This window comes from Rhinoderma darwinii, chromosome 4, assembly GCF_050947455.1.
Source record: "Rhinoderma darwinii isolate aRhiDar2 chromosome 4, aRhiDar2.hap1, whole genome shotgun sequence".
In the NCBI taxonomy this organism is placed as follows: Eukaryota; Metazoa; Chordata; class Amphibia; order Anura; family Rhinodermatidae; genus Rhinoderma; species Rhinoderma darwinii.
The window spans coordinates 251,298,413-251,370,501 of record NC_134690.1 but is presented as its reverse complement, the minus strand read 5'-3'; the positions used below and the strand labels follow the sequence as shown (position 1 = coordinate 251,370,501).

Below are 72,089 nucleotides of genomic sequence, written 5' to 3'. Positions count from 1 at the left end.
GGTGGAAGGGTACCTACACGTGGATGGGACACTGCACAATTTTCAAAATGAATATCCTGCCCAGGTTCCTATACTTATTCCAGGCCCTTCCGATTGCCATCCTGGCCTTTTTTTTTTTCAAATTGGTCAATTCCTTCCAGATATCATTTGTCTGAGCTGGCAAACAACCCAGACTTAAACGCACACTCTTATGTAGAACTGAGGAGTCAGGAGGTCTAGCCCTCCCTGATCTTTAATCTTATTACATTGCTTCACATCTTTCGCGGATAGTCGATTGGTGTAGACACGCTCCTTTCAAACCCTGGGTGATCATGGAACAAAGTTTCTCTGATGTTCCTCTTCCTGCTATCCCTTGGTTGAATTCCGACCAACTGAAACCCCTTCGTCAACATCCTACCATTGGCCAGACTCTATTGTGTTGCGCCGTTCCCTCTGTAAGAAAGTCCCTACTCTCTATTCATTCCTCGATGTATCCCATTTTGGGGAACCCACTCTTCCCCTCGGGACTCAAGGATCCAATCTTCCGATCATGGCTTGTCCCTGGCAAATTTAGAGCATCTTATTTCTTATATGGTTCTGAGTGGCTCTCTATCTCTGACCTGTCCCAATTACCTGACCTTAAGCCCTTAGGACATTGGAGATTCCTGCAGCTCAGACATTTTTGCTCCTCCATCTCACTCCCCTGCTTACCAGACCACTAGGATGCCCCTAGAAGATAGATCTGTGCATTGGAACCGACCTGATTCGTCACAGCCTGTCGACGATCTATACTCTCCTTCAAAACCCTCCTGACTTGCCCCCCCCCCCCAAGTTCCTCTCTCAATTGGAAACTGACTTGAACATCTATTTTTCTTCTACACAACAAACACGTATCCTCACACTGGCTCACAAGACTTCAATCAGTTCTCGCTATCAGGAAGCCAGTTATAAATTTCTTTCTCGCTGGTGCAGGGTTCCGGTTCGTTTGCACCGTATCTTCCCCACAATATCTCCCCTTTGTTGGAGATGTAGAGTGGAGAATGATAACCTCCACCATACCTTTTGGTCCTGTTATCTTCATACATCATACTGTGAAGGAGTCAAGAAGGTGATCCGCGAGGTTACGGACACAGGCATTACTATGGACTCGGCTTTCTTCCTTCTCCATCACTGCGATATTCCTGTTGACATATACAAATGCTCATTGCTTCACTTTTTGGTAATGGCAGCTCGCCATTGTATTCCATCAAAGTGGAAAAATACCTCACCTCCTTCTTTGTCCCTCTGGATTTCTAAGGTCAATAACCTTATGCACATGGAAGATTTAACTTCTTCTCCTTCTGACTCGCATGATAAATTCTACCAAACATGGTTTCAATGGATTGATTTCCAAAGCTCTGACTCTTACAAGTACATCCTTCGTGAGTCTAGTCCCGATCAACCGCTCAACTAAGAGCTTTCTGCGATGACGCGACATATTCCATTCTGCCCCCCTCTCTTTTTTTCCTCTCTCTTCCCCTTCCCTCTCTCTCTCTCTCTTTCTCTCTCAGTTTTTACCGTCGCTCTATTTCTTTATATTTTACGCTTAAATATGAAACTGTTTACGGTATAACCTCTCACATCCCTATGTTAGATGGTTCGATTGGGAGTGCCTTGCTCGTCCTGTATATTATTCATTGTATTCTCCTTTTTGATTGTGTGTTTCTTTTTTTTTCTGTAAAAATGTACCTTTTTTGATCACAAAAATTAAAAGTCTAAAAAAAAAAAAAAAGATCCACTGATTATCCAGTATCAATATGTTTCCTCCATAGAGTAAAGGAAGCCATGACATAATGTTTCTTAACAAAAATCTACTGTAGGTTTACACATTCTCCATACTGAAGACTTCCCATAAAGAAACCACAAGAACGTTGTAATCAGTGCTTGGTTTTTCCACTAAGAATACCACCATGAAGCACAAGTGTCTGTTCTGTGATACACAATGTTTTACCTTTCACACACACACACAGACACACACACTACTTTTTTCTCTAGGAACATCTGGTTTATGTTTTATTTACTGGGGAACACCATGTTCCAACTATACAGTGATTTTGGCTTGTATGTTATTCTAGTTCTGGTCATGTAATAAAATAATACTTGAGAAACTAAACTTAACTTTAAGTATACAAAAACTTAGTATGGTCCTTCACATGTCAAGTGACGCTACTTCCTGTGGTACTTGTGCAAGACCTACCAAATACAAAGTCAACTTTTAAAAAGACGAGATAAAATTTTCTAAAACTGTGTGAAGCCCTCCCACTTCAAAATAAACTTCAAAACATTAAAGTTGATGTAAGCAAGCTTCACATTTTGCGGTTTAATCAGCTCTTTTCATTGTTTTCAACACTATGTAATCTGGGCAAGAATGACCGTGGGCCCCAGTCAACCAGCCACCATACACATTTTATGTTAATTCAACTTTATTTAAAAACATAATTTTATTTCCATCTTTACTTTTTTATTTTTTTACGTTGTCCTTTGTATATAACTAGAACCCATTGTACTGGGGTTCTTCTGAGAATTGACAATGAGTCAGGTAGTAGATGATATGCACTTATTACTTTGGAGAGGGTAAGTAGGTTATCTGGTGTCCAATAATGAGGGTAGGTAGCTTTCTTGGTGGCCTGTGCATAGGAGGCAGGTAGGTAGTTACCTGGCATTTGTTGGGGGCTAAGTATATTAGCCAGTGTTAGACAGGTAGGTAAAAGTGCTGTTTTCCAGATTGAGGAGGGAAAGTGAATAGATGGGTTCGCTATTGTCCTGGGGATAGAAAGACAGATATTTTTATGGTGTCTAGTGCTGAGTCGATAAACTAGGTGGGAGGGGGGTTATATGGTATCAAAAGGTATATGGTATATGGTATATGGTTAGGTTTGCAACTTAACAGGGGGGTATGTGTGGGATGTTAAATAGTTACCTGGTGTCCAATGAGCGAAGTAGATGTTGTGGTTAGTCAGAACTGTATGGGATGGTATTAGCTCTATTATATTTGTAGAGGTAGGTGGTGAGGAATCATTTACCCCATGCCCATCAAAGCAAGAAAGTCTGTAGACTATTTTCCTTCCACTATCAGCTATATAAGGGGCCTGATTTGCACCACCATTTAAAGTTCAAATCTGTTTTTATATTTTAAAGGGGGTTTTACAGGTTTTAAGTATAGGGTTCTGTACAATTTAAAAATAGTAAACTTTGTAATATACTCACTTTACTGATTCTTTTTTATTCCTACACTGCTGGCCTCTGTCCTGGTGGTTCAAAGATGAACGTGATGAGATAATGTCCATAGTGGCCATGACAAGAACACCCTGTATGTTCCCAACTTCCCAACATATCTGAGGACTAATGTTTAGTCATTATCAATCTTCCATGCTGAGTATGATGCATTGCTAAAATCACCATCAAGTCCAGGTAGTGCCACTTTTATCTAATTTTGGACTGAAGCTGAAAAACAAATATTGATGTTATAAAAAGGTGACATTTAACACATTTTCCATAACAGATTGTATTCAAAAGGGGAATTTATGAGTCATTTTGTTAAACATCTTACAAGAAATATTACTATTTTTTGCTACTTATTACTGGTGTTGGAACAGAAAAACTATGAGCAATTATATTATTCCAAGTATTTTTAGGTATAGTTTATTTTATACTATTCCTTTTTTATTATTATTGAGGCGCTAAATACATTTAAAAACACTTTGATTTGGGGAGCAGTAATAGTTTTTATTTTCTTATTTCTTTTGTATATATCAAGTCAAGCCCTAGAGCTGGCCATAGACTTAGAGTTTTTCCCTTGGCAATCATTTGCATTAGAGGGAAAATACTGTTCATTTGCTTTGCCCCATATGTATTTTCCTGGATTGTAGTGTTTACCGCTAATGGCCAAGAACAATTTTGAGGCATGAATGATAAGTGTTCTAAGGAAATGGTGGAGATTTCCCTTGGTCGGAATGTTTTTAGTACCATAGACATATTAATTATCTTTTAATAATTTATCAGTTGTTTTCTGACTCTGCCTTAGAATTGCAGCCTGCCCTGACCTGTATATGTCTTGACTTTGATAGTATGTTTTAGTATAGATTTTGAATAAAGGCAAAAATAAGGTAATACATCCCCTTTAGGTTCAGTTTAAAAGTTTTTTAAGTAATCTGAATGTCTATATTTAAGCATCGGGTAGGTGTAGCCTGAGCTTTGAGCCGAAGAAGAATCTATTATATATTATAGATGGAAAATAGGAACAGTGAATGTCAATAGAGTTTATAATAAAATGTAGTGTGGAATGTACAAAAAGTCACTTGGGCTGAAAAATTCAGGGTTTTGTTCTGTTTTTTTGTCCACTGATTTTATGTTTTATGGCAAATTCCATTCAACCAGTTATTTTGCTTTCTAAATTTGGACATTTATGGGGAAAAAAATGCCTAGGAAAAGGTTCTCACATTCCCTTATGGCAGACTTTGTACCATTCTTTGCTTACTCCATGATTGGGGAAAAAAAGACACATAGCTACTATATTGTTATGGTCTCTTAGACTCTTCAGAGGAAGTTAGAGTTAAATGCCATCATGTTATTAGCCGTAACATTGTAAACTTCCTTTCACAGCTCTATTTTTATCCTGATTCAGTTTGGTTTGTACAGCTTTTTTTAACCGGTCATTCTTCTTTACGTATGAATAATCATTATATGACACATATGTTTTACACATCTTGAGAACTATTGCTTTAAATGAAATGACACATTGCAAAAAGATTGTGTATTTTTAGAAATGTCTTAAATTGTCACGGGTGATTCACAGACAATTGTCAGAACAGACAGTTGACTTAAGAATATGATAACCATAAATAATAATAATGAAAAAAACATTCTTATTTACTAGACAAACATCTCCAATGCATGGAAGCAGATGAGCAGATATATAACATGTGATTGTATTACATGATCATATTCCAAAGAAATATGCAACTGATTTGCAAGTTTTGATTTATTCACAATTATCTCATAAAAAGAGAAAATCGAAGAACAGATTGCATCAACCTATGTTCCAGATGCCTTCTCTAAATAGAGATAAACTCATCTTACTTAGGCTAGGTTCACATATATCAGTTTTGTCTGAACTTGTTTTATACCTGTGCCCAACATGACTGATGACAAAGTTGTACTGGTCCAGCTTGCATAGACGTACAGAGAAACATTGCATTCCATGTTTTTCTGTCCGGCTCAGGGAAACATTCAGCGTCACAATTGATGTCACCGGACACAAAAATGTTCCCATATGGGATCAGTTTTGCCATCAATCTCGCTTTAGCATTTTTGTATTTAACCTGATGACATAATGCCAGGAGGGCTGTATATGTGAATCAGGTCATAGAGCTCCCTTCTGGACTTCTCAGGGTTTTTTTTTCCATCCAAAATCATTCTTCACCAGAAAAATCCTACAAGGGTGGACAGGCTTCACTGCCGGAAAAGTCATAAATCAGCCCTGAGAGTTGGTCCTCTAGAGTAACGTTGTTTGCTTCCGATATAGTCAATAGAAAAGCTGAGGGCAATATTTAACAAAAAAAGGTTCAGTGTAAGCAAAGTGTAAATATTAGGTCATCCAACTATAGTATTTGAATAAAAAATATTATTTATATCCTTCCGTTAAGATCATTTTACTTCGCCAAGTGTAGCAAAAATTGTCACTTATCATGTACACTTTTGGAAATTCTCGCCATATAATTTAGCTGGTTGCCATTTGAAATCCATCAACACTGTGCTTACAGTGTTGTTTTAGCATTATGTACATAACAGGGTCCACAACTGAGGGCCATGCAGGTTTTGGTAAACATGCTCTATGTTGGTCAAGCCAAGGTTGGGGTAGAGATAGGGCGCATTGTGACTCTGTCGACCAGTTGGCCACATGCACTTGAAACCAGTCCTAGACAAGCATACACCTAATTTTTTTTTACTACATCAGACTGCTGTATAGTGTTTAGTGTGAATACTACATCTCCCACATTACAAGACAACGAAGAAACTTCTGCAAACTAAACCAATTGTGGTCTTCAGGGAAATCATATAATATGAAAGAATGTAATCCTTGATATAAATGGTGTATGACATATAATATATCTCAATATCAGTACAATATAAGTAAAATACTACATGAATATGTTGAATGATTGAAATTTTGTCTGGTCCTGTAAAAAAAACGATCATATTAACAAATTCATATTAACCATCTCAATATGAATTAGCCTGAGTGTGCCATACCGTCAATCTGCTGGTAAACACGTGAATCTGCTGTTAGTCAGTTTCCTTTAAAATCATCTCCTGTAATCTAAAAACGAAGTAAGATAGGAAAGTAGGAGTTTGATGGTTTTTTTTTTTTACTTTGATACGGTTGAAGTAGAGTGTGTTTGCTTAGTGGCACTGCTGCACTACACATATCACAATTGGGTTTAGAGTTATGGAAAGCCAGGCTCCTGCATAATTATTGGAGTGTAGGCCAAAATGGCATCAGGTTTTTTTTTGCTTACATCGACACTTGATATCAACACTACTAGCATTTTCTTTGCCAGTGAGCGATATTATGGGAAGAACTATGAATATGTTAAATTGATGCCAGGTCTAAGTTCTTAAAAGATCTTAACATAAATCTACAATTCACAGAACAGGAGTAAAGATGGCAGTAATACCTCACATCATAATATTTTTTTTATGTTTTCATTTTTTTTCTTTATAACATTTTCAACAATAAGAAAATATCGAGAATAATCTTACATTGCATAGATTCAATCACTGATGGAGTACAAAGGTTACATTGTTGACATATAACATCAACCCTGTATTATATAATCCAATGAGAAAGATTCTAGGAAAAGCAAAAATAAAGTGAGGCATGAGGGCTTAAGCCGTCTTGCTAAGACATCAGTGTTTAACAAACAGTGATCAACATTTTCTGAGATTGTGAAGAAGGAGCCTGTGTAGATCGGCATGACCAGTTCTGATGATGTCATGTAGAACTTCTATAACCAGACCATGGTTTAAAAAAAGCAACAAATAAATGAGGATCAACTGATGTCTTAAATTTATAGATTTGTTTGCATCTTTCTATCCAATCATGTGTTCTACTGATGGAGATTAGTATTCATGGAGACAAGAATTCAGGCAGCTGTAAGAAAGGGTAATACCAGGTTTCTGAGTTGCTTAGAATCTTCTAATTATTGTCATAGTCCGTATATTAAGATGACAGACAGATGAAATGAGCCAAAAGATTGGACCCAGCATCTACTGATCTTGGGACATGTCCACCAGATGTGAAAGTACTGGAAGTCGCTTAGAACCTTTCACCTGCCCATACATGTGCAGCTGAGTGCACCATGTAATAGATAGAGCTGCACAAATCCTGTGGCAGTTTAATTTTTTTTCCCTATCCTTCTCTGTTATTGAGATATTGGTGCTGTTATATTTGGCCCCCAATATTTAAATAACTCCCTGAACTGTCAACGGGTTGTGTAATTAGCAAGGGGGACCCCTCACAATGTAACTATGGCTGTGACACTGTCCAATCAGCTATGGACAGTGTCACCGCAAGAGCTGGAGAGAGGAGAGCGTGTGTGCGTACACGCGCAGCTCCGCCGCCACCACTGAAAAGAAGACAAGAAGAATGTGAATCGTGAATCGTCAGCAGCGTTGTCGGAGCTGTGCACGCTCACACTCCTCAGCTCTCGGCACACAAGGATAGCAAGACTGTGTGAGCTCTCGCTCCGACGCCACAGCTGATGATACTCCTGCCACCATGGAACAGAAGAAGAGGAATTCACATTCTTCTCCTCTTCTTTTCAGTGGTGGCGGCAGAGCTGCGCATGCTAGCGCACACACACATTCTTCTCTCTCCAGCTCATGCTGTGACAATGTCCATAGCTGATTGAACAGTGTCATAGAGATAGTAACACACCCCCTTGCCAATTACACGCTCCATTGACAATTCAAGGGGTTATTTAAATATCGGCCGCCAAATATAACAGCACCGATGCCTAAATAACGGAGGAGGATAGGAAAACGATTGAAAGTGCCCCAGGATTTGTGCAGCCCTGCCTATTACATGGATCACGCAGCTGCACATGTATGGGCAGGTGAAATGTTCTCTTTAAAGGGGTCTACACATTCACAAGATATGCCATAAATGTCTTATAGATGGGGGCCCTACCTCTACTTGCTCAGCTGCTTTCATAACTCTCATAGACTTGAATGGATAAGCCATATATTTCTAAGTTGTGTGCACAGCCTATGAATATGGCACGGACAGCCGCAGATTATCATCTGTGGGCCATCCGCAAATCACGGACCGTGCATGCATTGATCTCAGGAAGGAGATGCTGGCCAGAACTCACGAGTCCATGACCGCGGCCGTCAGGGGTTGAGGCGTCCCTGCCTGAAAACTGTCTGGTACTGAAAACACAATTACAGTATGGGACAGTTTTCCCGCAGCGAGGCAGGGACTCCTAGCATCATAGATAACTATGATGATAGGAGCCCGGCTTCCTGCAGTGTGTTCAGTCCGGAAAATACTTCCGGCATACGGTCCTTATATAACAGACCGAACACGCTCGTGGGAATCCGGCCTTATTGTGTAAGATATAAATCCAAACAAGGTTTATTGATATATGCTTTTTAATAGAGTTGTAGAGAAGACAGAGATCTTATTAAAAAGTAGAGACTGTTTTGAAAGAAATTGAGTATTTTGTTTAGACTGCTAATGTCAGTTTGCGGCGAAGTGTAAGCAGATTTCTTTCTTTTGGCAAACTTCATGTCTGTCTTAGAGAAATGTGAGAAAAGTAGGATAGATTTTCAGTTCTGTTCAGACTTTTTGCAGCTGCTTCATATTTAAGCTGCTGCATGTGGGAAATTATAACCTCAGTATGTTGTAACTTGTCAACAACCTCAAAGATTGTAAAATAGAAAAAGACAATCAATACACAAAGATTGTGTATATGCCAATAAAGTAGGTGGCTAATTGTGCTTAAAAACCATAGCTAACCACGATAGTTTTACTTCACTTATTGAGAAAGAAACAACTCCTTTGCCTGGAAGGCATACAATGCAGAATTCATTAATGACACAGCTAACTGTTACATTTATAACCAGAGAAGTGGATCCTTAGAGCCGCAATCAGTTAAGCCCTAGCTAATCTGGGGTGCAAAATATAAGGAATCTTCCCATTCTTCACTCTTAACCCCTGAAAGAGGTATGAATTTTCCAAGTCAAATTTTAATTGGTGGCCGGTGCACTGAGGAAGTAGCCAGTGTGTAGTCAGGAATGGGGGCCAAGGATCATCACAAAGAGAATGGTCGGGAAGTGACAGGCCAGAGAACAGGAGTCATAAGACCAGGGCCGGCATTAGGGTGGAGCAAACTGGGCAATTGCCCAGGAACCCATCCTCTTAGGGCCCCCTGCCAGCGGCTGCTACGGGGTCCATACCGCCCAGCCCATAACATTTATGAGCCAAGCGGCATTGGCCCCCTCATGCCCGGTGGCGTCGCTAGCACCGGAGGGGGCACCAGTGCTAGCGACAGTCACATTCACTTGTATGTGCATCCTCAGGACGCACATACAAATGAATGCTATAGGCTGCAGGCCACATTAGGCCTGCAGCCTATAAGGCACTAGGAAGAATCCCTGCACAGGCCTGCGTGATGCCTTCACTGCATCACGCCGGTCTGCGCATGCATCCCGCCTGGAGGCTTTGCATCGCTCCGTATGTCGCAACAAAGGGGCAAGGTAAGTAAAGGGGCAAGGTAAGTACAAATATTTTTTGGGGGGGGTGGGCTTTGTGGCGATATACAGGGGGAAGCGCTGTGTGACACTATATACAAGGGGGGCGCTGTGTGACACTATATACAAGGGGGAGCGCCACATGACACTATATACAAGGGTGGAGGAGCACTTTGTGACACTATATACAATGGGGAGGAGCACTGTGTGACACTATATACAATGGAGGAGCGCTGTGTGACATTATATACAAGGGGGGAGGAGCGCTGTGTGACATTATATACAAGGGGGAGGAGAGCTGTGTGACACTATATACTAGGGGAGACGAGTGCTGTGTGACACCATATACAAGAGAGTAGCGCTTTGTGACACTATATACAACGGGGAGCGCTGTGTGACATTATATACAAGGGGTTAGGAGCGCTGTGTGACACTATATACAAGGGGGGAAAGGAGCGATGTGACACTATATACAAGTGAGAGCGCTTTGTGACACTTTATACAAAGGGGAGTGGAGCGCTGTGTGATACTATATACAAGGGGGAAGAGCACTGTGTGACACTATATACAAGGGGGGAGGAGTGCAGTGGGACACTATATACATGGGGGGCACTGTGTGACCCTATATACAAGGAGGGGAGGAGCGCTGTGTGACTATATACATGGCATGGAGGAGCACTGTGTGACACTATATACAAGAGGGGAGTGATGTGTGACACTATATACAAGGGGGGAGCTCTGTGTGACAGTATACAAGGAGGGGAGGAGCGTTGTGTGACACTATATATAAGCGGGGAGTGCTGTGTGAAACTATATACAAGGGGTAGCTCTGTGTGACACTATACAAGGGGGAGCGCTGTATGACACTATATACAAGTAGGGAGGTACGCTGTAAGACACTATATACAAGGGTGGAGGAGCACTGTGTGACATTATATACAAAGGGGGGGTTGTGTGGCACTATATACAAGGGGGCTGTGTGGCCCTATGTACAAGGAAGAGCTTTGTGACACTATATACAAGGGAGGGGGCTGTGTGGCAATATACAGAGGGGGATTGCTGTGTGGCACTATATACAAGGGGGGCTGTTTAGCACGATATACAAGGGGGTTCTGTGTGGCACTATATACAAGGGAGGGGGCTGTGTGGCAATATACAGGGGGGATTGCTGTGTGGCACTATATACAAAGGGGGGATTGTGTGGCACTTTATACAAGCGGGGCTGAGTAGGAACTATATATATATATATATATATATACAAGGAAGGGGGCTGTGTGGCACTATATAAATATATATATATATATGTATACTCAAGGGAAAGGGGCTGTGTGGCACTATATACAAGGGAGGGGGCTGTGTGGCATTATATATATATACAAGGGAGGGGGCTGTGTGGCACTGTATACAAGGGGAGGGCTGTGTGGCACTATATACAAGAGGGGCTGTGTGGCACTATCTACCAAGGGGGGGATGTTGTGTGGCACTATATATAAAGGGGGACTGTGGCGCTGTCTACAGGGGGCTGTGTGTGGCGCTATCTTCAGAAGGCACAAAGGGGGCATTATTACGGATGGAGCACTTTTATTGTGTCAATCACTGGGGGATCATCATTATCATCTAGGGCACTGTGGATTATGAGTTTGAGGATGGGGTATAGGTGGGGTGGATGCTTGAAAAGTGAGAAACCAACATGTCTGTATGTCAAATTCTGCAGAGACGAGTCGTGGCTGGAATAAGTCGTCACAGTGGTCTGGGCCAGATGGAGAAAAAAAGGGAAAGTGAATGACTCTAATCAGAGAAAACATCACCTGTGAGTCACTAGATATAAATGTGCTGTTATCACTTATATCGTCTGCAGAGCTCCTGTGTATAACTGGCATCTACCACTATATTGTCACTACATGGTGGTAATATTGGTCTTTGTATAATGGCTTTTATTCAGTAACAGTATGGGGGTATTATTCCGTCACTATGTCATTATTGTGTGTCAGTATTATTCAGTTACAGTACGGGGGTATTATTCAGTAATAGTATGCAGGTAATATTTAATCTGGTATAGTGCTATGATCTAATAACTACATATATATATATATATATATATATATATATATATATATATATATATATATATATATATATAAAGATAATTTTTTTGTGTGTGAGGAGGGGACATATGCTTTGGGTCTTGCAACACTCCAGGAGGCGCTAGAAATCAGTGATGCAGTTCTCTGCACACCGCCTTCTGAATTGGCTGCATTATTGATACAGTAAGGGTGTTTTCACATCTGTGTCAGGCTTCCGTTCATGGGTTACGTCAGACCTTTCCGTCAGGGGAAACCATGAACGCACACCAAACGGAAACCATAGCTTTCTGTTAGAATTACCATTGATTTCAATGGTAATGTTTTGGTTGCAAATTGTTTTCTGTTTGTCTCCGTTCCATAAGGATTCAGTTTTTTGGATGGAATCAATAGCACTATTGTTTACACCAAAAAAACAAATGGTAATGCAAATTGAAAGCTATGGTTTCCGTTTAATTTAAAACCGGCCCTGCATAGGACAAGCCAGGAGTAAAAAACAGAAGTAGAAGAACAGGCAGCAGGTGACAATTCCAAGAAAGAAAGACTAGAGCGGCATCCACAAACAAGGTCATTGTCACTATCAGGTTTAATATAGCAAGTCAGGAACAAAGCAAACACAGAAATGCACCTGAATTCACAGGCAATGGCTCTTACTTGGTTTTCTCTTTAAATAGGCCGCCAGGCCTTACGTCATCAGGGGGCAATGAATAACACAGCAACATAACGCAGCCGGTGGCTGGAGTCAGGAAACCTTGGTCACAGAACAGCACAGGAATGAGGAATGGCGAGGCTTGTTGCCTAGTAACCAGATGTGGCCAGCGGTTAAAGGAGCGAGTGCTACAGCCGCCCTTAGGCCAAATTTACACTTCATATAGGCACTATTCATTCAACATGACCATAGCCTTCAATTAGCCAGAAATCTTAAAAAAAAGTGTCCTTTTGGCATCTGTTTGATTATTGTATGTGAGTATAATTCCGTCTCAACTGTATTGAAAAGCTAGTCTAACTGCATGCCAGAAGCTTTGTTTTTTTTTCAATAGGAGTCAATTGCAGACATATGCAGTATAAGGCTATGTTCACACGCTTAGCAAAAAACGTCTGAAAATACGGAGCTGTTTTCAAGGGAACAGCTCCTGATTTTCAGACGTTTTTTGAGCAACTCGCGTTTTTCTCTGCATTTTTCGCTGTGTTTTTGGAGCTGTTTTCAATAGAGTCTATGGAAAAACGGCTCCAAAAACGTCCCAAGAAGTGTCCTGCACTTCTTTTGAAGAGCCGTCATTTTACGCGCTGTATTTTGACAGCGACGCGTAAAATAAAGGCTCGTGGGAACAGAACATCGTAAAACCCATTGCAGGCAATGGGCAGATGTTTGCAGGCGTAATGGAGCCGACTTTTCAGGCGTAATTCGAGGCGTAAAACGCCTGAATTACGTCTGAAAATAGGTTGTGTGAACATACCCTAACTTTGCACATCTCTGGTTGACGCCACTCTTCCATTGAATCCTGGTTTGGTTTTTCGACTCAGCGGAAGCAGGTTCGAGTAGCCGGTTAAAACAAATCCTACCCATGTGTACATTAGAGTTGTGTCTACATAAAAAAACACCAAAAGGAGAGCGTAATGCTTGAGTGTATGAATCGAGACTTGTATCAAACCTACTACCTTAGAGGAGAACTATGGTGCAGATGTATTAAAACTGCGCCAGTCTTAAAAAAAAAACTCTGGCATAAGAGGTGACAAATTTATTAGGAGGCAAACCCTACTTAATAAATTTGTTGCATCTTCGCTGTTCATGCACCACTGAATATAATCTATGCCAGCCAGAAGCTGAAATAGATTTCTACTATAATTTAAGACAGTTTCTGTCTTTAAATTATAGTAAATGTGGAGGGGGCGCTTGTGGCCACGCCCCTTTGCCAAGCCCTACTCACCTTTTAAAATGTCGAGAGCCATGGAAACGGCCCAAAAGTAACATTTTGGAGACTTTAGGGCCGGTTGCTACATTTGTACGCCAGAAACGTTGTTACATTCCCCCCTACAACAAAGAACTGCAATCTCCATGAGTATAGACTTTTTATACCACCTTCATGTATATACATATAGAAATAAATTTGTCAATTAATTGCATCATGATAACTCTCTGAATCAAAATACCTCAGTAGGAAGGTAAGATAATACAATGTGTTATCACAATAAGTTGAACCAAATTACAATTCTCCTTCATCTGTATGCATGGATAACCTTGGGGGTCATATGTGATGAGGTAACACAAGCATTGTCACTAAGGCTTCATTTACATCTGTGTTGGGACTCCGTTCATGGGTTCCGTCTGAGCTTTCTGTCCGGAGAACCCATGATCGGAATCCAAACTGAAACAAACGGAAACCATGGGTTTACACTTGCATCATCATTGATGTCAATGGTGACGGATCCTGTGCAAATGGTTTCCGTTTGTCACCGTTGTTATGAGTTCTGTCGTTTTGATGGAATCAATACCTTAGTTTACTGCGCTATTCATTTTGTCAAAATGACGGAACCCTTAAACAATGGTGACAAAACAGAAACCATTTGCACCAGATTAGTCACCATTAAAGTCAATGGTGATGCAAACAGAAGCCTATGTTTTCCGTCTGTTTCAGTTTGAATTCTGTACATTGGTTCCTCTGACGTAAAGCACAGATGGAACCCATGAACGGAGTTCCAACGCAGATGTGAATGAAGCCTTAGTTAAAGAGTGGAATCATTTACAAAACTAGCAGTGCATCTACTTAAAAAGCGGATCCCCAATAGGTGGAAAGAATTTCTCTTCATAGAAGGCATCTAGTAATGACACTATTGAAATATCCACAATATACACGTACAATAGTAAACTATGTGCAGGTGTATCTAATTAAGAAAGCGTTTGGCTGGGTTCACATTGGGAATTTTTTGCATGCATTTTTTTTAATTTTTATATAATCATCCAATAAAGTTAATAAAGCTGTAATCAAGGCTCGTTTTCTGGTAAATTTTAAGCAAAATATCTTGTCACAAAATTCTCTGCATTTTTTTCTTCTAATCAGAAAAGAATGTGTTAATAAATGTTAATTAATAGTTGTAGGGGATTCTATAATCCGGATAGAATAAATTGTCACCAAGAGCGCCTCAAAGGAATGGTTTGCTGGCTCCCTGGTGCCAGGATTCGGCAAGTCGTGGAACGGGTGGATAAATTACTGGGAGGAGCTGGTGATGATCCAGATGTTGTGGCCCTTGTGTGGACCAACGACAGAATAAGTAGTAGGTGGAGGAGCCTTAAGAATAATTTGAAAGAACTAGGCTACAAGCTGAAGGGAAGGCCCTCCAAGGTAGTATTCTCAGGAATACTACCTGTGCCATGCGCATCACAGGAAAGACAGCGGGAGCTCAGGGAGTTAAATGCATGGCTTAAGTCTTGGTGTAGAGGAGAAGTCTTTGGGTTCCTAGAGCACTGGCCTGACTTTTCATTGGGGTACGAACTGTATTCTGCAGATGCTTTGCACCTAAATGGAAGGGGGTCCACTGTACTGGGGGAAAGAATTCTAAGGGGGGTGGCGGAGTATTTAACTAGGGCTGAGGGGAGGTGAATCTAGAAAATAATGAGGCAGTTAAGTTAGAGAGAGGTCAGATTATATTGGTTGGGGGAAGAAATAGAGCGTGGGGAGAGGACTAGGCAACAGGATAAGGAGATCATTTTGTTACAAAACAACATTGAAAATAAAAATGCCCAAATAAAGTAAAATAATAACATTTCTGATACCAAACGTGGCAAATTGAAATGCAAGTTAAAGTTTATGTTCACAAATGGCAGAAGTCTAGCAAGCAAAATGGGGGAGCTGGAGGCCTTGGTACTAGAGGAACATATTGATATAGTTGGTGTTGCTGAAACTTAGCTAGACTCTTCACATGACGGGGCTGTAAATCTAGAGTGTTTTACACTATTTCAGGAAGGCAGGACAAATAGGAAACGTGGTGGTGTATGTGAGAAGTGATATGAAGGTGAGTGTGAAAGAGACAATAGTGGGTGAAGATTGTGAGGAGGTTGAAATTTTGTGGGTGGAATTACAAAGGGAGGTAAACACTGAAAAAATTACTTTTGGTGTAATCTCTAGATCTCCCAATATAACTGAGGAGATGGAAGGTCAGCTGTAGTGATAATGGGAGATTTGAATTACCGGTATATTAATTGGTGTCATGTTTCGGCTGCAACTGCCAAGGGGAGACATTTTCTCAACATGTTGCAGGAAAATTTTATGGCCCAGTTTGTGGAAGACCCGACTAGAGGTGAAGCTTTGTTGGTTCTGGTCATTTCTAATAATGCAGATCTTGTTGGGAACATCAATGTTCGTGAAAACCTCGGTAACAGTGACCACAATATAGTTAAATTTTACCTATACTGTAAAAAAATGACAAAGAAAAAATGATCGACTTGAAGCACGTGAAATACAAAAAATATATATACAATTTTTATTGAATAGAGACATGAGACAAGTAAAAAGATGGAATAAGGATGTCACACAATAAAAAAGGACGTCACATCAATCATAAATCAGATGTGCTAATTTGGTCAACATGTTGGAAACAATAAGGTATTATGGCAGCAAATAGATAAATAACAGCATACCTGTTATACAGGTATGCTGTTATTTATCTATTTGCTGCCATAATTTGCTGCCATAAAATGCTGCCATAATACCTTATTGTTTCCAACATGTTGACCAAATTAGCACATCTGATTTATGATTGATGTGACGTCCTTTTTTATTGTGTGACTTATCCTTATTCCATCTTTTTACTTGTCTCATGTCTCTATTCAATAAAAATTGTATATATATTTTTTGTATTTCACGTGCTTCAAGTCGATCATTTTTTCTTTGTCTGTTTCTCATGCTAAATCTTTTGATCGACGCACCAAGTGTATCTTGGTCAATACTTAGGATATGATAATGTGCCGCTCACATAACTAGCAACAGTGCTTTACAGTGTAAATGTTGATGCTTCGAGCACTATTATCATTATCATATTCTGTCTGTTGGTATTCTTTTGGTCTATATCCTATACTGTAAAAAACAGACACAGGCTGGTCGGGCAAAAACACTTAATTTAAAAAAAGCTAATTTCCCCAGGATGAGGGCTGCAATTCAGGATATAGACTGGGAAGATTTTAAAATCCACTTTGTATAAATATAATGATAGTTCAAAATTTATTAACCCCACATGGCTTACACGTTACACAAAAAGGGCATTTTAAAATTACAAATCTGAGGGTACAGCTGTAGCCTTTGTAAAGTACAAACAGTTAATAAAATCTGCAAAAATGTATAAAATCAGCAAAAATACTAAATGAAAGGCAGGTGGTCAAGGATAGCAAAATAAGTCCCAAAAAATTCTTTAAGTATATAAATGCAAAAAAAGCCAAGGTCTGAACATGTAGGACCCTTAGATAGTGGTAATGGGGAGTTGGTCACAGGGGATCAAGAGAAGGCAGAGTTACTAAATGGGTTCTTCAGCTCTGTATATACAGCAGAAGAAAGAGCAGCTGCTGTAGCCGGTGCCAGTGCTGTTAATATATCAGTTGATATACTGAATTGGCTGAATGTAAATATGGTCCAAGCTAAGCTAAATAAAACATTTTTACATAAGGCTCCAGGACCCGATGGGTTACACCCTAGAGTTCTTAAAGAGCTTAGTTCAGTTATTTCTGTCCCCCTCTTCATAATATTTAGAGATTCTCTAGTGACTGGTATAGTGCCCAGGGACTGGAGCAGGGCAAATGTGGTGTCTATTTTTAAAAAGGGTTCTAAGTCTTCCCCGGGTAATTATAAACCAATAAGCTTAACATCAATCGTTGGAAAAATGTTTGAGGGGCTATATACAGGAGTATGTGACAAAAAATAGTATTATAAGTGAGAGCCAGCATGGTCTTACTAAGGACAGAAGTTTTCAAACCAAACTGATTTGTTTTTATGAAGAGGTAAGCAGAAGCCTAGACAGAGGGGCTGCTGTGGTTATAGCGTTTTTGGACTTTGCAAAGGCACTTGACACTGTCCCTCATAGTCGTCTAATGGGTAAATTAAGGACTATAGGTTTAGAAAGTATAGTTTGCAATTGTATTGAAAATAGGCTCAAGCACCGTATCCAGAGCGTTGTGGTCAATGCTTCCTAATCTGAATAGTTATAAGTGGTGTACCCAGGGCCACCATCAGAAATTTCTGAAGGAGCAAAATCCCTGTGTGGCCTGGGATTCCGCAAGGATCCCGTCCTGGAGCAGCTCAGTCCATCGTGGGAACGGGGCCTAGCTGAATACAACATTTTTTGTTTGTTTGCGGGCACTGGCTACAAGGGGGGGCTGTATGGCACGATCTACAAGGGGAGGTGGGGGGCTGTATGGCACTGTCTACATGTGGTAGGCTGTATGGCACGATCTACAAGGGGGACGTGGGGGGCTGTATGGTACTGTCTACATGAGGGAGGTGGTACTGCCTACAAGGGGGAGGTGTGGGGCTTTATGGCACTGTCTACAAGGAGGAGGTGGGGGCTGTATAGCACTGTCTACATGAGGGAGGTGGGGGGGCTGTATGGCACTGTCTACATGAGGGAGGTGGGGCGCTGTATGGCACGATCTACAAGGGGGAGGTAGGGGGATGTATGGCACTGTCTACAAGGGTGAGGTCGGGGCTGTATGGCACTGTCTACAAGGGAGAGGTGGTGGGATATGGCACTATCTAAAGGAAGGTTTATGGCACAATCTACAGGGGGCACTATCTACAGGGGGGCTGTGTGTGGCAGGAAGGGAAGGGGGGCATTATACTGTGTGGGGGCCACTAAGCGGAAATTATACTGTGTAGGGGTACTACATGGGGCAATATACTATGTGTGGCAGCCAGGGGAGGGGGCATTATACTGTGTGGGGGCCACTAAGTGGACATTATACTGTGTAGGGGCACTACTGGGGGCAATATACTCTGTGTGGCACTTAGGGGGCATAATACTGTGTGGGCATAATTAGAGGACAAAATACTGTGTCCTTGAAAGGGTTATAATATATTATTATTATTATTATTATTATTATACTGTATGGGGGAATTAATGGGGCATTATACTGTGGAGGGCATTATACTTTTTTTATGAGGCATTTTTTTATGATGGGGCTGGGGCGCCGAAAGATAATTTTGCACGGGGCGCCATCTATCCTAAGGCCGGCCCTGTCACTACCCACCACAGGTTTGAAGGCTATGTAAACCTTTGAATGTGCTTTTTGCTGTTTTACCGCTCTCTTTGGTGCTACTTTGTAAATACTTTTCTTTATGAGATACAGCTTCTTTGTATCCTGTATACAGAGCAGCTGTATCATGCACTGAAACCTTTATCTGTCAAGTCAGCGGGACTGACGGGTTCAGTGTCAGCGGTTCCTGCGTGTCCCTGTTCATAATTTAGATTTGATCGATAACAGGTGGATCCTGACCCGCCGACACTGTAGCCGTCAGTCCCCCGGACCTGACGGATACAGATCTCAGCGCACGATACAGCTGCTCTGTATACAGGATACAATGCAGCTGTATCTCCAAAAGTAAAAATCATTTTTAATAAAAAGTATTTACAAAGTTTCATAACACACAGTAATAAACTTTTTTTTATGTAAAAAAAGGTGTACATAGCCTTTAAGATCTCTCCCCCTCCCCCAGGTATCCTCTCTACTTCCTCTACCCCTCCCTTCAGATTTCCTCTTTTCCCCCCGGTTATCATCCCCCTAGTATAATGTCTCCTTCAGTGTCATCCACCCTCCATTATTATCTCCTACCAACTGCACCATCATCTCCCTGTCCCCATTGTCATCTAACCCCACCCCCTCCGAACCCCCCATAGAAAGCAAGTGTCTTACCCAAGACTGTATGATCCTCTGTACACTGAAGCATAGAATTGTATAACTAGCAGCAGCTCTACGACGGCTCTTATCTCCTGTGCTCCGTAACGGGACAATAAACCTGTCTTCTCCCTCTGAAACACAGCACAAAAGATAAGAGGTAAGAACTGCTACTAGCGATACAAGAATATGAAGCAGAGCTGATTTGGACACACTAAGTGTTTGAGCATCCACTTGGCAAATGAGGTTTAATGTAGATAAATGTAAAGTTATGAATCTGGGTAACAATAACCTGCATGCATCATATGTCCTAGGGGGAGCTACACTGGGGGAGTCACTTGTTGAGAAGGATCTGGTGTACTTGTAGATCATAAACGAAATAACAGCATGCAATGTCAATCAGCTGCTTCAAAGGCCAGCAAGATATTGTGTGTATTAAAAGAGGCATGGACTCGCGGGACAGGGATGTAATATTACAACTTTACAAAGCATTAGTGAGGCCTCATCTAGAATATGCAGTCCAGTTCTGGGCTCCAGTTCATAGAAAGGATGCCCTGGAGTTGGACAAAATACAAAGAAGAGCAACGCAGCTAATAAGGGGCATGGAGAATTTAAGTTATGAGGAAAGATTGAAAGAATTAAACCTATTTAGTCTTGAAAAAAGACGACTAAGGGGGGACATGATTAACTTATATAAATATATTAATGGCACATACAAAAAATATGATGAAATCCTGTTCCATGTAAAACCCCCTCAAAAAACAAGGAGGCACTCCCTCCGTCTGGAGAAAAAAAGGTTTAATCTGCAGAGGCGACATGCTTCTTTAGGCCTTATTTACACTAACGTGTTTCACGTCCGTGAACACACAGACCTAAGTAACTCAATGGGGCCGTTCAGACAGTCCATGATTTTCACGCGTGTGTCCGCTGCGTAAAACTCACAACATGTTCTATACTTGAGCGTTTTTCGCGCATCACGCACCCATTGAAGTCAATGGGTGTGTGAAAACCACGCGCAGCACACGGACGCACTTCCATGTGCCACGCGTGATTCACGCTACAGTTGTTAAATAAATGAAGGGAAAAAAAAGCACCACATTCATTGCAGTTTCTAAGCATCAAAACCGCGTGTCATAAGGATTGCATATGCGTGAAAATCACACAGCCACGCACCAAACACTTATGACACACGGAACTGCAACGCGCGCAAAACGCTGCTTTTTTTGCGTGTGCAAAACGCACACGTTCGTGTGAATTTTGCCTTACTGTGAGAACTGTGAATCTGTGGAATATCCTACCGCAGGAACTGGTCAGAAGGCTTTAAAAAAGGTTTAGATAATTTCCTAGAACGAAAAAATATCAGCTCCTATGTCAATGTGTAGAATTTTTGTTTCGTTCCTTACCGTTTTCCCATCCCTTCGTTGAACTTAATGGACATATGTCTTTTTTCAACAGTACTAACTATGTAACTATGTAACACATGTTAGCAGGGACATTGCTAGGATCTTAAAAGATGGCAAAAAATGCCCGAATAATCATGCCAAAGATTGTAATAAATCTAATGTACAGCCATTCTAAACCAAGTAAGGCCCCATGCACATGACCGTATTTTTTCCCTCCCGTAAATACTGGCGTAAATACGGGTCCGTAGTCACCCGTATTCCACCCGTATTTACGGACCCGTTTTCTCTGCTTCTAACACGTAGAGAGAGACATTGCACTGCACTAATCGGCAGCCCCTTCTCTCTATCCAACACTGATAGAGAGAAGAGGCTGCTGATCGCCAGCCTCTTCTCTCTATCCAGCTCTGATCGACAGCCTCTTCTCTCTATCAGTGCTGGATAGAGAGAAGGGGCAGCCCTTTCGAGCAGAGAACGCAGCGATAGAATAAAAAAGAAATTTATACGTACCCCGGCCGTTGTCTCGGTGACGCGTCACTCTTTTGACAACCAGTACGACCTCCCTGGATGACCTGGCAGTCCATGTGACCACTGCAGCCTGTGACTGGCTGCAGCAGTCACATGGGATGAAACGCCATCCCAGGCGGCCAGACTGGAAGAAGAAGCAGGGAGTTATGGGTAAGTATGAACTTTTTTTGTTGCGGGTTTTTGAAGGAAACATTTGAAATCTATATTGTGAGCGCAGCGCACGGTACTCACTGTCCAGCGGTAATCACTGTCCAGGGTGCTGAAAGAGTTACTGCCAATCAGTGCAGCCCCTTCTCTCTATCCAGCACTGATCGTAGCCAAACGTAATTACGGGAGCCCCATAGACTTCTATGAGCCTGCCTGTGCTGTAATTACGGGCTGAAACAGGACATGTTCTATATTTTTCAACGGCCCGGGCACCTTCCCGTAAGCAAACGGGAAGGTACCCGTGGCCAATAGAAGTCTATGGGCCCGTAATTACGGGCCGTAATTATGGACGTTTTTACAGTCGTGTGCATGGGGCCTAATACAGTTATACAGTGCCAAAATAATACTTATGCATTGCCAAATAATACTACCATATAGTGCCCAAGTAATACCGCCATACGCTGGCAAATAATACCCACATAAAGTGCCAAATAACACTATCATACAGTGCCAAATAATACTGCCAGAAGTGCCTGAATAATACATTCTTACAGCTAGTGAATAATGCCACCATATTGTGAGTGAATAAAAAAATGCTATAAAGAGACCAAATAATTATTACATCATCACATTTCGTGCAGACTAAAGGAATAACAATACTGTTCAGACACAGTCAATGCACAATAAAAATAACAATGAAACACATTGACTCACTGTCAAGATCTTCTCTTATTGCATTTGTTCACTTTCCATCTTTACCATCATGCCCAGACTGTCATGAATTTTTTTGCCTTTTGTCAGTTTGCCATATGGACATCTTTGGATCCTTATTTTTGCATCACACCTTCCACCAAATGTTTTAGATGAAATTGTAACCCACTAAAATGCTAACCGTAGAGCATCAAGAATAAATGTAATATATGTCTAAAGCTTGGAATAGGGATATAAACACACTAGCAGATTTACCTGGGACCACTAAAATAATTATATTTACTTTTCCAATAATCTGCACAAGTTCCTCCAATTTAAAAAAATACATATTTTTTTTATTAACATACAATAGAAAAAGTCCCCTATTTTTAAGGATTGTCCAGGAATTTACAGACGGTGACTACCAGAGCGTGTCCCCACAAATAGACACTGTCATACAGTGGCCTCTTACACAGTGCCTGTCGGCTGCCCCTTTAACAGTGTTGCCTGCTGTTCCTCAACTGTGTCTGCCAGAGAGCCCTCATTCACAGCAGTGCCTGCGGCTGACACTTCAACTGTTGCTTCCTGTGAGTGCCCCTAAAAAATAAAGTAAACAACTAAAACTAAAAAACATACTGTCGCAGTCTACTTTATTTGAATAGAATAAATTATTTTAGGAAATATCTTGATCAAAGACAAAAAATAAACGATGTGAATGTCATGCCACTTTAATTTAGAATACAACAGGCCTGACAACTATCTGAGAAAAAATGGGTCCTAGCATCCATCAGTGCCCATGTATTAACTTAATTGGCTGTTGTCAGCAACACGGCCTCTCAGTCAGATATACTACATTATACTCATGTTTTTCTGTAAAAAGCAGCATTTGCATTTTATTAAGGCCAATGGTTCAGTTTTTTTATACAGTGAATTATGAACAAGGCCCACACATCAAGTGACACATATGGGTGTGTGCCCAGAAAAGTAGATCCATGAGTCTGTGTGCCAACATCTCCACTAGGCTTCAACTCAAACAGTGGAAGGTGCCAACTATAGTTCTAGCTACAGCAAAACGTTGCTTTTGACTTTTTATGTCTTCTCTTGAGCTATCAATATTTACTTTTAATTCCAATGTTCCTTAAGCATTAGTCAACGGTTCACTAAAGTGTATTGTATAAATATATAGTGTATTGTATAATATCTGGAGGGCTTTCCTTGTAAAAAGTAAAAAACATAATGTTTCATAGAGAACCAATACACCCCTGATTACAACAATAAAATGTTCTTCAGGTGTATGAAAAGCTTCTTGTAGTTTTAAAACATTGGTTTCCAACTTCAGATAATAGAATAATAACTTTAAAAGATTTGACTGGGAATATTATATTTGATGACAAATTATATATTTTCTATTAATGGACATATATATAAGGATACGTTCACATGGAGATTTTTGTCAAGCAGAAAAAATCTGGCTCAAAATTCCTTCAGGATTTTAGAGGAAGGTTTTGGAAAGACAGCATTTTTTAACGCTTGTTTTAGACTTTTTTTCTGCCTTTTTTTAGGCGTTATGTTAAATGAATCAAATGCAAAAACTGCGGGCGTTTTTTGGTAAAAACAATGGGCCCAAAAAATGCTTCAAACAAGGGCCACATGTTTTTTTTTGTTTGCCTCCCATTGATTTTAATGGAGGTACAGAGGTGGATTCCACTGTTATGATCGAGCATGCAGTTTGTTTGTTTTTCCACAAAAACTCAAAAACCGCCAGGGGGAAAAAATGCTCTGTCTCCTATTTAAATCAATGGGGGGAGATTTGGGGCATTTTTGGCATTAAAATCAGCGGCAAAAAATGCAGAGTGATCTGGGTCTACTAGAGCTTCATTTTGGTCCAAGTTTTTTTTTCTCTATAATCTACAAAGGAGCATAGCTAAAAGCTCATGGACCCTGGTGAAAATTATTTTTGCCCCCCCCAACTTCTATTCACCGTCAACGGCCCGCAACTTTCAGCTGCATCGCTGGGTCTCCTAAGTGACCCATTAATGCAGCACTAGCAGTCAGGGGCTTTACTAAAGTCTTAAAAGATCAGGGTCACAAGCCCCAAGACAATGTTTTGCCCCCTTCAAAATGTATATATAAATATATTGGAGCATATCTCTAGGACTACAACCCCTATTGCTATGCCACTGGATAAGATTAGATACAGCGGCTCAGCAGACAGTATCACACATCATTGGCTTAGATACAGGGCACATCAGACAGTATCACACATGATAGGCTTAGATACAGGGTCCAACATACAGCATCAAACATGATGGGTTAAGATACAGGACCCAGCAGACAGTATCACACATGATAGGCTTAAATACAGGGCCCAGCAAACAGTATCACACATGATAGACTTATATGCATGGCCCAGAGGACAGTATCACACATGATAGGCTTAGATACAGTGCCCAGCAGACAGTATCACACAGATAGGATTAGATACAGGGCCCAGCTGACAGTATCACACATGATAGGCTTAGATGCATAGCCCAGAAGACAGTATCACACATGTCAGGCTTAAAAAAAGGGCCCCAACAGACAATATTCTTACACTTAGGGTATGTTCACATGGCAGCGTCCGTTACGGCTGAAATTACGGGGCTGTTTTCAGGAGAAAACAGCTCCGTAATTTCAGCCGTAATGGCATGTGCAGGCGTCTTTCGCTGCGTCCATTACGGACGTAATTGGAGCTGTTTTTCCATGGAGTCAATGGAAAACGGCTCCATTTACGTCTGAAGAAGTGACAGGCACTTCCTTGACGCGGGCGTCTTTTTTACGCGCCGCCTTTTGACAGCGGCGCGTAAAAAAAATGACTGTCGGCACAGAACATTGTAAGACCCATTCAAATGAATGGGCAGATGTTTGCCGACGCATTTGAGCCACATTTTCGGACGTAATTCGGGGCTAAAACGCCCGAATTATGTCCGTAAATAGTGTGTGTGAACCCAGCCTTACCCTCATCACTCCTAAGCCAGGTCCTCTCCGGCTTCGGGCGCAGCACGGGTCCTGACGCCATTCACCATCACAACGTTGTGTGCCGTGCACATAACTTCGTGGCGTCATGACGCTAAAAGGCGTTAGGACCCACGCTGCACCCGGACCTGACTCAGATCGAGGCGGGTAAGTATACTGTTACTGTAGTTACATGGGGCAGTGTAATTTATTACATAGGCCCCAGTTACTACAGTTACAGTGGAAAGTGGAGGGGGTCCACCCTGGCTTCGGGGCCCGGTTTCAATTGTGACCACTGCGACCCCTATAGCTACGCCCCTGAATGTACATGACAAGTATAATAACTATGTAATTGCTTTTCTTATAATTATCTAGGTATTGACGTATTAGGGCTTGTCCACACGTAACGAAATTGATACGTTTTTTCAGTCCAGAATTGTGGACGGAAAATACGCAGCAGAATACAGTAGCAGCAAAGTGTGTGAGATGTAACAAATCTCATGCATATGCTGCATAAAATTTCCGACCAGAAATTCACCTGCAGTGCGTATTTTTCGTTCCACAACATGTCAATTCCTGCTGCAGAAAGTGAATTGAATTGCTGCGAAAGAAAACGCAGCAAAATCTGCAAAATTTTCTGCAGTAAAAGTCGCTGGAAATAGTGTGTTTTTTCGGCAGCGGAATAACTGCTAGTTTTAATGGAAATGCTGAAATTTTCTACAGCAATTACATTACATGTGGACAAGTCCACTGATGGCCTACTGTAATGCAATGAGCCTGTGAGTGTGTCCTACATCTGGTACTATACAATGCAGGTAACACTTCCTTTATTCTAAATAGCCAAAGCAAGCTCTGTGCAGGAAATTGAGCCTGCAAGAAATAATTTGAGATTTCAGCTCTGAAACAAGCAGAACTGTGAATGCAACTTCGAATTTTAACACAGGGTGTAACTCAAGATCAATAGAAGATAAGTAATTTAATGTACTCACGAAGTAACTTCACCTTCTTTGGAGAATCGTTCTACATTTAAACGTGAAGATACACTTAAAATAACAATAAAGTGTACAAGTCATTGAAGTCAGTTAGGGAGTGTATACTTTATAATCCCAAATACATGTTTATCACCAAATACCTTTAATTCACTAGCTAGGGCAAGGCATATACTTGAACAAATCAGCTTTAATTGCAAGTATTACATGACTTGCATGGAACTTGCGTGCCTTCTTTTTTTACCCCATGTCTTTCTAATTGACATATCTGTTTTGCATGGGACTAAAAATGAAACAGCTTAATTAATTTATTGCTTTAATTGTATTAAAAATAGTGTTGAGGCAGGCTATGCTGCTGCTATAGGGCGGTCAGGAGGTTTGAGTTGAAAAGCTCCTTTCCTTCCCAATCAGCATCATACACTTCTCTCCATTCATACTCAGCACAGCGTGATCACACATTAACGTTACTGAAGTGTCTTGAGAGTGAATATACATCGCTTCCAGCCAGGACGCGATATCTATTCACAATCCCGACACTTCGGTAACATTTGTGTGGGACTTACAGCTCAGCACATCGAGATCCCGCTGTGCTGTCATTTACAGTGTGATCTCGCGAGATCACGCTTGCTGCCATTAAGTCCCACACAAACGCTACTGAAGTGTCGGGATTGTGAATAGACAGCGCATCCTGGCTGTAAGCGATGTCTATTCACTCTCAAGACACTTCAGTAACGTTAATGTGTGAGTGAGTGACAGCACATCGTGATCTCGCAAGATCACTATGTGCTGAGTACATGAATGGAGAGAAGTGTATGACGCTGATTGGTCAGCGTCATACACTTCTCTTTACAACGCCCACTTGGTCATAAGCTAAAAAATGCCCAGTTGGACATTAAGAAAGTAATTAGCATAAATACCAAGGTCATAACTTGGTCAAAATTTATTGTTTTTCTAAATAAAAAACACTGCTGTAATCTACATTACAGCGCCAATCACATTATGTAGAAGATAGGCCACTTATAATGTGGTGACAGAGCCTCCTTAAACTCAAGTGGCTTTATCCAAAACAAGAACTAAACAATAAAGAAGAGTACCTAATAATGGCAGCCATAAACCCCTGAGAATAACAAAAATATGCCCCATTTTATACAATTTACCACAAAAAGGGGGAAGAGGTGGAAAACTGCACAGTGGGTAGTAGTGCCCATTCTAATCCATTATTTCCAAATCTCTCTATCCTTCTTTTAATAAACTCACTTACTTTCTCCAAAAAGTTTTCGGTTGGATTTTGGCATTAACATATTCATCAGCCGCAGGAAATAGATATATAGAGTTATAGTGTTGTTGTTGTGACCAGCTCACATACCAATCGTCTACATCAAATATGTATTAACACACCAGAGGAAATGTAATACAACACTGTTTCTTTCATTAGCTTATTTTAGTATTTCCTCACTGGACATCATGGTTTTGCTTGACTGATCCTGACAGCACATATTTCTCTACATTACTAAAATGCTGTTAAGCCATCGAGTGAACCCTTTTTCTGTTCATTTTAGCATGTCAAACCATTAAGTACATCCAAAAATATACTAAAGTGTATGCTTCACTTAAATGAGGTTGCATACAGTAATTCAAATATCTGTGTGACCCATGCAGAACGTGGTTAAGATCCTGTCTAGCTTTCAGTTCAGAAAGCAAAGGCATACAGTCTCATTCAGGACTACCCAGACGAGCCTGTTTACCTGTTATAAAACAATCTGGTCTTTATGTTCCTGCTAGAACTTTCTAAGTCTGCACTCCCTCTTCTGGTAGATTCTCGGTAAATTTTTCATTGAAATTGAGAAAAACATTCAAGAATTCAAGAATTTGAGCAGCAATGATAACTTTATTATATATTTTTAGTCCACTGCAATCTATTCCTAGGTCATTAGAATCATTCATGGTTTATTATGCAGATTGTGTGCCGCTTCTTATGACATCCTGAATTTGTTAAAGCCGGAGAGAACTACATAAACCAGGGCTATCCTAGGAAATGAGAGGTATTCCCTATGTTTACAATCATACCCATACAGGGCAGTATAGTTTTCACACTTACATTTTCACATCTCCTTGAGTATTTCTCAACAAGATGTAAAAATAATATAATCTTATGACGGAACTCAAACTCATAGTTGTTACTTTTCTCAGGCACGACTAGGTAAACAGGAAGCTCAGTACTAGGATAGCCTTTTCTGTATTTTCTCAAACAAGGTTTCCCATTTGCGTCATCAGCTACATCATTACGCTTATAGAAGAATAGCCATTTCTTACATAGAGTCTTGCATTCCAGGAGACGATTTAGTCATGAAGGAGGTGAAGAACTGTCTGAAAACCAGAACAGTGTAAACAGTTATGGTGTTTGCTTGACTTGCCAGATTCCTGTCTTTACAATATAGTGGAAGGAGGAAGAACAGCACTTGTTTGCACTTCGTCTCATTTCATTTGATTTTGTCTATATACATCTATGTATATATTGATATACACAGTGTTGGTTGATACTCTATTAACCAAAATAACCCTCCTGACTGTCTAGTGCCATTTAATATAGAGGACATTGTGTCAATTTGAAGTTCAAAGACTAGACCCCATACAAAGTTTCATAGCAAAAACACATTTCGTCTGATTTTCATATGACTGTTTTATTAAAAAAAGCGTGGTGTCTAGAAAATGGTGGATTATAAAAAAGGCACTAACAGAAATGCCACAGAGTACCTGGCAGAAGCCAAATTCGGATAAAATGTCTCTCTGTATTGAAACAAACATTCAGCAACAAAATGTGTCAAAAGACAAAATGTACCCCAACACCATCCAGTTTAACTTGTTTTTCTCTATGAATATAGTATCAGAGAAAGGTTTTATTGGCAAAATATAAAAACAAACCCACTTCTAGTAAATAGTGCATGAACAAACATTCTTTGGGTTGAAAGGAATTGGTTTTGGAATCCAGTGTATGAGACCAAATATGTTCCTGTGGCTTATGACTCTCTGATTCAGGGACACTCAAAAATCTTGTATAAATTCCCAGGAACACGGAATAGGAGATTAATGGTAATTCTAAATCATTCAAGTACTGTATTTAATAGGCTCTATATACACACCAAAAACACAGGTTGTTTTTGGCAACACAAAAAAGAAGGTAATTAGATGGTGTCAAAGGGATAAAGATGGCACATGCTAGCGACCGCCAGTGGGATTTTAAAGCAGTACCGGATGCAAGTTTCCTAACATAACGATACCCACATTTCTGTCAATTAATTTAGATTAAATATTAAGAGCCAAGTAGTTTTATTTAATGATTATAATTTGGCAGACTAAGGCAACATGTTAAGGCAGAAGCTTTGGTGTAGGAAAGCGTGTTAACTCAAAAAAGTCTTGTTAATGTGTTTCGCAAGGGAATAGGTATAATTACTTAAATTGCTGTTTAATGTTATGTATTACTCACAACAATACATATACTGTATTTGTACTAGTTGTAGCAATTTGCTAAAGCTTCACAATTGAATGCCAAGTAACACCCATCCAATGTTTACTGTAAAAATATGGTCTAGGTCATCTTCCCCATTAGTTTACAATGAGATAGAATGACACTACTACAAAATTATTATGGTTGCGTTGCTGCTTGAGTCTCCTCCACTTGTCAAGGATCAGATTACAGCTGCCCATAGAAGTCTATGGAGAGAAGAGGGGGAGAAGGAGAACAGTAGCAGAGTGAGAGAGAGGCAGAGAGACACAGGTGCTGCAGCAGCTTCCTGGTAAGTGTTACTTTCTCACCCCAGTACTGATTCACAGCTACATTGCTCAGTGCTGTTGTATGTTGTCCCCCATGCTGCTGAAAGTTCTATGTATATGTGATAGATTTAGGAGAGCAGGATTCTTCTCTTCTGTGTGTACAGTGTATGGAATACATGATAACAGTTAGGCTCTACCCACTAGTTCAGAGAAAATTGAGGAATAGAGATAAAGTCTCAAGAGGGGAAAAATGCTAAAAAAAAATGCAGAATACAAGTCATATAAAGGCCAGAAATAGGGTTATTCCTTATGTACATAGCTTGTTCTGAAAAGTCACCTGAAATGTTCTTTTATAAGACATGGATATTATTTGATTACAAATATATCATGTAGCTTTACCTCTTTATTCCTGCAGCTAACCAAAGAGGAAACCATGTTAAAGGGAGAAAAACCGCCTGGCTGGAAATGAGCTTCTTAAATGAGGTCTAGAAATAGGGCACCTTAGACAGCGTCCGTGTTCAGAAGGTTAGCTTAATCGGAAGCCTGGAATAAAACACACACACACTTTCTTTCAAGACATTGTGAAAACCTTAAGACAGCTAGAAATAGTACCTGGTTTAGCAAGTGTTTGGGCTATCACAGAGATAAATAGCACACTGTGCAAATCTCCATATAGGGCCAGACTTCCTCTGTCTGTGCATTGCGTACAGCTTTTGGCTAAAGTCTTGCATTCCTTCGATATGTTTCTCTGGGAGCTTTTGATTTCCGTTTTGAGGGCTGGCACAGACCTTCAATTGCTCTAATAAGAAAATGTCTGTGACTGAAAGCTGAAAATGTGCAAGATTCCTTCTTTAAGTACACAAACACTTCAAGTCTAGCCACTTTCCTGTAGTTCGTCCAGTTTTTGGTACAGTATGTCTGATACCTGATCAAATGACTTAGAAAAAGCAGGGAAAAACTTAAAGGGAAGGAATGTAGTAAGATCTCCACCTGTACAATTTACAAGACCCGACTAAACTAACTGCTGCATTTGAAGCAGATGTAAACCTACTGTATATAGCTGTGTAAATATACATGTGCTGCCAACGGAGCTAAATTCCTCATTTTACCAGAAACATATGTGCTTGTGAAAGAATTCTTTATATAAACACCTGCAAGAAAGTTAAGAAAACTGGACATTAACTCCTACAGGTATATATATATATATAATTCAACAACACAGTGTTTTTATCATAGGGAGTTCCATGGGTACTCATATATAATACATACTACTAAATGGAAATAAAGAATAGGGTTTAATTGAACTGAGCCCAGGATGTGCCCAAAGTTCATTATATAGTTGGGGCAGCAATGCAGCCACCAAGAGCAGATCTTGAGAGCCATATCTAAAAGAGCTGATGTGCTTGCTAAAATCCAGGACATCCGTGGACAAAGACTGCAAACAAAGGACACTTAGCACAGTCCCTAAAATTTGCACTTGAAGCTGAATTGATACATTATATACTGTATATAAAAAACACTTGGTTCAATAAACCTTATTAATCCTATGCCCGGGAACCCTTTTAAAGACTACAGCTCTATAGAACGTTCAGTTTCCCAAATTATCTGTTAATACCTTCACCATGATAATCAGCTGTATGGTCGTCATCTTTGCCCTTGTAAAAAAAAAAACTATGCACAACTTTGACTTGTTAACATGGACGTTGGGCTGACAGATTGACGTCAGTAGCATTGATGATCTATATTTTGACATTTGGTTTCATCGTATTGATCACTTTTGTTTATTGCTTTATTATTATTGTTCTTCAGGATTCCAGTTCCCTTATTGGACAGTGAGGACTTAGACCAATATGTACTTTGTACCAAAAGAAACAATGCATATTGCATGTGCTCTTCTCTGCTCCCCTCCCTTCAACAAGAGAACAGCTGTTCATCAATCAATGGCCTGTGGCTACAAAACAGGGACATCCCTGCGTGACCTTATTACTGCGACTAGTGAATGACATCATAGCTATTAGCTGATATTAGGAAAGCTCCTGGGTATGTTCAGTCGCATTCTCCTCCTCTCACACATTATCCTGCCCATAACTTTATTTATAGAAAAGTATGTGAGAGTTGTAACCTTTTGTGTACCGGAGAGACTGTAGCATTCATGGTTCCTGGGCAACCAGAGCCTACTATCAAGTGCATGAACACTATCTTGACATAGGCTAGTGTAAACATTGATATAGTATTCCTATTTTTTTCATCTAAAAAGTGACACCATGTATTGCATAGGGACAGTAGTAATTGCAAACCATTACAAATGACTTTAAATCATAGAAACCTGTTTATAAAATTGGTGTTCTATTATAATAAATGAGAACATTTGGGCAAGTACATACTATTCCTTTGTTCAGACCATAGAAGTGACATCATCTTTCTTTATAGTAATATTTATAATACTTTACATAATTCTATAAACGAATAGAAAGGTTATTACCAGATGTTCAAATTAATTCTTTAAAAATAAAAGTCGACTTTACCAAATTGTAACCCCATAAGTAAGCTATTATACAATAACTAAATTATACACATTTACACACATGTATATAATATGTAACATGTAAATGTCCAATAATGTGTATATAAGTAAACATTCATTTTCTGGTCGTGTACATGTTGCATAGAATAAAAGTCAAAGCATATTTTCTTCACAAAATAATACATATACAATTCTTCTTTTCTTAAGCTGCCCCTCCCTGGTGTAGGTTTCTTATAAAACAAGACAGAATGTATTTTTATATTGTGGTGACATCTCACAGTCGGTAGTGTTAACAAGATTATTGTAACATGAAAGTGGAATGGTAAGGCAGTCTGGAACAGAGGTTAGCCATACAAAAACAAGGTTGAATCCTCCTTTTCATATAAAATTATAGAAGGCAGAGTGGAAATTATATAAAAGCAAGGAGAAAATCCTATTTGATGGCGGGGATACAGCGCCTTTTTTGTGCTGTGGAGTGTGCCAGTTTTTTCAGACAGAAGGAATGTGGAGTGTCAAGGGGTCAGGATCAATCCGGTGTGAGCTGATGGGGCAGGAAGGTTGGGAGGAATGTGAGGAATGTCCCTGCTTGTGTAGGACTCCATTCAGCTCATTGGCCTGTCCCAACAGCCGGTAGCATATAAAAGAGCAGCAGTCCCTGCTAGACTCACACAACAACTCTTCCAGAACCTGAGAGAGGAATCAAATTCAGCAAACAGGGGCTGAGGAAGGAGGCTTAGAAACTCGGAAATAAAGCAAGAAATCCTAAACGAGATCCCACTGAGATCTACAGACAGAGAACGACAGAAGGAGACTTTCTTTTGACATAAAGAATATTGAACAATGGCTTCAGGAAAAGTGACAGCTGCACTCCTCATTGCTCTGCTCTCCTGGGTAAGTTGAAATGACAATCATTTTAGGGGAGACTAAGATATTTACTGGCCTTGATGATCAGGATATTGAATATTGTTTTCTTACATTAATATGCATTTATACATGCAGTCAATGTATGAAAAGCATACTGTTTAGCTTATTGATGTTTTTTTTATTCTGCATTGCAGGTATGTGATGCCCAGGATTGCAGTGGGGAATGCCAGTGCCCACACAGGGTACCTGAATGCGAACCTGGTGTCAGTCTGGTCCAGGATGGATGTGGCTGCTGTAAAGTGTGCGCTAAACAGCTGGGTGAACTGTGCACCGATAAAGATGTGTGTGACCACCACAAAGGACTTTTCTGTGAATTTGGGTCAAGAATGAATAGAAAAATTGGAGTTTGCACTGGTAAGTTACAATCGGGATATCAATAGTATTTGCTAGAATACACTGGATAGTTATTAGAAAATAGACAACAGGTGATTGTGATAAGGGGAGAGAAATTATACTGTTTAGTCATCTATTAGGATTGCAGATATGCTGTTTTTTTATCATTTCATTTAGCTCAACATTACAAGCTTATGCTATTTTATAAATCACAACACCTGTATGCATATATTGAGCATGTACGGCATGTAGAATCAGCCCTTGATAACCAGTATTCTACTTAATGGACCAATTTTGCATCTGAATCCTAAATGGTATTATTATTATTCTCTTTCTAGCCAAGGAAGGAGCTCCGTGTGTATTTGGAGGCATGGTCTATAGAAGTGGAGAGTCTTTCCAAAGCAGCTGCAAGTACCAGTGCACTTGCCTGGATGGAGGAGTGGGCTGCGTTCCACTGTGCAGCATGGACATCCGTCTCCCTAGCCCTGACTGTCCCTTCCCACGAAGAGTAAAATTGCCCGGCAAATGCTGTGAAGAATGGGTCTGCGATCAGCCTGTGGAGAAGACCATGGTTGGACCTGCTCTTCCTGGTAAGTTGCAGTCTGTCATGGATTTTATATTATTATATTACATGGCACATTTACATCATATTTTCTGTCTATACTTAGTTAAAGGACAGTGGCAAAACATAGCTTTACAGTGCCAAACTATAGATGGAAACATAGGCATTAAATTTATTGTCTATAATCCATAACTTAATAAGTGATTCTGAATACAGTTTTTTGAACGGAATTTTAATGTTTCATTATTTTTTATCCACAGCTTTCAGAATGGAGGAAACTTACGGTCCTGATCCATCTCTGATCCGAGCTAACTGCTTGGTGCAGACCACTGAGTGGAGTGCTTGCTCAAAGACCTGTGGAATGGGAATCTCTACTCGTGTTACCAATGACAATGAGTACTGCAGACTTGAGAAACAGAGCCGACTCTGCATGGTCAGACCTTGTGAGGCAGATCTTGAGGAAAACATTAAGGTGAGTTAAGTTTTCAGTGTTAAAGATTAACACGTTAATATAGCAAGCAAAGTATAGTCTTATATGTAATCATTCCTCAGTCAAACATTCCATCATTCTACATAGTTACATAGTTAGTACAATTGAAAAAAGACACATGTCCAGTTCAACCAAGGGAAAAAAACTAATGTAAGGGATATGGGTAAAAACTAAAGAATGTTGTTTTACCTCCTATTGATACAGAATAAGGCTAAAAAAAAAAAAACAACATAAGGCAACAGGCCAATCTGCTCTAAAACGGAAAAATTCCAAGTCGTGATTAGACTGTATCAACATTCAATACATACTAATATTTGTACAATTCCATATAACTTAAAATGCTGTAATTTTATATATAAATACATAATTAAACGTTTACAAAATATTATATAGATTTCTCATGTACATTATTTTTTTATTTCTCCCCAATAGAAAGGAAAGAAATGCATCCGCACTCCAAAGATTTCCAAGCCAATCAAGTTTGAGCTTTCTGGCTGCACAAGCGTGAAAACCTACAGAGCCAAGTTTTGTGGGGTTTGCACAGATGGCCGTTGTTGCACCCCTCACAGAACAGCCACCCTCCCAGTAGAGTTCAAGTGTCCTGATGGTGAGGTCATGAAGAAGAAGATGATGTTCATCAAGACATGTGCATGCCATTACAACTGCCCAGGAGACAATGACATCTTTGAGTCCATGTACTACAGAAAAATGTACGGAGATATGGCATAGTTCCACAGGACCACACCTAAAAGACTGTATAACTTGAAATGACTTTGCATCTCATTGCTAAACATAATTTTATAGCACAAGAACGTATTTAAGATTGTTTAAAGGAAGGTCTTTGTTTTTAAGACTTGATTGTTGAATGACCCCAGCCACTGGTTTGAAGAAAGCAAGATGAACCAGACCGCCAAAGCTGCCCTGGGTGCAATATAATATCACTGTACATTCGCTGGCATCATACAGTATTCACTGAGTATAGTGATCTATTTTGTACCCAGTAATGCAACTGGAAAAAGCTCTTACTATTTTTATATACACTATATAATGAACCAGCACCATGTCAGTGAAAGCTGGAGTTAACACTCTGGCTCCATTTTGGTGCTAAATATAGTAAGTTGTTCTTGTGGGACAACTCATTTTTAGCAAACCCTAAGTAAACAAATTGAGTGGAATGGAAACTATGTTTGTTACAAGACTGGAAAGATTGCAACACGCTGTATGGCATGTTGTAATCTTGCTTTTTATAGTTATTGTACATAATGTATATATATTTTTGTACAGTTATCTAAATTAACTTAAAATTGTTTGGTTCCTGTTTTCCATTTTTATAATGCTTAAATATTTTGATAATCTGTTTTTTATTATTATGTTCTCGGTTCCCGATAAGTAATACTTGTCTGAAGAAATACAAGGTATAAAATAGATTATCAAGTAAAAATTATACTCGGTGACAAAGGACTACCTATGCGACACTAGGAAGTAATAGATATAATAGACATGTTTGTATTATTCAAGCTTTAATGAACAAATGTTGAAAATCTTGAAACTGCTTATGATTTTCACTGTGATAATCTGTTTTTTACTTTGTTTATGACTGTACTTTTGTTTTCAACATTTTATATTTGTTGAGAAGTGTGACCAAAAGGTACATGTTTGCACTTTTCTAGATGAAAAATAAAATATTTTATTTTTTATATAAATCATCTGTGTTTTGGTTCTGTTCCTATTCGATTTGGTATTTAAAGGGGTTTTCCCATCAGAGATATTTATGACATATCCACAGGATATAAATGTCAGATAGATGTCAGATAGATGCGGGTCCAACCTCTGGGACCCGCAACTATCTCTAGAACCCGTTCTACTGCTCTGTGGTGTGACTGAAGCATGTGATTTCCGACCATCAATAACAGAAATAGCGTATCTCGCTGAGCTACACTGAATGGTAGTTACGGAAACAGCATAGCTCGTATGCTACGCTGCTTCCGTAAATGCCATTCACTACTATGGGAGTTACAGAAACAGCGTAGCTCAGTGAGCTACCCTGTTTCTGTAATGCATGGTCGAAAATCACATGCTTCAGCCACAACACAGAGCAGTAGAACAGGGTTTAGGGGGCCCCGTTCTAGAGATATGTGCGGGTCCCAGAGGTGGGACCCGCATCTATCTGACATTTATGACATATCCTGTGGATATGTCATAAATATCTCCGATGGGAAAACCCCTTTAATATCACTATTAAAAAGGTATTATGGCTTCAGCTTATTCTCTGTAGAATGAGAAGGTGTACAATTTTCCAATATACATTCAAGGGGGGAGAAAAATCTGTCCTGGTCATGTGATGGACACACGCACAGGTGCAAGGCTTGTTACAGTTCAGCTATCTGAGCTCCCTCTTGTAACAAGCCATGCACCTGTGTGGTCATCACATGACTAGGACAGATTTTTATCCACAGGGAGTAAATAATGAAGGTTTCTCTTGAATAACTGCAAGCAGAGCTCCTGAAATCGTGACATATATATACACACAGAAAGTACATTAAAACACGGTACTACTTTTCTTTATGAAATTAACAATATTTATTTGTTGAAAACCATTTTGCCTTGGCTCTCGGAGGTGACGTGATTAGTGGTAATTCACAGAAGAAAAAAAGTATAACAAATCTTAAAATGTTAATCTTTATGCAAAAAAAGAGGAAATAAATACATTTAAAATGACGAGACAGCAATTTCTCTATCGATCTTGGGTGCTGCCTTTCTTCTAAACATGAACTTTTAGCTGGAATAGTATTTTTGGATAGGATATAAACTAAGTATATATTTGACTTGCATTAAAGTCTGAACTGAAAGGGAAACAACCATTGGGATATGCCTCACTAAACATTAGTTTTTTTCTGATATCCCTTTAAGTGTGAAACTATTTGGCACCAATTATGCTAATTGTGGCGGGGGGTACAGAACAACATACCACATATCCTAAAAACATATACAACTTCTCTCCAGCAACCTTACTCTCTTGGCCACTGGACACTGCCATGATGGTCTCAGTTCATATAATAACCAAACCTGCGTCCCTCCCTTAACCCTGTATTATCTGTTTATTCCTGCTCAGAATTCATTTTAGCAACAGTCCTGTAAACAGAGAGGTGTTCAAAATAAAATGTTCTTTGTTGTTCCTTAGTCAAGAAGGTTACTAGAAGGTTAAGGGTATATTTAATCTGATGATATGTATTGTGACCCCCTAAATTAATTTTTTGAGAGCTGTTTAATAGGAACCACTAGCACCCACTAGCCAGGGCATCCAAGTAACAGGATCCCTTGGCAATAGTAAATAGCCCTGCTTGTTTACTTCTAGTAGTTTCACATTTCTTTATCAGACTGCATTTGCATATTTCTGTTAAACAGTAGTGTCCTGTTAATGGTTACCAAACTGTTGAGGCGATTCCTGTAAACATACTAGCAAAAGAATATGGACCAGCTAAGTGTGCCCTTGTTGAATCTGCTCACCTGCAAGGTTCCCTCAAACCAACCTGCCATAACCTGACCCTTCCATGAGGCTAGCAGATTGCAAAAGACTTGGGAAATTCCACAAGATACTTTTTATTGGTGCTGACAACTACTCTATCATGAAGAATACTTTAAAGAATAAGGCTCTGTAGACTGGCTCTGTTCATGCTTTTCAACTGAGGCAATAGTTGGGAGGATATCCCGGCATATATCTCTGATGGAAATCTGTGATGTATAGGCACACAGTGGCATGTGTCGCCCTTGGGACTGCATAGTATAAAAACGTATACTGCACAGTAAACATTTTTCTACTGTATGGAATAACATAGTGTACTACACTATTCCATATAGCAAATCATGGTATGCCGACGCAAACCAACTCTGGGGTATACACTGGGTGAATCCGGGGGTGTGAAGGACTCTGGAAACGTCCAGGGCATGCACGGCATGTAATACCACGTCTAGAACTGCGAGGGAGATATCCTGCTGTCTATTGCTTTCCGCAGCAGAATCAGCTGTTTGCCAGGGGTGCCAATCACCTGATCATGTCCGAAAGGGGTTGAAAAGACTCTCTCAGTATAACCCTGAATGTTATGGGTTGGCAAGCCGATTTTTTGAGTAGATCATATGGAAGATGCAAGGACAGGCTGACAATTATGGTAGCCAAGTTGGGTAGTTTGTAACTGGGGAATTTTCATTATTATTGTTCATATTTGTATGATATAAAATGAACAGAACCTTCTGAGGTAGAGGAACATACAAGGGTAACCTTAGAGTAGTTAGCTCTAGCACTTATTGTCCGATAAAGCTGGGGCTTTTAAAAATTGTCTGTATGTATGTGACACTCTGCTTGCAGTATTGGTGTTGGGGTACTTATAGTACTGTTAATGGGAAAGCACTTTGCTGGCACTGTTTATAAGCGGCAGTTCACGGTGTCAAGGATATGGGGGTATGTGGAGCCACTGGGCCACTGCATCGTAGCGGAGTTGCAGCTGTTCAAACAAAATGTCAAAAACAGTCACTAGGGCCAGAGTACCTGGATTGTTGGCTTGTGCTGAGCAGATGATCAGAAGCACGCTGGTGCCAGACTATTGGAAGCTGGTTTGTGTCAGACTATCGGAAGCAGGTTTGTGCCGGAATGTGGGATGCTGGCTTTTGCTGAACAACTGAACATGGCACAGACGCTGGTCTTGAACACAGGAGTCATCTCGGACAATGGACTTGAACCCAGAAGTCATCTCGGACGATTGACTTGAACACAGAAGTCGTCTCGGACATTTGATCTGGCACGGGCACTAGACGGGTTATGGGATACAGGATGCAGCCAACGAACCATTTGCATGACAAACACTGGGAAGACACAACATTGCTAAGGCAAAGTGGAAGTGAGCAGAGTTCTTCTTAAAGTCCCAGGTGTACAGGCAACAGCAGGAGGAGAGAGCAGTGTGTGCCGGCATCTCTGTGGGAGAAAGCAGTGTGTGCCGGCCAGGTTCCAGAGATCTGTGGTCGCGGCTGCCGGTAGAACTCCGCTAAGTCTGTGTAACGTACTTGCCTGCCATGCTTCAGTGCTATTTCTTACTCCCTCCAGCGCCGCTAAAATAAGCCTAGTGACGATAATGACAGGGATGAGGGCCATCGCATGCACAGAATGCATATTTAAAGTGACTGTACAGTGGCCTAAGTGCCAGTTATAGGGTTTTCACTAGTTGTTGTAATTCTGCATATAGAACTTGAACCTGAACTACAGTTGTGACCCAGCTTTCCTGACTGCTCTCATGGACTTTCTAATGTACCACATATCAGGCACATTGTTACCAAAATCTTGGCTCGTCTGATTACTCTCATGTCATACTCCAATGGTGTTGCATATCCTACTCTGTCTAACCTTAATTACCTGTCCTTTGGCTCAACCAACTATGCTCTTGTTTATTCCCCCAGTACCGAATACTTGAATCTGCCTAAACCATGTTACCAGCTAACACCAAAAAGTTATCCCTACATGCTGCAATAAGACCAAATTAAACATATCGTAGAAAGATACAAAAATACTTTATTGTAGACAAACAACACAGTTGATCAAGACACTTTAAAAATGAATACCCATAAAAACAATGTACAATCAGTACAAGGAAATAGACAGTGTTGAGTATAAGGCAGGGCAAACAATGGTGGTACTATGCATACTATATCATTAAATATGAAGTATGTACCATGGGTGTGAATATACTTGTACCAATATTACACAGCCTATTACCTGAATTATGACCACAAAACATGTATGGTAACAATCATAGGGAAACCATTAAAACCTCATGACACATATACCGGAACCAACCATTACACTGCCACAACACTGTCAGAACATCCCAACACGCGTTTCGCACCTGGCTTCGTCAGGGGGTGCTGGAAGAGTGTGACCAGAGGATTTAAATAGGAGGTACACAGCTGGATGTTACTTGTCCATAGGATGTTCAGCTGGCGCATGCACGAGGAGAGGCGGCACCTCAATCACGCAGTCCACGTCATCCGGAAGTGAGCAGTGCGCAGCTGCACAGAGCTCAAGTCCATGTTGCGCCGTAGACTACGTCATGAACGGCCCCCCGCCCCGCGCATGCGCGCAACACCCACGGACCACCGCATCCATCTTGGACAAGGGCAAGGCCGTCGCAGTTGCCCATATCCAACGATAGGGAGCAGTATATATACGGGTGCACCATTTAAAATTAGAGGAATACATTTACAGGACAGCAAAGTATTGTGGATGAGAACCTACTCTGGCATTGAGAATATATATATATATATATATATATATATATATATATACAAGAAGAAAATTCAGCAGCACTCCGATGATCAAGATGAAAAAAGTGAAGTTTATTGTGCCAACATGGCAAATGCAACGTTTCCGTCCCACCTTGGGACCTTTCTCAAGCAGGTCCCAAGGTGGGACGGAAACGTTGCATTTGCCATGTTGGCACAATAAACTTCACTTTTTTCATCTTGATCATCGGAGTGCTGCTGAATTTTCTTCTTGGATATGCGTAAGGTCTTTGGATCGGGACTATCAGCTGGCACCCTTCATTACTTGATTTCGTATTTGGAAACAGAGTGCTGCCGTTTTTCTACTGGTATATATATATATATATATATATATATATATATAAAATAACTCGATAATTACTTCCGACAGATAGCGCTATGGCAATAACAGATCAAACACTAATTTATGCAAAAAGAGTGTGCAGAGGGGGATCCAATGCATGCCTAGGAGCACACTGTGCACACACATAGCAGAGGGTTTAAGGTGAAATATCACCATATATATATAGGATTGTATGACCAAGCGTCATACTCAAGCCACATTAGATGGATGGACCAAAAATGAAAAAAATAGAAAAATATATGCAAAAATGTGACAAACTGTGGTTGAAAAGTATGAATGTGAAAAATAGATAAATATGACAAATTATATATACATATATATATATATATATATATATATATATATATATATATATGTAAAAAATCGAGCAAAGAAGCAGCACTCAATAGCAAAAAATGAAATTTATTCACCCAACACAGCAACGTTTCACTTCCTCCATGGAAGCATTTTCAAGCAATTAGTGAAAAGCACACACAGGTATATATAGGGAGCACAAAGCTCAATTAACAATGCATCTAAATAGCAGCAATTATACACTTCATATTGAAAAAAATACCCCGTGTAACAGTGTAACAAAATATTATATATATGTGTACAAGAGTCAAACATTGTAATACACAATAGCTGGCACTCACCAATCTGGAGAAACAAGGACATCCTGAACAGAACATGTGTGGAACAGTTTTCATACACTCCTTCTTGACTAGCGGAATGTGTTATTCACGACTTCATTAGAGGTATTTTAGTGGTATCTCCACCCTGTAAACTGTAGTTCTGGCATATTTGCCCTTAACAAACATGGCGTATTATGTTGCATTGACCCTAACACGACTGTGCGATTTGATGGGCCTCTGCTAGTGATGTAATCATGTCAGCTGTTGCGTCGCTGTGCATCGTCACGGCGAGTCAGATCACATGTGATAGCCTTACCCAATGGACAGATAGAGTTGGGGCATGTGCAGTTCGGTGTTTGTAACGCCGGAAATTTTAATTCCACACATGTTCTGTTCAGGATGTCCTTGTTTCTCCAGATTGGTGAGTGCCAGCTATTGTGTATTATAATGTGATTATTAATCAATATGCAATTAATGCATTACACTATTTTATAGGCACGTATGACACTCGTTGGAATTTTAAAGTTCTTCATACCATTTGTCAATGTTTGACTCTTGTACACATATATATAATATTTTGTTACACTGTTATACGGGGTATTTTTTTCAATATGAAGTGTATAATTGCTGCTATTTAGATGCATTGTTAATTGAGCTTTGTGCTCCCTATATATACCTGTGTGTGCTTTTCACTAATTGCTTGAAAATGCTTCCATGGAGGAAGTGAAACGTTGCTGTGTTGGGTGAATAAATTTCATTTTTTGCTATTGAGTGCTGCTTCTTTGCTCGATTTTTTCCATATACCTTATTGGGAGAACGTCACTCCCTGTTATTTGAAGCTTAGCACCAGCTGTTTTTGGTTTTTTGCACAGTGCTGCTCCTATTATATGTTTGTTTCTTCTATATATATATATATATATATATAAAAGATATGTAGGCATGCATGCATACGCACACACACAATTATGTATATATAACCACATGCATGCTCACATTAAAATTTGTGAAAAAAAGTATAATAAATGTGCATAAGAAGACCAATTAGGTCAAAAAAGAGACTGAAAACAGTCGAGTGCTAAATAAATACAATTAGAAGTGAATTAAAGCACAATTGTGCAGAACTGCAAAACAGCAAAAATAATAATGTGAGAAGACATATGGATAGAAAAAAGCATATGATAATTAAAAACGTGATAAAGCAAAACATCCATCCCTGTTACAATACATCTACAAAATGCCGAAATATAGAGACAATTCACTCAAAAGATAACTATACCAAGTCAAAAGCAAACATATTATTATTGCCGCCAAATCCAACATCACATAGCAACGAAGTCCTATAAAAAACAGCTTAAGAAAGCCAGTCAACTACTTGACTGCTTTACTACAGTGCTACCCTCTCTAGTATATTTGATGATTTTTACTTTTGTCTTTGCCTATAGCATCGATACATCTAACTATCCCCAATTGGTCTGACTAATTCCCCTCCTGCTAGATGTTAGTTATCCATTAAATCAGACAAGCTTGGGACACCAGAGTCCTGGGCCAGCCGAGTACTTCGACCCTAAAAAAATTAGAGGTGATGGGGAAATTGTGCCATTTCGTTGGTTCCTTCCCTGGGTATCCGAGGATTTAAATCACTACAGTTTGTTTATGGCGTCACTCTGAAGGCATTGTTAATGGTGACACTTTAGCTGCCATTTTCTGAGCATGGCCTGTACTTATGGGCGAGGTTTACATAAAAAAAAACAATTTCTGTGGAATTCGAGGTACACAACATCTCAGGTCTCTGATTCTTAAAAATGTATTAGAAAAAAATAGTCTGCTTTTTTCCTAGAAACAGTAAACTGTTGTCCATGGGCAGTATCTGGTATTCACTTAAATGAGGCCGAGCTGCAAAAAGAGACGCATCTCATAGATAAAAGTGGTGCTGCTTTTGGAAACAAACATTTTTTTAATTTAAAGCAACCTCTTTAATGATGTATGTTGGGGAGTAATATACCATATTTGAAGATATTATTCAACTGTACAGGTTAATTGAATCAAAAGAATATAATATTATATTGCAGGAATTTAGTATTTAAAGAAATTGGAACGTTGGGCTGAAAAATGTCAAATAAGGGATACATGTGCCACCAGTTCCTCCCCAAGCTATGCCTTCGAGCCAGTGGTATAGCTGCAGGGGTCGCAGCAGTCGCAATTGTGCCCGGACCCCAAAGCCATGGGGGCTCACAGCCCCCTGCACCACGTCTACAGGGCCCACATCCTCTTAGGAACATTTGCCCAGGGCCCCCATCCTCTTAGGAAAATTTATTGGCCGGGTAGCATGGGCCTCCACATGCCAGGTGGCGTTGCTAGCACCGGGGGTGCCCCCGGTGCTAGCGACAGCCACATTTAATTTTATCTGCGTCCACAGGACGCAGATATAATTGAATACTATAGGCTAGTGGCCACATTAGGCCTGAAGCATATAAGGCGCTGGGAAGAATCCCTGCACAGGCCAGCGTGATGACGTCACTGCATCACGATGGCCTGCGCAAGGGTCCCGTCCGGAGGCAGTGAAGCGCTCCGTCCGTTGTGTGGCACTATATACAAGGCAGGGGGGGCTGTGTGGCACTATATACAAGGTGGAGCTCTGTGACTCTATCTACAGGGGGTTTTGTATGTCACTATATACAAGGGGAGGCCTGTGTGGCACTATTTACAGGGGTCTGTGTGTGGTGCTATCTACAGGGAGCTGTGTGTGGCGCTATGTATATATTATTACTGTGGGGGCACAAAGGGTGCACGGTTACTGATGGGGCACAGTGAAGATTTGCTATAGATTTTGCATGCATTTTTTAAGACAAAAGAAGGAGTGGAACCTAAACAGTAGAAATATGTCCTTGTATTTTTGTATTTCTTTATTACTACCGCTTTAGTAATGGCCACTAGCTGGTTGACAGCATCCATTAATAAGGCGGGGCTTAGTGTTAGACGATGCAGAGGCTAACACTAACCCCCGTTATTACCCTGGCGCCCACCGCCACCAGGGGTATTGGGAAGAGCTGGGTGCAATCCAGTACCCGACAATCTGTAGTAATGGTCGGTTACTGGGATGGCCGCAGGCTGGTACTATTGAATATGGCTAGTTATGAAAAAAAAGGGGGATACACCCGAAGTCATTTTTAAAAAATAAATAAATAAATAATAATTGGTAAAAACTATGTGGGGTCCCCCCATTTTTCATAACCAGCCAGATACAACGTAGCTGAAGCAGTCTAGCATTACCAGGGTGGGATGGGCCAAGGTTTCTGGCCTTTAGCAGTCTAATGATACCGACCCACGGCCCCTCTAGTGCCCGACCACCCCTACAGATGGTCAGGTACTAGATTCTACACGGCTCTTCCCGGAACCCCTGGTAGCGGTGGGTACTGGGGTAATAATGGGGGTTAGTGCTAGCCTTTTCACTGACTAACATTAAGCCCTGCCTTAGTAACGGATGCTGTCAATCAGCCAGCAGTCATTACTAAGGCGGTAGTAATAAAGTTTAAAAAAAAATACAAGGACATAGAATTTTTTTTTATTGAAATAAAAAAACACACACAACCCTCGTTAACCATATTATTAAGAATAAAAAAGTGCCATAATCGAAATAGTCCTTGTATCTGAAGTAGCTCAACAACCGAACCTATAAAAAAACACAGACAGTCAAAAAAAATTGTAACACATGAAAAAAGTAAAGCAATCATTATACTTACCTTTCCTGGACCCAATGCTGGAGTCACAATGTCAGCGAGTTGGGCCCTTTATCTTAGCCTATCATATGTGATAAAGTCTGCTGAGCCACTGTATCTAATCCTATTCATTGCTTTAGGGTTGTAGTGCTATAGATATGCTGTCTCATATATATATATATATATATGCATATATATATATATATATATATATATATATATACACACAACGAAGAAAAGCAGCAGCACTCACTTCAGGAAGGAAATGTATATGTATCTGGGTGCCCAGCAAGTAGTCCCGATCCTTGGACTAAGTACAGATATGAACAAAGAGAGTCTTTTCTTCAATAAGAAAAATCGTGAAGTTTATTCGGTGCAACATTTCTGTCCTACGATAGGACCTTCCTAGAGAAAGGTCCTATTGTAGGACAGAAACGTTGTACCTTTGCTTGATGTGGACTGAATAAACTTCACGATTTTTCTTATTTGAGTGCTGCAAGACTCTCTTTATTCATATATATATATATATATATATATATATCTATATCTATATATATCTATATATAGATATATATATATATATATAGATATATATATATATATATATATATATATATATATATATATATATATAGATAGATAGATATACAGTGAAGGAAATAAGTATTTGATCCCTTACTGATTTTGTAAGTTTGCCCACTGTCAAAGACATGAACAGTCTAGAATTTTTAGGCTAGGTTAATTTTACCAGTGAGAGATAGATTATATTTAGAAAAAAACTGAAAATCACATTGTCAAAATTATATATATTTATTTGCATTGTGCACAGAGAAATAAGTATTTGATCCCTTTGGCAAACAAGACTCAATACTTGGTGGCAAAACCCTTGTTGGCAGGCACAGCAGTCAGACGTTTTTTGTAGTTGATGATGAGGTTTGCACACATGTTAGATGGAATTTTGGCCCACTCCTCTTTGCAGATCATCTGTAAATCATTACGATTTCGAGGCTGTCGCTTGGCAACTTGGAGCTTCAGCTCCCTCCATAAGTTTTCGATGGGATTAAGGTCTGGAGACTGGCTAGGCCACTCCATGACCTTAATGTGCTTCTTTTTGAGCCACTCCTTTGTTGCCTTGGCTGTATGTTTCGGGTCATTGTCGTGCTGGAAGACCCAGCCACGAGCCATTTTTAATGTCCTGGTGGAGGGAAGGAGGTTGTCACTCAGGATTTGACGGCCCTTAGCAGAGAAACACACCCAAAACATAATGTTTCCACCTCCATGCTTGACAGTGGGGACGGTGTTCTTTGGGTCATAGGCAGCATTTCTCTTCCTCCAAACACGGCGAGTTGAGTTAATGCCAAAGTGCTCAATTTTAGTCTCATCTGACCACAGCACCTTCTCCCAATCACTCTCAGAATCATCCAGATGTTCATTTGCAAACTTCAGACGGGCCTGTACATGTGCCTTCTTGAGCAGGGGGACCTTGCGGGCACTGCAAGATTTTAATCCATTACGGCGTAATGTGTTACCAATGGTTTTCTTGGTGACTGTGGTCCCAGCTGCCTTGAGATCATTAACAAGTTCCCCCTGTGTAGTTTTCGGCTGAGCTCTCACCTTCCTCAGGATCAAGGATACCCCACGAGGTGAGATTTTGCATGGAGCCCCAGTCATTTTGTATGTCTTCCATTTTCTTACTATTGCACCAACAGTTGTCTCCTTCTCACCCAGCGTCTTACTTATGGTTTTGTAGCCCATTCCAGCCTTGTGCAGGTCTATGATCTTGTCCCTGACATCCTTAGAAAGCTCTTTGGTCTTGCCCATGTTGTAGAGGTTAGAGTCAGACTGATTAATTGAGTCTGTGGACAGGAGTCTTTTATACAGGTGACCATGTAAGACAGCTGTCTTTAATGCAGGCACCAAGTTGATTTGGAGCGTGTAACTGGTCTGGAGGAGGCTGAACTCTTAATGGTTGGTAGGGGATCAAAGACTTATATCTCTGTGCACAATGCAAATAAATATATATATAATTTTGACTATGTGATTTTCTGTTTTTTTTCTCTCACTGGTAAAATTAACCTAGCCTAAAAATTCTAGACTGCTCATGTCTTTGACAGTGGGCAAACTTACAAAATCAGCAAGGGATCAAATACTTATTTCCTTCACTGTATATATATATATATATAGATATATATATAGATATATATCTATATATATATATAGCACACAAGAAGACAGCAGCACTCACTAATGAATAATCGACCAGGTGCCCAGCAAAACGTCCCGATCCTAGGACGTATAATGATATATAGCAGAAGAAAATTTGCAGCACTCCAACATGAAAAAAATGGTGGTTTATTCAATCCAAACTAACAGCAACGTTTCAATCCTACAATAGGATCTTTATCAAGCCTAGTGACACATCTACTCAGCAAGTTTATATATGTTTGAGACTCTTTTACATAATTAGTCTCATTATAAAACAATCAAATACAAAGTGTATGAAAACAAACATCATATATTGTGTACGGTATCATCATAAACATAGACATGATACAGAAAATACAGAAGTGTGTATGTGACATCGTGAATAACAATACATAATAACAAAAACATTAAAAACAACTGATTACATTATAATCATTTATGCAGCAGTGGTGTAAAATCCATTGGCATATCCTCACTCACCAATCAGAACTTCAGACTCAACTACTCCATTCAAGTGTGTTACAGCACTCTGCTGCATCCCTCGTGGTAATTGAAATTCGACACATCAGTGTAATCCCCCGAGGCGGAAGTAAATCATCACTCCGCAGCAGAGAGCATAGATCGCATCCATATGATGTAATGCGTGTCAATGCGTTCCACTGAGTAGCCCCATGTATCATGGCATCGTAAGTTGCTAAGCAACTGCTGTAACATTACTATAAACATCCATTGACACGGCTATGTCAGTCAAAAAGTCATGAATGTAAAAAATACAGATATATTAGTAAATGCTCCCTATAGTAAGTGATGGAGATATTAGGAATATCTAAAAGTAGCTTTATATCGGCTTTTAAAGATGATCCACACGTGGGTTCAAAGACCTCTGTATACAACCAAGTACTCAGAACGATCTTGTTCCCAGAGTTATGGGACCACATAGACACGTCTTCACGTGTCCAGGATGTCACATTATCCTCATACGTGTAACGGACCCATATTATCACACTAGTGATATGATATATCATAAGACAAAAGAATGCATGAGAATCCCTCTCGCTTTTAATATCTCTCTATCACTTAGAAACCTAATAGGAGACTAGAAACAATTCAACAAATAATAAACATATTTTATTGATGCAATAAGACTTGATGCATTGAACATAGCCCCGTCAAATATCATAGTACAATAACATTGAAAAATAATTAAAGAAGTTCCGAAGTTCTGTTGGGAGTGGTATTCCAATCTAAAAAAATACAAAACATAATTGTTTTTAGTATTTATAAGACATTGACAGTAAATATGAGATATAGATATTGATATTAATGTGTCAACAATCATCATACTGAAGAGAACATCAAGAGAACACGAGGGAACGGAGCTCATAAGGCTATTCTATCTACAACAAATTCTACATTAAGTCCACAAGGTTTTAAGGAGTTCAGTAAAAAAATCCATCTTAATTCTTTTTTGTGTAAAACCAGATGGCGATCACCGCCAAATTGTAATGGAGGAACATGGTCCAGAATCATAAATGTTAGATCCCTTTCATTGTGACCATGTTCCGAAAAATGTTTAGCTACAGGTAAATCAAGTTTCTTTTTACGTATAGAAAAACGGTGATTGTTTAGACGAGTTTTAAAAGAACAGGTGGTTTCACCCACATAAAGGAGGCCACAGGGACACCATAGCACATATATGACCCACTCTGAGTCACAGGTGAAATTGTGTTTAATTTTAAACTGTTGTCCAGTCAACGGATGTCTAAAAAATTCCCCTTTGCACATCAAAGCACAATTAACACATCTGTAACATGGAATATTGCCAGGTTTTAGTGGTTTAAAAATAGGTTGTGTCGTTTTCTTATGATCTGGCATTCTGGTTTTCACCAGTCTATCTCGAAGATTTTGTGGGCGTCTATAGGACATAAGTGGATCATTATTCAATACATCAATGTGTCCAAAACTATTGCTAATAATTGGCCAATGTCTATTCATAATTTTGGAAATGTCTCCACTTCTATCATTATAAGTAGAGATAAATGGAATACGTTTCCGTTTTTCATGTGCTGACGGTTTTTTAGACTGCAATAAACTGTCCCTCGCTACATTATCAATCTTCTTTCTATGTGTCCACAGTAATGTTTTGGGGTAACCTCTTTGTAAAAAGTTACTAACCATAGTGTCTAAAGATATATCAAGATCCTCCTGTCTGTCGGTATTGCGTTTGGCCCTAATCATTTGGCTGTACGGCAAGGACCTTACCATACTTCTCGGATGGCAACTATCAAATCGTAACAGAGTGTTCCTATCGGTCTCTTTCGTGTACATTTTAGTTCTAATTATATTATTCACAATAGATACAGTAACATCCAAGAATTGGATATTATCCATAGAATGTATCATCGTAAATTGAATATCATCATCTATTGAATTAAGAAACCTATGAAAATCAATTAATGTAGTGACAGTGTCAGTCCAAATGAGGAAGATGTCATCTATGTATCGCCACCACTTCAAAACATGTGAGAAGTGGTGGGATACATAGACCGACCCCTCCTCAATGTTGTCCATGAAAATGTTGGCGTACGTGGGAGCCATGTTAGACCCCATGGCCGTTCCTTTCAACTGAATATAATAACTCTCTTTGAATATGAAATAGTTAGATGTCAAAATAAGTTCCACTAATGAAATAATAAACTCACAAGTAGCATTGTCATAGTCAGAAGTCAATAATTTACGTCGTACAGCATCAAGACCCTTGTTGTGATCAATCGAGGTATAAAGAGATGTAACATCAAAGGAGACCAAAATGGACCCCTCTGGTAGTTTTATAGATTTTAATTTCTGTAGAAAATCAGTGGTGTCTCTAATATAAGATTTGGAGTTAATAGCAAAATTTCTCAGCACTTTGTCCACAAAGATAGAGATGTTACTTATTAATGAGCCCCGGCCAGATACAATAGGGCGACCTGGTGGGTTCATTAAATCTTTGTGGATTTTTGGTAATATATATAAGCAAGGAGTAACAGGAAATTCAACAGTGAGAAATTTATGTAGCATTTGATCAATTATATCTTCATCTAGAGCTGTTTTAATAAGTGAAGTAATTCTTTTTGAAATATCCTGTCTAGGATCATTTTTTAGTACTCTATATACATTGGTATCTGCTAGTTGTCTGTAACATTCTCTCAAGTACATATCTGAATCCATAACCACGATTGCTCCACCCTTATCAGCAGGTTTTATAGTGAGATCATGGTTATGGATCAACTCATCTAATGCCACCATATCAAGAGTAGTCATATTAGGCTGTTTAAAGCTCAATTCACACGTTTGAGACCTAAGTAAAGCAATATCTTTCTGTACTAGTTCTCTAAAGGTTTCTATCGCATGTGATGCTATAGGAGGTTGGAACACACTCTTATTAAATAACCCCAGTTTATTAAGTGATAGTATCGGAAGGGTATCCTGTATTACTGTATTAACCGGTTGTGTTTCAAACCAGACCTTCAATTTAATAGATCTGACAAAACTGTAAATATCCAACTCTAATTGAAACCAATCAATATGCTGATTAGGGCAAAATGACAACCCTTTTGATAATAATTGTAATTGTGTATGAGACAATTGATGTTGAGAGATATTTACCACTGTGGTTTGGGCAGAGTCCTCTTGGTGCTGTCCTGCACCGGTTTCTGCCCTTTCTGATGAGTAGATTTTTGAAAACGGGTTCTTCCTTCCTCTGCTTCTCCTACGACCTGCTCGTCTGGTTTTCTTCTTTTTGATTTGTCCAGTGGGCTGGAATCTAAAAAATCTTCATTATTACTTGGAGGATATTTCTTAGTATGGAATTGATTACGGGAATCGCTTTTATTGAAAGCCGGTTCATTGCTTCTTTTGTTGTCACGTCTAAAGGCTCCATCAGCATAATTGAGAGAATTGTCCCAAGTGTAAACACGTCCCATAGAATAATCTGTTTGATCACGGAACCATTTCTTCTTTTTGGTTTCTTCTATATCCATCCTCACTTTATTGAGCGTCATACGTAATTTCTCCATGTGTACATTAAAATCATCAGTTTGCACCAACGTTTTGAGTGTGTTCTCCAAATCTTGTACTTTCACCCTTAAAGATCCTATAAAGATATCTATCTATCTATATACATATATAAGCAATATTGGTCTCCAGGAATTTACACTTTTTCAATGACTTTTCAATGGCTTTTGCTGTGTGATATCACGCTGCAGCGAGTTATCAGAGTCAAGATAAAGATGGCTACATCTGTAGGAAGACATAACAGATCTGGGGAAGGTACGGAGGTAAGTAGTCAAAAAAATTTCAATTTTGTCTCATGAGGACAACACCTACCCAGAAGTTACATTAGGCCTTCTACGTTTGTATTACACAAACAGCCATTCATTTGAATGGCTGACATGTTTTATTAAATTTCCCCTGCAGCGGCATGGCAGCTCCCATCCGGATTTTATTTGATGATTTGCATGTTTGATGTGGAAAGAAAAATTGCCATTAAGTAAAAATTGTGAATTGTTTTGCTCCTGCAGCATGCATATATTAAAATACATTGCAAATTGCTCGATACTATTCAGTGTCAATCCCGACAGATGAGCTCACTGTCAGCTCAGTCTTCAGCCCCTCCTGTCTTCTCTTGAATGCAAATCTAAACTCAATTTTGATCATATTTGATCAAATACGATCAGAATTCAGCTCAGATTTGTGTGAGATAGTGGTCTTCCTGTTTGTTTGAGATTTGGTCAATCTCCTTTCACATACTCTAAAAACTCGAGTAGAAGCTTTTCCAGAATGTCTTTTCTGCAGCTATGCAGCAGCTGCACCACACGTAGTGGGAAAACGCTTAGTGGAAATTGTTCTCCCAAATGTGAACAAGTCTCCCTTAGTACCATATCTTTATTTCTTATACAGAACAAGTTATACTGTATTGCAAAGGAAATTAAATCTTATTATGGAGATGATGACAGTTGCCCTTGAAACAGCTCTTATCACCCTCCAACATAGAGAATAAAAAGCATAAAGATTCACTTTTAATATCATTTTCCACAGGCCATTTTGAAATATGGTGTGATGCTTTTTAGCTTTAGATTACAAAATACCACTTTCCTAATAACAGTACATGTTAACAAAATGGCAGTTTGTGGCCTGTTGCTAAGGATCAAATAATATCATTTTATATAGCAGTGCTCGGCTGTTTCTGGAACTCCATTCATTTCTATTGGAGTTTTTGAAACAATGTGGCTGTTTCCAGAATTCCCAGTCACCTCTCCACTGATTCTCCACCTTAATGCGGCAGCCAGAAGGGACAAAGTCAGGGGACTCCCGTTTGGAAGGTAGGGACTTGCATCCATCCGATATCTACTGCATTTCAAAAGGAATGACTAACATGGGAATTCCCTTTTGCATACAGTATGTCTGCAGTGAGAGAGTCCTTTCAAACCCTTTCAGATGTGATCAGGTGATAGTCACTCCTGGGGAAAGCCATGGACAGCAGGACATCTCCCTTGCAGTGGTAAACGTAGCACTACTTGGCAGGCATTCAGATGACTAGCTGTCCATTTGATACAATGATGGCTTGAGTTCGGCAGAGAAGGAACTACTCTTACGGAGCATAGGTCTCTGACGTTGTGTGAAAAGTCATATCTTGGGAGCCCATGCAGCTTCATCATGGGCCATGGTATACAACCTGTTAGTCAGGGGTGTAACTAGGAAAGACTGGGCCACATAGCAAACTTTTGACTGGGCCCCCCCCTCCCCTGTGTGTCACACAACATCCCCCCCTTGTAGATAGTGCCTTTTTTACAGCCCCCCTGTAGATAACACCATACAGCCCCCTCTGTAGATAGCGCCATACAGCCCCCTCTGTAGATAGCACCATACAGTCCCCCCTGTAGATAACGCCATACAGCCCCCTCTGTAGATATCTACAGAGGGGGCTGTATGGCGTTATCTACAGCGGGGACTGTATGGCACTATCTACAGAGGGGGCTGTATGGCGTTATCTACAGGGGGGACTGTATGGCGCTATCTACAGAGGGGGCTGTATGGCGTTATCTACAGGGGGGACTGTATGGCGCTATCTACAGGGGGGACTGTATGGCGCTATATACAGAGGGGGCTGTATGGCGTTATCTACAGGGGGGACTGTATGGCGCTATCTACAGAGGGGGCTGTATGGCGCTATCTACAGAGGGGGCTGTATGGCGCTATCTACAGAGGGGGCTGTATGGCGTTATCTACAGGGGGCTGTATGGTGTTATCTACAGGGGGGACTGTATGGTGCTATCTACAAGGGGGACTGTATGGCGCTATCTACAGAGGGGGCTGTATGGCGTTATCTACAGGGGGGCTTTATGGCATTATCTACAGGGGGGCTGTATGGCTCTATCTACAGAAGGGGCTGTATGGCGTTATCTACAGGGGGGACTGTATGGCGCTATCTACAGAGGGGGCTGTATGGCGCTATCTACAGGGGGGCTGTATGGCGCTATCTACAGGGGGGCTGTATGGCGTTATCTACAGGGGGGACTGTATGGCGTTATCTACAGGGGGTCTGTATGGCGTTCCCTACAGAGGGGGCTGTATGGCGCTATCTACAGGGGGGCTGTATGGCGTTAGCTACAGGGGGGACTGTATGGCGTTATCTACAGGGGGGGATCTGTATGGCGTTCCGTACAGGGGGGTCTGTATGGCGTTATCTACAGGGGGTCTGTATGGCGTTATCTACAGGGGGTCTGTATGGAGTTCCCTACAGGGGGTGTCTGTAGGGAATGCCATACAGCCCCCCCTGTAGGGAACGCCATACAGCCCCCCCCCCCTGTAGGGAATGCCATACAACCCCCCCCTGTAGGGAACGCCATACAGCCCCCCCTGTAGGGAACACTATACAGCCCCCCCTGTAGTGAACGCCTTACAGCCCCTCCCCCTGTAGGGAATGCTATACAGCCCCCCCCTGTAGGGAACGCCATACAGCCCCAACCCCCCAAAAAAATGCGACCTACAGTGTGAAAAGACAAAAGACATGTATCCCCTATCCATAGGATAGGGGATACATGTGTGATCGCTGGCATTGATAGGGAGAACGGGGGACCAAAAGTCCCCCGAAGTTCTCCATCACTCACCTCTGACTTCCGACGTCTGCGCAGCTCAAGAAAAATGAAAGGAGCGCTGGTCACGCATGCGCACAAGCGCGACCGGCGCTCCATTCATTTCTACGGAGCTGCCGACACAGACGCCGGAAGTCCGAGGTTTGTGATGGAGAACTTCAGGGGACTTTCAGTCCCCCGTTCTCCCTATCAATGCCAGCGATCACACATGTATCCCCTATCCTGTGGATATCCTGTGGAGAGGGGATACATATCTTTTGTTTAATGGCAGAGCGGGGAGATACCTCTCTGCTCTGCCGTAGTGTTCAGTAGCGTCGCGCTGTAGCAGCCATAGCGGCTGCTAGCGGATCCTCCGGCCATGGTAGGGGCCCGTGCCGGCGTGCGACACGGGCCCCCTCATGCCGCGGGCCCCATAGCAGCCACTACGGTTGCTATAGCGGTAGTTACGCCACTGTTAGGGGGAGTTCACACTGAGTTTTTTTACGCGATAACCGTGGCAAAAAACGTCAGAAAGTGCCTCCCATTGAAATCCATGAAATTTTTCCTGTGAGCAGTAAAAACCGCCTGCGGGAAAAAGAAGCGCAATGCCCTTTCTTCGGGCGTTTCTGTCTCTGACTTCCCATTGACAACAATGGCAGGCAGAAAATGAGTTTTTTGCTGCGATTTTCTGCACACGGCCCAATAGCCGAAAAACGCCGCAAAAAACGCAACTAAAAACGCGGGAAGTGTTCTTCCAGCAGGTCAAAATATGCCTCAAAATTCCCGAAGGAATTATGAGGCAGATTTTTCTACCTAAAAACTTCTCCCTTCTGACATGAACTTTTTAACTTCATCTACCTGTCCTCTGCAGTCTGCACCTCCACCCGTCCTGTGTCTGTCCTCCGCTCGTCCTATGAGTTCTCCTGCAGTCCTGACTGTACTGTCCAGCCGCCCGAAGTCTCGCGTCGCTCCGCCCCCTGTCCTCTCCCCTGCCTGAGCGCTCCTCCTACCACCAGCATCGCCGTCCTGTCCTATTCATCTGTGCCAGATTGGCAGTACAGTATAGCGGCTAATACCGGGCCCGGGCCCCCGCCCCCTCCCTCCCGATTGATAGTGCAGTGTAGCGGCTATCACCGGGCCCCCGCCCCCTCCCTCCCCTCATGCCTAGTGTTGTGATGCTACTAGGCATGTGGGGGCCCGTGCCGCCAGGCCTGGCACATAAAATGTAATGTGCCTGTCAGGGCGACACGGGCCCCCCCATGCCGCGGGCCCTGTAGCAGCTGCTACGGCTGCTACTGTGGTAGTTACGCCACTGCTGTTAGTTATTTTAAGGTATTAGGCCTTATTCAGACGATCGAGTTGCTCCCATACAGGTCCCGTCTTCATGGATCCCTATAGACTTGAGAAGATCCGTGAAAACGGCAGAAAATAGGACATGTTCTATTTTTCAACGAACCCTTCACACGGCCCGTTGAAACAACGGCCATGTGAACGGCCCCATTGAAATACATGTGTCTTGTTTTAACGGCTGTCACAGGAACATATTCTATGTTCGTCTGATTAAGGCCTTAGTCATTTGCTGCACTGTTGCACAGCCAGCCATTCATATAACTTGTAGGGAAAAAAATAGACCTAAATGCACCTGCTAGATTTGCAAATGTTATTTCTTCTATTTTACTCAATAGTTTCCTCGGAGATACTGTTTTTTGCAATTAAAATTATATTGCATGTAAATGTGCAACTTATATCTTATTTCAGCACAGAATTCTTCCACTCTGTCTTTCAAAACTGGTTTAGTTAGTTTTTTTCCCCTTGGTCTTAGGCCTCATGCATTTTGCCTTATTACCAATCCGTGTTGTACGGATGCCTAATAGTGCACCCATGGAAATCTAAGGGCCTATACTGTTCTTTACCTCCATACGCCTCCATTTTTATATGGAGTCTTAGAAAATATTATTTTACTACATATGAATCTGAGTCAACAATCTGTAAGAAAAAAAAATCATACATGTTCAATTGTATGCTGTATCAGATTCATGAGGATAATCGCCCATATAGTTTCCTATAGCGTACCTCCGTATGCCCACGTTTTCATATAAAGGCGTACAGAAAACGTTTTATTATATATCAATCCGTGTGAAAAATCTGTGGGAAAATTAATGATGGTGTGTTCCATTGCATGCTCTGTTATGGAGTTCTTCCCCCATAAAAGTATTTATTCTAGGGAAGCATATGGTACTGTACTTTACTTGTAAATTGACACTAACAGAAGATGAGTAGCGGGAGATAAAGTGCAAAAGCAAGGCAATGGGAATTCTTAGGTTGACAACCTGTCTGACTTGCACCCTAGGGAGTACATGCCATGTCTACAGAGGGTACTTTCATTGTTCTTATACTGTGCTTTTAACCAGTTGCGGACCGCGCATAGACTATAAACGTCCCAAGTGTTCCACCCCTAACTCTGCAAGGACGTTCGGCATTTAGCTCCGTGATACAGCTATCGCTAGACAGCTGTATCACGGAGCTTCACTTGGAGACAAACCAGCAAGGTCTCCGTGCATGTGATCGTTGTGACAACCTGTCATAATGATCACATTCCTTCCCGCATCAGTGCTTACGTGCCGACTGTACAGAGCCCCGTAATACAGCTGTCTAGAGACAATATGAAAGCCCAATATGTTCTGAGAAAGACAAGACCAAATACATGTAGGTTAGAAGAGTAATAGAACAACAATTTGCTTTTTAATTGGCTAAAACTTGAAAATGGGCCTGGTCTGGAAGAAAGCTAAGCGGTTATTATGCAGTATTAGTATATTCATAGGCTTGAGGGTACTTTGATGTTATTTATTTGTGTAGGGGGTACTTGGCTTAGGATGGTTGAGAAACACTGTCAAATCTCATTCAGATAATGGGCTGACAGAGGGCGCCCTCTCCCTCTGTCAAACGCCCTAGATGCCAGGGTCGCAATTGACCGTGGTATCTAAGGGGTCAAATGACAGACATCAGAGGTGTATTACAGCAGTTGCCCTGCTCTTGATCTCATGGCACACTTGCTGTGTCTGCACGATCTGTTGGATGAGTATGCTGGTCCTAATGCAGTAACTACCTGCCGCTCATGGTGAACATACTCGTCATGCGTCTTAACTGGTTAAACAAGTCAATAATATTCAAGAATTTTTTCTTTATATTAGTTTCTACTATTGATAGGACATTTTTACTTTGAGCCTTGCTTTAGTTCAATTAATTTGTTACAAGGTAGATCGAGGTTAAGGGTGAACTTTTTGGCCTTGATTATTTTTTTTACCTATTTCCTATAATTTCATTTAGAAATCATTTTACATGTTATATTGGTAAACTGGCATTTCACCATCAGGAATCTTCTAGTCACACGTCAGCTTTCCTCTCACTATCCTAATTATAATTGGATTTGGAAACAAATATTTTAATTTCTGCTTGTTGTGTGGTATTTCCATCTCTTACTGCTGGAAAATTTTTCAATATTACAAGTATTTATGCGAAAATTCAGTAAATAACTTGGTTTCCCAGGTGAACATTTCTGATGTTCCTCCTGCAGTGAGGATCACATGACTCGTGCACAGGCTCTTTTTAGTTTAAAATGTCGTCTTACCTCATCGGGGACAAGCATAACATTTTCCCTGGTAACCAACAAAATATTGACCTTGTGTGAAATAATAATTTTTATTATGACATCGTCACCTATGACATTTGTCACTCCGGCTGAAAATAAATGTTTATGGTACTTCTAAATACTTCATTCACTGTCAAACAAAATCATGGGGAGCTTAAGTTCTAATATTTACAAATATTTTTAAATACAAGTTGCCATAGTTTGCTACCATAGAGTCAGTTAAAGAAATCATCATTCATTTGAAGTGACATACAATTAATTTTGGTGAATACAACAAAGCTGGTTTCACATAACGTGAATTATTGTACTTGTATGTCATGAAAGATCACCACAGAGTTATAGGGTGATCTAAGGTTTGGTTAAGTAGATCCGCCAAGATCCGGGTGTCAACAGGACTAGCCATAGGGGTATGCAATGAATGGCCACAGGGAATGCGTCACCGCTGCCTAGTAAAGGGGCCCAGGCAGTATCATCATCATCTTCAAGAGGCTCTCCCCTACTGAGCCCCAGCTATCACATCTAGGAACTCACTTATCTTGCCGATAGCCTCCTAGCAAAACAACTCACCCTTTCTCCAGCCGCATAGCTGTCAACCAATTAGTGCAGATGGCTTCCATTACTTGGCAGCACATGTATCTGGAAAAAAAAGAATGTACACTGTTTTCTATCACATGTCGTTTCTTAAAAAAAATATCAGCATGGGGAGCCATCAAAGTTGTTGAGAGACGGACAGGTTCTTCAACTAGCTAGTTGAGGAGCAGTGGTGGATTTTGATTGAGAGGGCATTGTGATTTTTTCCAATTGTTTTTAGATGGATGGTCTCTATTATATATGTGGCTGCCATTTAAAATATGTAGGCCCCATTCAGACAAATAGTCATGAACCCTTGGACTTCCTCACTCTTCTCCGTGGAATAGGGCGGGCTATTTTTGTGGTATCTGCAACTCTATGAAGGGAAACATAAGGGGGTAATATCTTTATATGCTATATATTAGTGTTAAACAGAACAGTGAATAGTGGACGGCGGGTGGCAATTGAGTTTATCCTTTTGAGAATAATGGTGGCCCTGATAATTTCAGCTCTATTATGGTGCTAATCATTTTAGTGAGTACCAAAGTAGTAGCGCTATACCATTTTCATATGTATTTACAGTGGTTTCCCTCTAGAAACGCACCATGAGTACAGTTCATTTTTTTTCTACATACCTTAAATTAAGCTCTTACGGGTAGTTTTAAAGGGCAGCTGTTAATGTACAATTTAGATGAAGTGGATTATTCTGTTTGTGAAGGAATAATCTACTTAAAACTTTTACGCACTATTAAGCTGAATCACATGATAGACATCCTCCACAATCTATAAATTCCTTAGATGGGAGGTAAAGTTGGTATGTAGAGACCAAGAAAATGGATTTATCTTCATCTAGGCTTCCTTCAACCCCGATTTTGTTTCTGCATTTTAAGGTGCATTTAAAAAAAAACACAAACAAAATGCTATGCATCTAGCCATTCTCATATTTCACAACTAATAACAACTTGTCCCATTACAGATTAAAGTATTTATTTTGGCATATTAAAAGAGTATTGCATCATGCTAAGATTCCCTTACAGAATCCATTATTCATGGTGTGAAAACTATAGACTTAACAGCCCACCAATCTATCAAAGGCTCCAACATCAAAGGCTTAAAGAGGCTCTGTCACCACATTATAAGTGGCCTATCTTGTACATAGTGTGATCGGCGCTGTAATGTAGATTACAGCCGTGTTTTTTATTTAGAAAAACGATCATTTTTGACGGAGTTATGACCTATTTTAGCTGTATGCTAATGACTTTCTTAATAGACAACTGGGCGTTGTGGAGAGAAGTGTATGACATTGACCAATCAGCGTCATACACTTCTCTCCATTCATTTACTCTGCACATAGTGATCTTGCTAGATCACTATGTGCAGCCACATACTCACACACTAACGTTACTGAAGTGTCTTGAGAGTTAATAGACATCACCTCCAGCCAGGACGGGATGTCTATTCACAATCCTAACACTTCGGTAACGTTTGTGCGGGATTTACAGCACAGCAAGCGTAATCTCGCGAGATTATGCTGTAAATGACAGTTAACAGCGTGATCTCGATGTGCTTTGCTGTAAGTCACACACAAACATTACCGAAGTGTCGGGATTGTGAATAGACATCCCGCCCTGGCTGGAGGTGATGTCTATCAACTCTCAAGACACTTCAGTAACGTTAATGTGTGAGTATGTGGCTGCACATAGTGATCTAGTAAGATCACTATCTGCAGAGTAAATGAATGGAGAGATGTGTATGACGCTGATTGGTCAGTGTCATACACTTCTCTTTACAACGTCCACTTGGTCAAAAAGTAAAACGTGCCCAGTTGTCTATTAAGAAAGTCCTTAACATAAAGCTAAAATAGGTCATAACTTCGTCAAAAATTATAGTTTTTCTAAAGAAAAAACACTGCTAAAATCTACATTACAGCGCCGATCACATTATGTAGAAGATAGGGCATTTATAATGTGGTGACAGAGCCTCTTTAATAAATAAAATGGGCAAATATGGCAAAAAGACTTTAAACATTGTTTGGGTTGATTGTAGTAATTAATAAGATATCAGGGGCTGTCTATCAGCATTGGATTTTGTTTGAGTGCAAATGTGTACCCTGGAATTTGTTGACCTCACTCACCAGGGCGGCGAGTTATGCTTTGGATTCTAACGAGCAGTGCATTCATCGCATTTCAACTTTTACAACTGACTTTATTCAATCTTTTCTTATAATTTATATCCTTATACTTTATTCCAAATTGTGCTTCTATGCACATAGACTCAATTTTGTTGTTTGTCACTCCCAACTCCAAACCAAATTTATTTCCATTCTCTGTTTTGGGTTTAGAAAGACAAAAACAACATATGGCACACCATTGGGTGATACAATATAGAAAAAAGATGCATTAAATAAACACCAAGTAGCTGCTCGCTTAGTGGAGTTGTGCAAACTGTTACGAGCAGCAAGTCTGTTCCTGCGTGCTCATCATCTCCTAGCTATTAATCAGAAGCTGGGGCAGTTGCTAAAGCAATTACTGCACAGCTGATTCATTGGTGCAGGTCAGATTATCACACTGATGTAAGCCACTGAGACTTGTTTGGAGAGAGCAACCTGACAAGTATGTAAGCGACCAGTATGGTGTCAGTGATAGGGTATTCTATGTGTGTTTGCTTTGTGCTTCTCTGTTCTCAGTGCGAGATCATTTGTTATCAGCCTACTCCCTTGTTTTTCCAGCTCTGTCTTGTATTTCCTCAGTCCTTGTTTGCTTGTTTCTGTTGTTCTCTGTTCTGCTTGGCCTGGTTGCATTGGGATTTCAATCCATTTAGTTCTGTTTTCATTACCTCTGGTTTCCAATGTTTTCCTGGTTTTGTGTTAGGGATATTGTCTGGAGATTAGGGACAGTGTGGCTTAAGACTCTTTTACACTGGCCAATTATCAGGCAAATGGGCGTTCACAGAATTGTAGTCATACTGGAACATTTGAGCCTTCGTCAAACTGTTGCAACAGTTGGAAGAGTACAATTGTCTTAAACTTCATTGTATGCTGTAGCATTCACATTACCCTTCAGTGGAAATAAGGGGCCTAGTCTAAACTTAGATTCATCCCTCAGATTTCCAGATATTAAAACATGATTCATCACTCCAGAGAACAAGTTTCCACTGCTCCAGAGTCCAGCCTGCACTTGGCTTTGTGTACGGTGATCTTAGGCTTGTCTGCAGCTGCTTGACCATGGAAACCCATTTCATGAAGCTCCCGAATCACAGTTCTTGTGCTGATGTCACTTTCAGAGTCAGTTTAGAACTCTATAGTATGTGGATAGGTGTCTTCTTTGCAACATGAACTTCAGCATTCGGCGGTGCAGTCTGTGAGTGTTGTTGAACTACAATTTTATGACAGAGCTGTTGTTACTCCTAGATGCTTCCTCTTAAAAAAAAATGGCACTTACAGTTATCCAGAGTAAATATAGCAGATCAGAAATGTAATGAACTGACTTGTGGCAAATGTGGCATTGCCATATTTAAAGCCTCTCAGCTCTTAAGTACAGCCCATACTACTATTATTGTTGGTCTGTGGTGATTGCATGATTTAATGTACCTGTTTGCAATTTTTGTGGCTAAATCATGTGAACTTAATCATTAGGCCTGCTAATGTATCAATAAAAAAAGGAATTTTTGAAAAAAGATTGATTACAATACTGTTAAACTCTTCTTTAAAGAAATCAATAATATCAGAATAACTTTGAAAGAAGTGGAAAAAGTTTAATAATAGTTGACAAAGGAGGCTATGCCATTATTTCAATAAGCTTTCCATATGACAGGTTTACTTTGTACCTAATTATTTAAGTTTCAAAGTATTTGTATGAGAGAGATCAGTTATGTTTTTCCCATTCAGGTGGAAAATAACATACATAGCAATCAAGAAAGTACACAACATATGAAAGAAATTTCTTCAACTCTCATATAAAGTAGAAGGGGGAAAAAATAAAGGGAGAAGGTGGAACAGTGTGTCTGACAATAGCATCAGTAATAGTGACAGTAATTTAAAGTAAGTTCAGAGTGATGGAGCCCTGGGGCATCCAGGTAGGTTATCCAAGGTTGTCAGGTAAGTACAAAGAGGTACAGCATGGCTGACAGAGTGGACCTTTCCATTTAAAAGCTATGAGAATATGAGCTGCCATACAGATATATTGAGGGAGCTTATATATTTCTCAAGAGGAAGACTGATGGGAACAGTGGGAAAATCACACAAAAACCAACAAAATTATATCATTATTTTGCCTCCAAAATCTAACTGCAACAGGACATGTCCAGCAAATGTGAATGTGTGAGCTTATACAAAAGAAACCAGTAGTAGAACTAGTAGATTCATTTCAGTGCAGTTGCTGAGGGACTAGATATGCCCTATGTAATAGCTTAATAGAAGTTTCAGCGGATGACACTTGATGACTGCCTTTAGAAACAGTGGTGCAACAATGAGACCATCTGGGTAGGAACATAAAAATATGAAGCCTTTCCAGGGAATTGGTTGCTGAAAACATAGTATAGCAGGGAGATAATGCTCTGTTGAAAGAAGTCATTGAAACAGGTACATTCAAAATGCTTAGAGATTGTAGACGGTTACGATTTTGAGATGGTACTAAGTAAATGAAAAACTTGCCTGAGTGTGAATCCTTCTTGTGGCGGTGAATCATAACGGTCTTTAAATTGTTGAAACATTGTTCAATGGGAAGCCCTTAAGTGTGTTCTCGGGGTAGTGTTTATAAAATATGGGTCCCATCTGAAAAAGGAAAAAGCTTTTAAAGCCACCTCTATACTATCTAAAATCCATTCTGTAAAGGATCTGCCAGGCACAGCTTCTGTGTCAACGCCCATAGGTAATCAGTCTGCACCTGCTTCTATGTCTGTGAGACTGACTCCATCTTCCACCACTCAGGATGGCAGGCTTAGGAGTAGGAAAGCCTATCACAGCCTGGCCAGACGGAGATAGCTCCCGCCTTCTGTCTATTTATACCTGCCTTTCCTGTTCCTCCTTGCTTGTGATTCTTCTCTGTTGGTTTCCTGGCCCTGCTGCAGCTTCTTGAACTACTTATCCTCTGCTTGTGATTGACCTTGGCTTTTCTAACCACTCTTCTGCTCTGCGTTATTGTACCTCGCTCATCTCCTGGTTTGACTCGGCTCGTTCACCTCGCTTGTTGCTCACGGTGTCCCGTGGGCAACTTCCCCATTTCCCTTGCTTCTTTGTACCCTTGTCTATTTGTCTGTCGTGCACCTATTGAGTGTAGGGACCGTCGCCCAGTTGTACCCCATCGCCTAGGGCGGGTCGTTGCAAGTAGGCAGGAACTGAGTGGCGGGTAGATTAGGGCTCACTTGTCTGTTTCCCTACCCCCATCATTACTTAATCACAAGCCCAAATACCTAGTCTACCCTGGTCCCTGACACTACTATGGACCCCCTTGAGACCCTGGCTCAGCAAATGCAGGGCCTCTCCCTACAGGTCCAGGCCCTGGCTCAGAGGGTCAACCAGCCTGATGCTACCATGGTAGTGCCCCTCACCTCACCTCTTGAACCCCACCTCAAGTTGCCTGACCGGTTCTCAGGGGACCGGAAGACTTTTTTCTCCTTTCGGGAGAGTTGTAGGCTCTATTTTCGCTTAAAGCCCCACTCCTCAGGTTCTGAGAACCAGCGGGTGGGTATAATTATGTCCCGGCTCCAGGACGGGCACCAAGAATGGGCCTTCTCCTTGGCTCCTGATGCCCCTGAACTTTCCTCCGTTGATCTTTTCTTTTCTGCTCTCGGACTCATTTATGACGAGACTGACAAGACTGCCTTTGCCGAGAGTCAGCTGGTGACCTTACGTCAGGGTAAGAGACCTGTTGAGGAGTATTGTTCTGACTTTAGGAAGTGGTGCGTAGCTTCTCGGTGGAATGACCCTGCCTTAAGGTGCCAGTTTAGGTTGGGTCTGTCGAACGCCCTGAAAGACCTGCTAGTTAGCTATCCCTCTTCTGACTCCCTAGACCAGGTTATGGCTTTAGTGGTACGACTTGACCGACGTCTCAGGGAACGACGACTTGAAAGTTTTTGTGTTTTCTCCTCTGACTCCCCCATGATGCCTCACGAGGTTCCGTTGCTTCGTTCTTCCACGGAAGACTCGGAGGTACCTATGCAACTCAGGGCCTCCGTGTCCCCCCAACAACGTAGAGAGTTCCGCAGGAAGAATAGATAATTGCAGGAGAAAAATTGTGGATCATTCCAGGGGCGCTGCTGTGTGGTGGGAATAATGGGAGCGAAATCCAAAGATATTGATAAGTTCAATTTAATTGAAAGAGTGGCTACGCGTTTCAACGACGGACAGTCGTCTTCCTCAGGCCATGTACAAATTACAAACAACATAGCTTATATAGCATCTAGGTTCAATTTACCATGAGTGAAAAAAAACGCCAAATCTGTAAAGGTCAAGGTGCGATCGTGACGTCACACCCGGTTTTTTTCTCTCATTCATACCGCGAAGCAATGAGTACATATTAAATTTAGTATACAAGCTAAAAGGTTAAATATAAAAGAGCAGTTGAACACACGAAGGGGCAACAGTGAAAAACAGCGATAATAAATGCATAAATACATTGTTAAGTAAAATATTCACAAACGTCTCAGTGTCATTAATATACGGATATAAAAACATACATTAGTCGGTTAACATAGTATGGTAAGACCAATGGTGTAAGTATATGAAATAGTAAGAAATGATTTGACATAGGGCTACAGTGGAAATCAGTGTATTGCTGGATTACAGTGAGAGAAGCCGGGACGCGGTTTCGTTGCCAAGGCAACCGAGCAAAGAGCGAAGCAACGGAACCAATGGAGAGATCTGTGCTTGCTATAGGTAAGGTATTGAAAGCTTAAAAAAGGGTTAAAATATACATTTGTAAGATTAGAGAATGTGCATAAATACTGTATTAGTCTTAATCAATCTTTTGAAGCTACAAGGATAAATACGAGTAAGAGAATTGGAACTTACAGAACTCTTAAAAATGAGCAGTTCTATTTTAAGTAGTTCTATTTTAAGTAGAAATACACAGTGTATTTTTAGCTCTAGTATGTAGTTCTATAGAAGGAATATTAGGTTATGAATTATAAATTTTAAACTAATAGTCTTGAACACAGTTAAAATTCGCAATTATATTGCTAGGTTGCTACTGTCGGGCAACGGGACCAGAGGATCCCAAAACGGACGGGAACGGGACGGGCAAGGCATGCTGCAGGTGAGTGGATGATTAAAAAATTATTATTATTCATGTTTAAGAAGGTTGATTGAACATTATTTCATATTTAGTATTTACAATAGAGGAAGAGAGCCACTGCATGAATGAACTTTGTGGATAGTAAGGTAATAGAAAGAGAACGTATAGTGTATCGATAAATATTATCGTTCAAGTTTAGTAAATATTTGTTGTTGTGAAATTATGTATATCCAGAGTATTTGACTTCAAGTGTTTAGTTTGCGGTTTAACGGATACTAAAGGTGTGGGTTAATCTAATGTAGATTCAGAGATATCGTTTAGGCCCCCTGGATGTAATGTCTGTAATTTAAAGATCCAATAGTTTTCCCTCTGTTTAAGCTTATTGAATCTATTGGGAACATCATGTTGTATGTCTTCAATAGGTGTAACTGTGATTTGATTAAATTGGCATTTATGTACATGGGTGAAATGGCGTGAAACACTATGTTTTAAAAAGCCTGTGTTCACATTGAATCTGTGTTTATTTATTCTGGCTCTCAGGCACTGTGTTGTCCTCCCTACGTATTGGAGTTGGCATGTACATTCCATTAAATAGATTACATAGGCACTGCTGCAACTTAGGGGTGACTTGATTGTGAAAGACTCTTTCGTAACTGTTGATGTGTAGGTGTATTTTTTATTACTGATACTATTGCAGCATAGACATCGTGGGTGGCCACATTTGTATGATCCATTAGGTCTAGATAGAAAGCTGGTTGATATTGCTTTTGGTTTGCGGATTCTGCTGGGGGCCAGCATGTTTTTCAAAGTCAGCGACCGTCGGAAAGTGATGGTCGGATAAGCAGGTATTACATCTTTAAGGTAAGGGTCACTTTTTATAATGTGCCAATATTTGTGTAAAACTGATCTAACTGTTTTGTTACCTAGATTAAAAGTTGTAATAAAATTGGTGTTGTGTTTGTTTGATTCAGATTTTTTCTGTACAGGATTTAGACAGGAATCCTGAGATAATAATGAGGCTTTACGTCTTGCGTCTTTAATTAGTTTGAGGGGGAAGTTTTTGTCTCTAAATCTTCTCTCTAAAGTGTTGCATTCTGATTTAAAATTTCCGTTGGTGCTACAATTTTTCCGTATTCTTCTAAACTGGCCGAAGGGTACATTTGTCAACCAAGGGCGGTAATGGGCACTTTTAAAATCAATGTAGCTGTTTACATCTACAGATTTAAAGTGAGTTTTTGTGACAAAATGCTCGGTCATGGTATCATAGCTGATGGTAAGGTCCAAATAATTAATTGAGATTTCGGAGAAAGTGTGCGTAAAAGAAATATCATAACTGTTGATGTTTAGATAATTGATAAAACTAGAGGCTTCATTTTCTGATCCTGACCACACAAAAAACAGGTCATCAATATAACGCCTATATAAAAGAATATTCTTTTTAAAAGAATGTTCCCCAAGAATGTATTCTTTTTCAAATGCCCCCATGTATAGATTTGCATAGGATGGTGCGAATCTGGTGCCCATTGCACAGCCTCTAGTTTGATTATAGAAACTGTGATCGAATGTGAATGCGTTGTGATGAAGAATAAAGTCAATGCAGTCAGTCAGAAAAGAGACTTGATTGTTTGGGATTAAGGTGTTAGATGATAGAAAGAGTTTGGTTACCTGCATGCCTTTTTTATGTGGGATGTTACTATACAAAGCTGTTACATCTGCTGTGAGGAAGTGTATATCGGATATGATCGTATCGGTTTTGAGATTAAATAGGTCTTTGATTAGTTGGGTAGAGTCTTTGAGATAGGATGGTAACGTGAGCACAAAAGGTTGAAGGTGTAAATCTACGAAGTGAGAAAGATTACTGGTTAGTGAGCCGATACCTGAAATGATTGGACGTCCGGGGGGGTCCGTGAGTGTTTTATGGATTTTAGGGAGATGATAAATGAACGGTACGCTTGGGAATGGTACATGTAAAAACCGTTTTTCTTTCTTCGTGAGTAAGCCCTCCTGGAACGCTTTCTCTATCATGGATGTATACTTGAGTGTATAGGTAGGAAGGGGATTCGAAGTTAATTTACAGTAAAAAGTCTTGTCGTTTAAAATCCTTATAGTTTCTCCGAGATAATTGTCTCTATTCTGGATCACTATGCCTCCCCCTTTGTCGGCAGGGCGAATGACTATATCTCCGTTATTTTGTAGGGATTTGATAGCCCTCCTTTCGTGTGGGGTTAAGTTGTCTTGATAGGGATAGGGGTTCACTAGCGACCTGAATTCACTACTCACTAATGTTGAGAAAGTTTCAATGAGAGGACCCTGGTGATGGATGGGGTAGAATTCAGATTTAGAGTGGACTTCAACTGGAATGGCTTTGATATTTACATGCAGTGGCTGTGGTTCCTCTATGATAGCTAGTGATGTGATGGGTTTCTGTAGGGCAAAGTGTCTGATTAGGGTAAGTTTTCTAATAAAGCGGTTGAGGTCCATGAATAGATCAAAGTCATTAGATAAAGATGTAGGACAAAAGGACAGTCCTTTATTGAGTAAATCCGTCTCATGGGTATTTAATAAGTAAGATGACAGGTTAAATATTTTTATTGCTTTGTTCGATTTTTCTTTGAGTTCAATCTCGCACAGTGGCTTATTACGGTTCTTTCCTCCTCTCCGTCCTCTATGTCTATATTGAGTTTTCTTTTTATGGAGATTTTCTGTATTTTCGGAAAGAAGTGGGTAATGGTTTGAGCTTTGGGGCTCATTATGAAGGGTAGGAGAATGTCGTTGCTGGTGACAGTAGGTGTTAATGGAGGTCTGGTGAGTTGTGAGGGAAGGCTTAAAAAAGAAGTTGCTGCATAGGTGATGTCTAATGATGATGTTGCTAACTCGATTTTGGAATGGTTGTCTTTGAACGGTAAGGATGTGGAAAGGCTCCTATGGGGACTTTCTTGTATGTCGAGGAGGGAGGACTGGGGGGTACTGTGCACTGATAGTTGGAGTAGAGATACCAAGCTGTCTTCGATGGAGTCATTGAGTGAGGAAGAAGGGGAGTTAGGTATAGTTAGTACTTCCATTGGCTCAGATATAGGAAAGAACTTGGAGAGGTGAAGCTCCAAATCCGATGCCCTGAAGGCATTCAAAGGTACTTCAGTGATTGTTACTTTGCTAGGTAAGGAAATGGCTTGAGTAGAATTGCATTTATCCTCTAACGGTTTCTTTGCCGCTAAGGGGATGCGTGTAAAATGTTTCTCAGCTAGAACACTTTTGGGTGTTCCTGTTGAGGGGCTGTCGTTATTTAGTCTCTGATGGAGTCTTAGACTATTTTTGAAGGACCTACTGAAGGTGTTCCCTTCAGCAGTGGGAGCCCGAAAGTTGGAGGGGGCCCTGGACCTTAAGGGGACATCCAGAGGTGCTGAGTGGTTTTGACGTGGAGTGTTATGTTTGCTTGTGACAATGTCTGTTTTAGATGTATGAGGTATTGATGCTCTCCAATCCCCTAAATCATTATGCGTATAATCATCACGGTCCCTCTTAAGTTTCTTGACCTTTTTCAAAATGATGTCTTTTTCATATATATTAAGTCTGTTGCTAGTACAGGTCTCTAGTTTCAGAAAATCACGGTGGTCGGTAAATTTAAGGAGTTTTTCTTTAACCAGAGAGATTTCTGATTTGAAGGTCTCAATCAGTGTGTTACGTTTTTTCAGAAGCCTTTCTAGAAGACCTAGGTGACATTGGTCTAAAAATGTCTTCCAGTCATTACTGAAAGACAAATCAGTGGGGTAAGGGTTATTGATAGAAAACCTTAACCCCCTTGGGGCGATGTTTTCATTAATATAGAACTGTAGAAAAAGGCAGTCTATGCTCTGTAGAGCTTCTTTTTTAAGGGTATCCTCCAGTGTTAAATAGAGATCAGTCATTACTTTGGTCAGTTCAGGGTTGACATCGTTACTCACTGTGGGAAGAGCCCCCATCGTAGTATCAGTTCCAATCAGCTGCATGATCAGGTTCTCACGTAGGACATTCCTTTTGTCTGTAAAATCCAGCATTGTGGATGTTGATTGTAGTGATGTTGATTGTAGTGATGTTAGTAGATCAGAGGGGAAGAGATCCACAACGGTACTTCCACAAAGATAAAAGTAGATCTATACACGCGGCTGCCAGTGCAGGAGAATCTTTGGAAACGAAAGTCCAGAGGGGGTCACCAAAGGTACTTGGTCCTGGTCTCCTGGAAGCGGAGTGCTAATTCCAAGAAGGAATAATTGCACTCCGACCTAAAGAGAAATGATAAAGAGAAAAAAGACACGGCGCCACCTTGTGCAGATCAGTTGGTACAGGTGAGACAATACAGCAAGAAATGTGCTCACCTGGAAACGGAGTTTTTAAGGCATGTAAAATGTAAACCACAGTGCTGCTGCCAGATCCGAGTCGGTAACCAGATGGGACCGCTTGAGTATAGATAATTGCAGGAGAGAAATTGTGGATCATTCCAGGGGCGCTGCTGTGTGGTGGGAATAATGGGAGCGAAATCCAAAGATATTGATAAGTTCAATTTAATTGAAAGAGTGGCTACGCGTTTCAACGACGGACAGTCGTCTTCCTCAGGCCATGTACAAATTACAAACAACATAGCTTATATAGCATCTAGGTTCAATTTACCATGAGTGAAAAAAACTGCCAAATCTGTAAAGGTCAAGGTGCGATCGTGACGTCACACCCGGTTTTTTTCTCTCATTCATACCGCGAAGCAATGAGTACATATTAAATTTAGTATACAAGCTAAAAGGTTAAATATAAAAGAGCAGTTGAACACACGAAGGGGCAACAGTGAAAAACAGCGATAATAAATGCATAAATACATTGTTAAGTAAAATATTCACAAACGTCTCAGTGTCATTAATATACGGATATAAAAACATACATTAGTCGGTTAACATAGTATGGTAAGACCAATGGGGTAAGTATATGAAATAGTAAGAAATGATTTGACATAGGGCTACAGTGGAAATCAGTGTATTGCTGGATTACAGTGAGAGAAGCCGGGACGCGGTTTCGTTGCCAAGGCAACCGACCAAAGAGCGAAGCGACGGAACCAATGGAGAGATCTGCGCTTGCTATAGGTAAGGTATTGAAAGCTTAAAAAAGGGTTAAAATATACATTTGTAAGATTAGAGAATATGCATAAATACTGTATTATTCTTAATCAATCTTTTGAAGCTACAAGGATAAATACGAGTAAGAGAATTGGAA

At 40.5% G+C, this 72,089-nt stretch overlaps 1 protein-coding gene across 1 annotated transcript; it reads left to right on the top strand.

Moving 5' to 3' along the window:
- The first annotated feature begins 33,454 nt into the window (after positions 1-33,454).
- On the top strand, positions 33,455-36,739 carry CCN2 (cellular communication network factor 2). Its single transcript, XM_075864267.1, has 5 exons — positions 33,455-33,665; positions 33,833-34,052; positions 34,370-34,621; positions 34,854-35,065; positions 35,516-36,739. Exons 1-5 carry the CDS (start codon positions 33,615-33,617, stop codon positions 35,810-35,812), a joined length of 1,032 nt encoding a protein of 343 aa, XP_075720382.1. The 5' UTR covers positions 33,455-33,614; the 3' UTR covers positions 35,813-36,739.
- The last annotated feature ends 35,350 nt before the right edge of the window (positions 36,740-72,089 follow it).

Bases quoted from the DNA above. Each gene is read 5' to 3' on its own strand.
- CCN2 (XM_075864267.1), top strand. From the start codon at position 33,615: ATGGCTTCAGGAAAAGTGACAGCTGCACTCCTCATTGCTCTGCTCTCC. The intron at 34,053-34,369 runs GTAAGTTACAAT...TTCTCTTTCTAG, and splicing joins AAAAATTGGAGTTTGCACTG to CCAAGGAAGGAGCTCCGTGT. The intron at 34,622-34,853 runs GTAAGTTGCAGT...TTTTATCCACAG, and splicing joins GGTTGGACCTGCTCTTCCTG to CTTTCAGAATGGAGGAAACT.